Below are 72,089 nucleotides of genomic sequence, written 5' to 3'. Positions count from 1 at the left end.
AAGGAGGCACTATACATGGCATCAATAAGGGTTTATATTAGATGCATGAGGTACAGTCAAGACTTTGCTATACGGGACTATATTTGCTACTTGAACTCTAACTAACTTGAAAGGTATGATTATGTTAATGGTTTCAAACAGTGGAAAAATTCCGTTGAAGCCAACTTAAAAGTGTGTGACCAATAGATGTTATAGTATAATTGGTAAGAACTTTAATTATATGCTTCAAGAAAGACTTATTATAGGTGATGAAAGTCTCTAATACTTAGACTCATTTTCTACTTGCTCAGTAGGTTGAGTTTTCACCTTAGATATTTACAGATAACCTCAAACATTTAGATTCATCTCTATGTAGGATATGCATACTGAGGTTTAAGTAACATATCTGAGGTTATATACAAACCAATCTGTAGGTCCATTATCAAACCTTGAGTTGTTCACTTAGTCTAACACTACAACCCACAACAACAACATTAGTTGTATATCCAAACTATTTGACCTAGCTCAAAAACCATGGTTGATATATGTGGTGTAGTTGAGGTTCAAACATAAGATCATTAGATTTATTGCATGTTAACATGAGAAACACCTGGACTCTTTTGCACAGTCATGCAAGATATTGATTATTAGAGGGTGTCAACCCTCAATTGAGTCGTGCCCTTAAGACACGGCCGTGCCACACCCGTGTGCGCCATCAAACGCCTCCACCTACCCAATTTCCATATCCTTTTATTCCAAATCCTTTTTCTCTCTCATCCCTCTTTATCAACCTCAAACACCTAGATCTAAGATTCATCTCTTTCAAGATCTATATCTAGGATTCAATCAAAAAGCCCAAATTCAAGAAAAGAAGAAATCATCTCCTTACTTTTCTTCTTCTTCCTCCTCCTATTTCTTCAAGACCCACCTCTACCCATAAAAACTTCCTCCAACTCACCATGAAAATCATGTCTCACCTCTTGAAAAGGATCCTACGAGGGAGTGACAGATCTAGCGGAGGAGATGCACCGAGAGGAGACAAGGGCAAAATAAAGGCTACTTCATCAAAGGGCAAAGGCAAAAGGGTGGCACACGACAATGAGTTTCATATTATTTTTAGAAATCAAGAATAAAAAGCTAGATATGATTTACTTGTCGTTAGAAAAATTGTGTGTACTAGATATATGGATCCAATTACTATGGAGATGTTAGGTATTAGGGATGATATAGATTGGATGATTAGTTTTTTTGATTGGAATGATATTGTGTACACATAACACATGCCTTCCGACCTATCCCCGCCTAGTCCTTGAATTTTTAAGCACAATTGATGCCAAATTTTCTTCTGAGGATGATTACATTGGAAACATAAATTTTAGATTGATGAATAGGGAATTCTAATGGACATTTAGTGATTTTAACATTTATTTTGATTTACCTATTGGCGGTGCCCATAGATTTGATCCATCTATTAACTGGAATGGGTTTTGGACTCCAATCACCGATCAAAGAACCCTTATGATCCCTCTAGAGCTAAGGCATCCTGGATGCAAAACCCCATCTTTAAATACCTTCACCGTGTCATGAGTAAAATAATCTTGGTAGAGGTGATAGAGATGGGGTAGTTAGAAAGGTGGAACTTTATTCTCTTTGGGCTAAGCTTAATAAAGTTGATTTTGATTCTGGGTTTCACTTTTTACAAAACCTTTGGAGAGCAGGAAAGGCATCTTCGGGAATGATAGTCTTTGACGGCTTAATTACCCAAATAGCTATAAATCTGGGTTGTGGCCTTGATGGGTTGGAGGTCATTCATGGTAATGACAAGATCGATATCAATTCTTGTCTAGCCATGAAGATGATATGTAGGGACGGGATGGGTTTGACTTTCCTAGAAATGATGGTTTTCCATTACCCCTTCCCTGCCCCAAGTGCACTTCAGTTCGCAGCCCCGCTAATTGGGTTATCATTGATTTAGTACCCGAGTTTATTCCCCCCCCCCCCCCCCCCCCCTCTTAGGAGATACTAAACACCACCAAGAGCCCTCGTTGTCTGGACCCCACAACCATCCGGACATCCGAAACCTGCTAGACACTCTTTTGCCTATGGTACAGGTCCTTCCATAATCGACTTTTCTAATTTTCATGCCTCTTTGGACTCGCTTCATGAAAAGCACACTGCCCAACAACAACTGTTGGAGGGTCGCTTCAAGTTGTCTGACGACTAGTTTAGAGTGGTACAAGATCATTTTCAGTTTACTATAGATTTTCACAGCCAAGTGACCGGATTTGTGCAAGATTATGAGGTTGACCAGGAGAGAATGAGGAATTTTATGGATGATATGGATATTACTAGACAACAAGTGGATTCTTTTTTCCAATACCATCAGCATATTGGCCATCCCCCTGGTATGCCTCGTTTCCCCTTCGACACACGATGAGGACCCCCTTTTTCCCCCTCCCCCACCACCATATTAGTTTCATCGAGATGATGAAAAGTTCAAGTCTGGGGGGTGTTGTGTCTGCACAACCTGAGTCGTGTCTTTTCATTTTCTTTTCTTTTCAGTTTCTATAGTTTTAGTTTGTTTTCTTTCTAATTGCATTTCTGTTCTGATTTCCAGTTTTCCAATTTGTTTGTTTTTGAGGCATTATTGAGAGCATCAAACTGACCACTTTATATGTTGACTTGTCCGATAGTAAAATGACTAGCACATGTATTTCTTAATTCATGTTATTGCAAAGATAGTAGTACTAGTATGTTTAGTGTACCTCTTTTATCCATCTCTAGTAGCATGAAATGAGCTAAGTATTATACGGAGATAAGTATGAGTTTTGGCCTAACCTTAAGGATCTTATTTTCATTTCACTTAAGCTTGAATAGTGGATGCATTTTAGAATAGTTATAATTCATCCAAATTGCTTTGTACTTTTATTCACATGGTGATTTGTTATTTATATTTTGGTTACTGGACTACCTCGGATCATGGAAGTCCATTTGAAAAAATCTAAATCCCAAACATTTGCATTTATCTTACATGCATTTGTGATTAGTGCCACACTTCTAATAAAAAAAATAATCTGAATAAGGGATTAAAAAATAGTTGTCGTGAGTGGAAACTAATAATTTACCCCTTTGAGACCGAGTTAGGTTACTAGGGAAATAAATGTTATGTTTCTCTTGATTCCGAGTAATCCTTTGAGACCCTGTGTAATTTAAGGAAAATGAACCAAGTGTGTGGCAGATAAGCGCCTATCACCGGGAACATTAGGAACTCAATTGTATAACGACTTGACTAGGGCAGAAAATTGAAACTTGAAAATCTTAAGTCACTTATTACACTGAGCACAAAGAACTTATACTTAGGTCATACTTAGGTTACTCCACATCATGCTTATCAATGAAACTAGTTGATAGATTTAGGCGAGTGCACTAGGAATTATGAAACACTATAAGGACTCATGAATTTAAATTGCAGCATTTTGCTTGAGGACAAGCAAAAGTTCAAGTTTGGGGGTGTGATGTGCATAGATCTTATAATCTTTTATGCATGTTTCGATGCACATTCACGTATTTTATTCATGATGAATTTATGCATTCTTACCCTCCTTATCATGTTTACATCATAATTACTCTTCTATTTCAGAGATCTGCTCTTTGTGTGCATTTGTGTGGACAGGGATAACTTTTGGAGCAAAAACGGTGATCGTTAATGTATCGGGGAGCAAAGAAGAAGGTTAACCGACACTAGCCATGTGACTCTACATGGCCGTGCAACACATCCAGTGGAGAAGGAGAACACGACTGTGTGACCCTACATGACCGTGTGAAGCATCCAAAGCCAGAGAAGAACACGGCCGTGTGGATCTCACACGGCCATGTCACTTAACCCGCAACCAAGAAGGAGTTGGTCGTGTGATCCTGCACGGCTGTGGCACGAGCCGTGTCACGCTTGTGCCCTACCCTATAAAAGGGGTTCTAAACTTCTTCTCAAGGGGGGAGGCGGTTGTTCAAAGAAAGATCACCTTAGTGTCATTCCACGCCATCTTGGACCTCCGTTCGACGATCCAAGGGTGTCTTCATAATCACATCAACTCTGGAAGCAAAGGGTTGGATCCAAGGATCAGTTGACGTCATTGGATAAGCGTTTCTCTTCCTTCCTTCTCTTAATTTGGAATTGATTGTTGTATATCATGATGTCTTCGGGTTCTCCTCTTTCGACTATGGAGTAGATTCATTGTTCTAAGATTAGGGAGTAGTTGTGGTTAAGAGTACGATGTAACAACTCATGTTTATGTCTTTTACCTATTATGTGATATTGACTTGCTCTTGTATCTATTCTATTTGACATGCATGAGAATTACTCGCGTTTGATTGCCATGTAGATTGAATGTTTGTGTAGGGATTGTAAATCTCGTAGAGAGAGTACTTTAGATCGTATACACGAGGACTCTAGTGACAGTGGTAATCCGTTCACGGACGTCTAGGATATTCCCTTGAAAGGAGAAACAACCACTTCATAAGGAAGTAGGAAACCATGTTGAACTCATATATTTATTTTTATTGTTATTAACTAGTCATGTGTTCCTGTGATCTATGATCGAGGTGCCCTCGTGACAAGCGTTAACTGTTACCGGATTTCATAGGGATCATCTTTATTCAATATTTAGAGATAATGACTCTAACTTCCTATAAGGACATGTTAATTGAAGATAGGAAAATGGTAGACCGTGACACATTAGTACACACCACAACAAAACCGAACTCCTAGAATACTCCCCAAACCGAGATAAACAACTTTACCTTTAACTCTTTCATCTTCCTTCTAGGTTTCATCTTTCCTTCTCAATAGATAACTACTGACCATTAATAATTTAGCTAAGTCTACGTGAGTGATAGCTAGTGCTTATAACCAGTCCCTGTGAGTTCGATATCTTTTATATTACTGACGACGTAATCATACACTTGCGGTACGTAACATTGGGTAGATGTATGAAGAGGGAGCTGCTGGCTCGGATGGTTTTTTTGTAGCTTTCTATGTGTCTTGCTGGGAGATCATCAAGGAAGATATATATCATATGGTTTTGGATTTTTTGTTTTTTAGGAGGGGTCTCTCCCTAAGGGGATGGAGCTATTACATTGGTTCTTATTTCCAAATCAGAGAATGCTCAGTTATGGAAAGAATTCAGACCAATTAGCTTATGTAATGTCTCAAATAAGATAATATCTAAGGTCCTAGCTAATAGGTTGAGTCAACTTCTGGATAGAATCATATCACCTTCTCAAAGTGGTTTTGTTAGGAGTATATTAATTTCTAATAATGTTCTTTTGGCCTAGGAGCTTCATCATAATTTGAATCATTGTGTTAGAGGTGGAAATTTAATTCTAAAACTTGATATAGCAAGGGCATATGATAGAGTACAATGGGGTTTCCTATTCAAAGTTATGAAGAGTTTTGGTTTCTCAAAGGGATTCATTAGTGCTATTTAAAGGTGTATAGGGGATTGCAGGTTTTCTATTTGCATTAATGGCCAACTAGCTGGATTCTTTCATTCTGAGTGGGGCCTAAGGCAAAGGGATCCTATCTCCCCCTTTTTGTTTATCATTATAGCTGAATGGTTATCTAGAGGTATGGACAAACTTTTTTCTAAACATCCGCAAATGTGTTATGCTACTGGTTGTTCTTGTAAGGTGACCCACCTTGCCTATGTTGATGATATTATGGTGGTAATGAATGGATCCATCAATTGTGTAAAAAGATTGAAAGCTTTCTTGGATAGCTATTTAGAGGTGTCTGGTCAAGACATTAATGCAGGTAAGAGTTCCTTAATTCCCTTTAAAGGCATCTCTAGTGACAACAGGGTCAAGTTGGTACAAGTGACTGGTTTTATTGAAATCTCTAGTCCTCTAATATATTTGGGTGTGCCAATATTTTCAGATAATAGAAAGATTATTCATTTCCAACCTTTGATAGAAAACCTAAGAAAGAAACTTATGGGTTGGGATATTTCAAAGCTCTCTTATGGTGGGCGTTTGCAACTTATCCAAAGTGTCCTTTGTTCTATTCCAATGTATTTGTTACAGTTGTTGCTTCCTCCAATTTCCATTCTGCATCAGATGGAAATGATCATGTCCAACTTCTTTTGGGGTTCAAATGAGTCTATCAGGAGGACTCATTGGATTGCTTGGTTTGAAATTTATAAGCCAAAATCAGAAGGTGGTTTGGGAATTATTAGGTTGAAAGAGGTGGCTACTACCTTCACTATTAAACTGTGGTATAGATTCAGGGAGCAAAAGTCACCCTGGGCTAATTTCTTATTGAAGGCTTATTGCAGTTCTTCTTCTCCAGTAGTGGTTTCTCTGAAAAGGAATACTTCTATTTGCTGAAAAAGGATGTTCAAGATCAGAAATATTGCTGAAGATCAGATTGGTTGGTGTCTGGGACAAGGACAAATTAATTTTTGGTATGAAACTTGGCTCAATGGAGGTCCTTTATATCAAGAATGTAATATTGTTGGAAATATAAGTACGCTTGTGTTAAATTTTTGGGATGATCAGGGATGGAACAAATGCAGATTGGATGCTGTTTTATCACCTGATATAGTAGAAAAGGCAATTGAGGTCCCAATTCTGCTAAATGATTCTGATATACAGATTTGGAAATTAACTTCTAATGGTAAGTTCTCTACCAAATCAGCTTGGAATTTAATTAGACAAACTGTTACTTCAGAAGGTATTTGGTTGGTTGATTGGAGTAAACTGCTTACCCCTAAAATTTCAGTCTTTGAATGGAGATATATGAAACAAAAACTGCAGTGGATGATATCCTTCAACAGAGGGTAGTATATTTGGCATCTAAGTGTCAATGTTGTAATGAAGTGGAGTCTTGGGAGCATATGTTTTTCCATGGCCCAGTTGTTGTTAAGGTTTGGAAATGCTATGGGTAGTTGTTTGGTGTAAATAGGTTCTGGTGTTTAGAGAGGTGGCGACATGGCTCAGAATGGTCCTTGGATGGACATATTAAAGAAGCGATGTCATTCTTGATCTTGTGGAGTTTATGGTATGCTAGAAATGAGGCCAAGCAACGTGGATACAAGCTGGATGGGCAAAGAATTATTGATGGTATAAATAAATATATTCTACTTGGTATGGAGGTAGGAATTATCAAAATGAAACATTGGAAAGGGTATGCTCTTGTAGCTTAAGGTTTGGGGATTTCAATGAACATGGAATGTGTAAATACTATTGTCGTGGTGTATTGGAGGAAACCTGCTTTTGGATGCTATAAGCTTAATTCTGATGGTTGTTCAAGAGGGAATCCTAAGGCCTCCTCGTTTGGTGTAGTGATTAGAGATCATGAGGGGCAAGTTGTGTTGGCCAAACATGGTTGCATTCATGTGGGATCGAATGTCCGGGCAGAACTTGTGGCGATTTTTAAGGGTTTGGAATTATGTATTGAAAACCAATTACTACATGTTTGGCTGGAATCAGATTCTATAGTTGCTTTGAAAATGATTTATTCTTCATCCATTTGCTAGGACTTATGTAATCTAGTGTATAAAATTCGTGCATTGGTTGAGATGTATCATATATATATATATATATATATATATATATATATATATATATATATATATATATATATATATATATATATATTAATATATATATATATATATATATATATATATATATATATATATATATATATATATATATATATATATAGATACACACTAATGTTGCAGTAGATTTTCTTGCCAATCAAGCTTTTATGTTCAACACTGAGAGTGTTGATAGGGGACCTTATGAATAGAGAGTTTTTTGGTATCTGTAAAATTGATAGAATTGGATTACCATGCATAAGAGTGTCTTGTAAGTTAGTACAATGAGTTTTATTTGTAAAATTCTGTTTAGGCTCTTGTATAATTTTTCTTGTGTCTATCTGCAAAATGGTGGTTGAGTTTATACTGAGAAGGTAATTGGGAAAGCAGAGGAAGATTTTGAGTCTAGTGTTGTGGTCTTTCTTGCTGGGTTTTTTCTCCCCTGTTTGATGAATGGAAATGGTACTTATGGGGCTGCTGGTGTTCTTCTTTATGATGGTACATTTCAATCATGAACTTTTTGTTGTTTTGGTGATTCTATTTGCATGAAAATATTTGTGATGTTTAAGTTTTTGATTCTTGTGTTGTGGCCTTCTTGCTGGAAAATGGTGTTTGTAGTGAAGACTTGGTGGATTTGTTTGGTCTATTGTTATTTGGAAAGCAGAGGATGCTCTTGATTCTAGTATTTTCTAAACATGGTGGAATTTAGTTGTTGTCGTTTTGGGTCATGATTTCATTTGATGGTGATATTGTTATGATGGAAAAGGGGTGTGCTATTCCTTTCAACTAGTATTGCACTTATATTGGTGTTATGTGATGATCTTTCTATGAGGTATTTGATGTTAGGTGCTGTGGCTTTCTTGCTAGTGGTTTTCTGACGAATGGAAATGGTGTTTGTAGTGAAGATTGGTGTAAGTGTTTTGTGTTGAGATTTTGATCTATGCTTGGTGAGGAGGGGTTGTGTTTTTTTGGATGCATGTAAATCCTTGGTGTTTTTTTGTAAATTGTAGTAGGAGGTCAGGTTTTCTCTCTTTCATATATAATACTTTTTTGTTTGTAAAAAAAAAGTTACAAAAGAGTATTTGGTGGACGAGAAGGATGTGCACAGAGCGTTCGAAGAATGAGAAGCTGGGGAGGAAGCTTGCTCGAGGAAAATATCAGAGTTGGGTTTGAGTGAGCTCAACTCCGGATGATCGGAATATCACTCAAGCGATTGGAGTTGTTCATTCTCGAATGAACAGTGCTCGATACGCCTCTAAGATGCTTAGAGGCGTCCTCATGCCTCTTGATGGAGGTACTTCAATGAAGGCTGGAGGCACCCTCATGCCTCTACTGGAAGAGCCCTGGAGCTTCCATAGAAGCACCTCCAATGAACAGTAGTCGTTGGTGGACCGTTGAAAAATAGATAAAACGTTATCTACTTGGAAGCGCCCTGGATGTCTTTAAAGGTGCCTTCAAGCAACGGTAATTTTTCCCAGGAGGCTATAAAAAACCCCTTGGACCTAGAAACTAGACACCAACTCTTGTATTTATTTCTTAAACAATTCCTGAGCATCCAAAGTCTGTAAGAGACTACTCTGCCTTCACGAAAGAGTCTTTTTTGTGGAGTTTTTCAACTATCTTAGATTAACAACCACCTAGGTTGAAATAAAATAAATTTCTGGGCCTTCTTACTTTTTTAGGTTATTGATTTTATGCTAAGTATTTATTTTTAATTAATATTGTGTTCTTGCTATGTTCAAAAGCAAGAGAAATTTCTAACTTCTTTTCAGGGATATTCACCCTTGTCTAGCTGACCTACCTGGACTAACATCCACTACTGTAGCCTGGAGAATCTTGACCCCGACTATGTCTGAGTCAGAAGATTTTGGGCTCTAAAAAGGATAAGATGATACGATACTTACTAGACCCTTGTACGAATGGGAATCCACTACTGCAGTCTTGAGGATCTCGACCCCGACTATGTTCGAGTTGGGGGAGTTTGAGACCTGAAAATGATAAGACAATAAGGTACTCGCTTGATCCTTATATAAAGAGGAGTTCATTACCGCAGCCTGGAGGATCTCGACACCAACTATGTCTAAGTCTGGAGAGTTTGGGTCTCTGAACAAGACAAGGCAGTATGATACTCGCTCGACCCTTGTACGAAGGGGAGTCTACTACCACAGTCTAAAGGATCTTAACCCTGACTATGTCTGAGTTGGAGGAGTTTGAGCCCTAAAAAGGACAAGCTGATACGATACTTGCTCGACCCTTATATGAAGGAGAGTCTGCTACCACAACCTCAAGAATCTTGACCCTAACTATGTTCAAGTCAAAAGAGTTTAGACTCTGAAAAGGAAAAAATGATACGGTACTCACTCGACCCTTGTATAAAGAGGAGTTTGCTATCGCAGCCTAGAGGATCTTGACCCTAATTATGTCCGAGTAGGGGAAGTTTTGTGAAAGGATATCTAAAAAAAAATACTGATTTATTGATATAAAAAAGGAAATACAAATTGTGCTAAAAAGAAATTCTGAGGATGCTGAAATGACTAAGATGAATAAGGCTTCAGGTGATTAACACTCCACGGGTGATCAAACTTCTTGTCATTGACATCATCCAGATAGTATACTCCAGAAACATTCTTATAGATCACCTAAAAGGGCCCCCCATTGTGGTTATAATTTATTAACATCACCCACTGGCTTGACCTTCTTACAAATTGGATCTCCGATTTGAAAAGCACAAGGGATGACATGTTTGTTGTATCATGAGGTGCATCCTCTATCGATACGCAATGAGTCAGGCAGCTACTTGCTCTTGAGTCTCAGTGATCAGGTCAAGATCTAGGAGTTATTGTTTAGAATTTTCTTGTCTATAAGTGCTTCTTCGAATTAATTCTTCTCCAATTTATACTGGGATGGTTGCCTCCCCCCGTAAACAAGATGAAAAGGAGTCATTCTCGTACTTTCCCTAGGCGTAGTTCGATAGGCCCATAGAATACTTGGCAACTTATCCACTGAACTGCCTTTGACATGATCTAGCTTGATTTTGTATTCGTGAATTATTTCTCGATTGGCCATCTTAGTTTGCCCATTACTTTATGAGTGGGCTATTGAGGTGAAGGCTTGTTGGATTCTGAATCTTTCACACCACTTCTTTAGTTGACTGCCCTGAAATTATCTGTTATTATATGAAATGAGCTTGTGAGAGATACATATCAATAGATAATATTTTCCATAGAAATTTATTGACTACAACTTCAGTTATTTGGGCTAGGGCTTCAGCCTCGACCCATTTAGAAAAGTAATATATAACAACCAGCAGAAATTTCTTCTGTTGAAGCCCAACCAGGAAGGGCGCCACAATATCCATATCCCACTGGTTAAAGGGGATTGATACAATGGAGGTGTTTAAGAACTTAGTCGAGCGGTTAGAGAGGTTATGATACCTTTGACAATGAATAGAGGTTGTAATGAATCAAATAGTATCAGCCTATATTGTAAGCTAGAAATACCCGACTAGTTATGCTTTTCGAGTGAGTGTCCTTCCTCTAATGTGATTTTCACAAATACCTTTATGAATCTCCCTCATGACATAATTGGCATCATCAAGACCAAGACACTTGAGGAGGAGGCACGAGAAGGATCGCCTATATAATGTATTCCCAACTAAAGTGAAACTAGGAGCCATTTTTTTGAACAATCAGGCTTATTCCAGATCAGTAGATAGAATTCCTTGCTTGAGAAAAGCAATGATGGTAGTTCTCCAATCGGTAGGTTCATCCTGACTTGAGGATTGGTCGATATGTGAAAACAACAAAGTTTGAGACACACGATTTGGCCCGTTCTCCAACCTGCCAATGCACTCGTTAGTTTAGTCAGCCCATCCACCTTTTGGTTATCTGCTTAAAGGATCTTCTACAGAGTGACTTCTTGAAAATCACCATTTAACCTCTCAAAAATGTCTATATATCGCCACAAACGGTCATTTTTTATCTCAAAACTTTCTTCTAGATGTTGAGTAACCAACTAAGAATCTTAATAAATGATTACTCAGGAGGCCTGATAACTAGCATTTTTATTGGTTATTTTGGCTCTTATTCTTGACATTTTTTACCTTCTCACATGCTTAATTTTATGATTATATTATATTTTATGAGTAGAATCTATTTTAGACTTAATTATAAATTTCCTACAAATTATGGAATTTAATTTCATATTTTTATGTGGTTTTATAGGAAGTTCAAAGAGCCATGAATTAAGGTCCAGCCGGATTGAATCTAGTTTCATTTGGAGGTCAAATGAAGGAGGTCAAACTAAATTAATATGAACTGTTGATCTAGATTTAAAGAAATCTTATTCTTTCCTTCAGATCTAAATCATCCAACCCTCCATCAAAATTTGAAGTTATGTGGATCGTCAGATCTAAAGATGGAATCAATCTCAAGTTAATCTTAAGTGATCTGGACCGCTTATCTCAAGATCTGACGGGCGGATCTTCATCCATCATCCTCACAAGCGTGGCCATCCAAGATTGAAAGAGAGGAAATCATGCTCTTTTAACCTTCACGCAGATGCACAGTGACAATTTGGCTAGGGTTCACGTTTTCCTCTCCCACACGATCGACACCCCGATCCTTTTCTCCAGAACGAAGACGATGAAGCCGACAGCAGCATTTTCAGCGGATCTGAAGTGGCGACGATCACTAGGCCTCGTCAGAGAGGATTCTCCAGGAGGTTCCTCATCTCCCTCGCACTCCTCCGAGTTCCTCTGCTAGAAACAGTGAAAAAGTGATGGTTCTCAGCGGGCAGTGAGCCTCGGTTCTTCTTCGGCATTCTTCCACCTCCCTGCATCAGTGTCAGGGTTTGCTTCTTCGTATTTCTTTCTCCTCCCAAGCTTTCCATTTTACGTGGGCTTCTGCCGGACACGGTGGAGAAAGCATCTACTCCGCAATAGGGCTTCGACTTTGGGGGTTCATCTCCAATGTTCATCCATATCTCTAAAGCAGTAACGGAGCTCGAGTTCTTCTGGCAAGCACGGTGAAGAAGGCAGGAGCTTAGATTCCACCAGCACCCATTTCCCCTTCATCGGAGAATTTTCAGTCGGATTTCTTCCAAGCTCTGGCACCATACAACTCGAACCTACCGGGCACGGTGGAAAAAGTAGTGTAGGGTTGACAGTTCTTGGATAGATTCCTTTGCATCCAGCAGATTTCGTCGGAGTGGTATCTTTGGACGAAGTTGCGCTTCCACTGCCATTGATTGCATCTCCGACCAGTAGCGTCAGCCGTCCACCGGATTCAGGGGATTTTCGAGTGATAGTTGTCTTCTTCCTCGGTGGTTCTGTTAGTGACAGATAAAACACTTCTCGTATTTGATTGTGGAGAATTGGATTGGATAATTAGGATTTATTCGTTGTTCTTGTTTGATTTTATAGTTTAGTTTACTTTCATGTTGAATGTTCATGTTTAGTTGTTAGTTGCTTTTATGTTTGATCTTTTGTTATTTTCTTATGATGCATGTTAATTAGTTCTGGTACTTTGTTTAGTTCATTATGCATGATTGTTATCTTGTTTCATAGTGTGACAATGTGACACAAGTTTAGTTCTTATGCATAATTAGGTTTTGTTAATTGATGTTTAGGTTTGTTTAGTTCACTTGCATAATTTAGTTTATGTCTTGCACTTCTATTTGTTATGTTTTCATGTTATGCCCATTGATAGATATTCTTGGATCGTAGCGTGACAATGCGATGTAGCAAAATTTCCAATGGTTAGTTAGGATAGTTGATTAATTTCTTTACGCATGTTTCTTTTTTAGAAGAGATCCTTATAGCGTAGAGTGACACTGTGCTGTGAGTTCATTTTTGTTGGTTAGTTATAGTTTCTTTTATTGCATTAGGTTTAGAGAACAAAACCCCAAAACAAAACCCGCATTTTTCGATCCATCTAAAAATGAACGTCCTATCATTAGTTCCTTAGAGAGATGATATGATCCTCTACTATACTACTTAGTGTAGGTTAAGAGAGTTCGATTGAGTATAAAAATGAATTAATTTGATGTGAGCGAGTGATAGTCGCTTTCCATTACACATCAAGGCCCTGACCTGCTTTGCTGCTTGAAGTTCTGTGAGTAAGGCTTCATACTCGCCTTCATTATTGGATGCCCTGAAGTCGAGCCAGATAGAGAGTTGAAGCACATCTTTTCTAGGAGAGATTAATAATATTATGACTGTAACGACCCAATTTTCCCTATTTCGAGTTCTAAAAGTTCTTATAAAAATCTGGAAATGCTTTTAAAATATTCTAGAGATTTTTAGGAATTTTTAGAGTATTTTTATGCAATTTTTGGAGTTCGTTTGGTATTTTTACTCAGAGGAAGAAGTTTTAAAAATAAAATAAAAAGAAAAGAAAAAAATAAGTTTGTAGAAGCTGGGGTTCGAACCCAGCTCCTCGGCCCAAGCAGAAATCAGCCCAACCAGCTGAGCTACACGATTTTGTTAACCTTATATGGGGCGGAATATATATAAGCAGTATTTAGGAATGTTTAAATAAATTGAAAATAAAAGTGCGCGGATGAGGAATCGAAGCTGCGACCTGGGATTTGGTTAAAGCCAAGCTGACCAAGTGTGCTAGCGATCGTTTCTTATTTAAAAAGGAGAAATATTCGATTTAAGAAGTAGTTAATGAATAGGAAATAAATAGGAAGGAAAAATGGTTGCAGCCAAGTTTCGAACCCATGCGCTAGGCCTTAAGCAGAACGCAGCCCACCAACAGACCAGCCGCGGGTTTGTTAATAAAACCCGAATCAAGTTGTATTTAAGCAATAGTTAGTTAACAGAATATTAAAGTTATAAGAAGAGAACTTAGGTTTTCCCCGTGACAAAATCTTCTCCTCCCCTTTCTCTCGGCGACGGCGTTTTCTCTCGGGCGAAAAACGCAGCGAGTTTTAGGGCGTCTCCGGCGGCCGGCGAGCACCCTTCTCCGTGAGTTCTTCATACCTTTGTGATCCTCTCGTCGAGGAGAGCAAGAAAATACCAAGAGATCGTCGAGGAAGCATATATCCGAAGCCCTAGTAGCCTCCTTCTCGGTTGTAAGTCCAAGAACAGCGATGTGAGTTGCTTCTCACCTGCAGTAGGAGTAGTTCCGAGCTTCGATTTGTTTTCTTTGCTTTCGGATTTGTTTGAAGTTTCCTTGTGTTGAGTCTGCCGTGAGTTTTCCTTGATTGGATGATTGCTGTGGTGTAGATTTTATTCACATGAATAAAGATGAAACCCTTAGATAAGTGGTTTTCTTTGGTTTAGATGATCGCTGCCATTTTTGTTTCTTACCGTGAATTGATGGTTAGGTTATTGCTGTCCATGTGTTTCTGTGGGCAGAAGTGAGCACAAAGAAGAGCATGTTTAGATTTCTCGAATAGGTTTTGTATAGGTTTCAAGTTTAACAGATTTTAGTGCATCCTACTTGACCTTGACAGCACATTATAGGAACATTAGCAAAACAACCAGTAAATATCTATTTTTGGAAGCCCTACATCAACTGCACATGTAATGCACATGATGTGTAAAAGAATTAAGAAACTAGGATTATGTTTTCCTATTAGCAAGTGCAGAACCGGATTATACTTTGCCTATTAGCAAATGCAAACTTAGTCTAGCTTCTTTAAACAGGTGTGGAATCGTTTATATTGTAGTGTTGCTTCTAATAGCAGTGCAAATTTGGTTGCTTGTTTATTTTATAAACTCGAGCAGTTTTATTGTTATGTTAGTAAGTGTAGAATACATCCTTACCGTCCATTAGAAGCAACCTTTCCTTATACTTTGCTTAATTGGAAATAATTCAACATGAGTAGATTTTAGTGATACATGCTTTAGTATATCATGCGTAGATGTTTGATAACAGCAATATCCCTTCTTATATCTCGGTTTCCATGAAAGGTGCTTATTTCCAATTATGTTAAGGATTATAGCATGTAGTAGTATGCTGATTCAGTTTCCCTTGCCACTAAATGAGCATGCACAACTTAGTATACTAGTAAGTTTGGATAGATTATTTGTTACTGGTTTAAGGGCAAGAATAACCTTGTTATAACAGTTCAGAATTAGTTTATTTTGCTCTACCTTACAGCATGTTTAGAAAGTCCAAGTTAGCTTTCAATTGCTCTATTTTACAGCATGTTTAGTAAGTCCAAGTTAGCTTTCAATTGCTCTATTTTACAACATGTTTAGTAAGTCTAAGTTAGCTTTCTTTTGCTCTATTTTACAGCATGTTTAGAAAGTCCAAGTTGCTTTCTTGCTCTATCTTTATAGCATGCAGATTTTTATAAGTAAAGTATGCATATTTTGATAGGCTTAATATGCAGATTTTTGTTAGGCTTTGCATGCAGATTTATGTTAAGCTTTGTATACAGATTTTCAGTACGTAGGGTGTGTTCTAGTACACACCAAGTGCTTGATAAAATGCTTAGCTCAATATAATGCTACAGTAGGCATTTTAATAGCTCAGTTAATGCAGTAGAAGCATTTAAAATAACTTATTTAGTCTTGCTTCAGCTTATATGGGACTACGGTCCAATGGGTGGGCTCCCACAGTCGCCTCTAGGTTCAGATAACCTAGTTCTAGGTTCAGATAACCTAGTTAAAGCAAGGTAAGAAAATTAGCTATGAAATCAGTATTTTATTTTCAGCAGTGGCACTGTACTGGATTAGATATCCATTGGGTTGGGCTCCCACAGTCGTCCCTAGGTTTAGATAACCTAGTAAACCCTACTAGACTCGGAACTTGCAATCCGGGTTTAGTTAGGGATGCGCGCACAATCGGGCCCATCGGCAGCATGATTATTATTTTAATCTATTATGTAAATAGTTTTCAAAACTTCACTAATTAGTTATGTGAATACAAGTTAGACTCGGTTTAACATTAATTAGTTTAGCTTAGGTATCAATTCGGTTTCTCGTTGATACACATGATAGTTCTATGATTAGCTTTACATGTTAGTTTTTTATAGTTTATGAGTATTAATTACATATGAACATGTTCTTTTATCTAAGTTGAAATTTTAGCATGTTAAATCTATTGTTCCTTTTAGAGTTGCATGATTTAGTTTTAGTTGCTATTTTCATGTGGAGCATGTATTTGCTACTTTCTTTTATTTATATACATCGTATCGAGTTTTTGTGAGTAGATGGCACTTAAGCTTTTAGCTTATAGATACTATTTTCCTCCTACTGCAGATAGATAAAGGAAAAGGAAAAGAAAGGATAAGAGGGAGATGCTGTGATAGTGTGTGTGATGCCAGGACTATGGAGAGATCCAGAATTAGCTGGCAAAATTGTCAAGACTTTTCCTTTAGTTCTCTTTTAATGTTATATTGAAATTGAGTTTATTTCCGCATTTGTAGTTTGATACCTCCTATTGTTGGAGTGATATGGTTGTTTGCCATTGCTAGAGTAGTTTCAATTTTTTATTGTGCTATTATACTGCGTGGTTGTGAAATTATATGTTCCAGCCGCCTGTGGCTGAGTATACTCTGTATGTATTTACGGATATGGTCACCGGTACAGGGGGGATTCTACCGAAATTTTTCGGTAGGGTTTTCCTAAAGATTTTTATCATACCGGTTAAGTAGAGTTAGTAGTCAAGTAACGGTTATCCTTAGAGTGTAGTAGTAGTAAGAAGGGTGGTCGTTACAATGACTCTATTACCTAACCTGGTGGAGGAGTCATCTACATAAATCTTCCAAGTCTAGCCTTCCCCTTGGTTAGGAACTTTTATTAGAAAATTTGCTAAGGCCTAATCTTTAATGGTTGTTCGTGGCTGATATTAGATATCATATTCACTCATCTCAATGATCCACTTGATTAACCCCCCCCCAGAGACTTCAAGACTCGTTAGCACCTGACCTAGAGCACAATTGGTAAGGATCGTGATTGGGTGAGTGAGAAAGTATGGCCTTAGTTGATGGATAGTGAGGGCCAATTTGAGAGCTAATTTCTCTAGATTAGTATATCTACTTTCGACATACTTCAATAAGTGTCCTAGAAAATAGATGGGGTGTTGTATACCATCTTCTTATCAGAGTATAACTGCGGCGACTACTCCTTTAGATGTTGATAGGTATATCCATATCATTTCTCCTGCCATCGGTTTGGAGAGTAAAGATAGTCGAAACAAATACTCCTTCAATTTGTCGAAAGCTTCATCACATTTTACACCCCACTCGTACTTGAAAGCTTTCTTTAATACCTTAAAAAAGGGAGACTCCGATCAGCTAAGTGGGAGATGAATTGTGAAAGCACTATAATACACCTGACCAATCGTTGTGCCTCCTTAAGGTTGCGAGGGGAAGGTAAGTTCTAGAGAGCCTAGATTTTCTCGAAGTTCACCTTCACCTCAATCCTCACTTGGTCACTATGTTCTCAAGAAATTTACCGCTTTTGATCCCAAATAAGCACTTATTGGGATTAAGTTTAAGCCTTTATTACTTGAGTGTCTGACACGTTTCCTCAAAATATGAGATTAAGTCCGAGACCGGACATACTTGATTAAAAAATTATCAACATACACCTCAATATTTTCCTCAATTTGATGCTTAAAAATCTTATCCATGAGTCATTGATACGTTGCCCCTACATTCTTCAAACCTAATGGCATGACAGTATAATAAAAGGTTCCATTAGTGGTTATAAAATTGACCTTTTCTTGAGCTTCGGAAGCTAAGAAAATCTAATGATAACTTTGATAAGCATCCATCATGCATATGAGTTTACAATCAAAAGTAGAATCTACCAGCTGGTCAATGTGGGGCAAAGGGTAGCAATATTTTGGACAGACTTTATTAAGGTCATGAAAGTCAATGAAAACTCTCCATTTGCCTCCTGATTTGGACACCAGTACCACATTAGTGAGCTAAGTAGGGAATTGAACCTCTTGTATATGCCTAACTTCCAATAACTTGTCAATCTCCACCTGAATCACATGGTCCTATTCTGGCCAAAAATTTGGCTTCTTTTGTCGACCGAACTAAATTTCTTGCAGTGTGTTTAGCCGGTTAACCATTATAGTTGGAAAAATACCTATGACATCCTTTGATGACCAAGTAAAGCCATCATAATTGAGTATGAGACATGCACTTCATTCTAGTATGAGCCCTAAAGGGAGGTTGGTAGTTACTCGAGTGACCTCATCTGTGTTAAGATATGCCCGATGAGATGTATGCTTAAAATATTTCACAAAACATACAATGGAAGTAAAAATATGATAATAAAACTATTTTATTACAACACACACACCATATGCATGTAGGATACAACTCACGTAGACATAATTGTAAAACAAAAATTTAAGAATAATAATTATTCTAAGCATACCTTACAGATGATACGTAGGTAAAAGGGCATCAACTTTAGCGATGTCTACAAACTTTGCCTCTATTTGTGTTCACGCTGAGATCTTCAAGACAACTCTGGTGAGCAACAAGATTTGCTTATGATTGGTACTAGCCAAGTGTGGAGGATATGTGATCAAATAGAAGGAAGAAGAAATGAAAGCTTGAGGAAGAAGAATTTCTTCCTCTTGGCTTGAGGTGGGCGATGACAGATAGAGGAGAGGAGAGAGAGAGGCTAGGTTTTCTAAAAACCTAAACCAATGAATAATGAATTGATTAATTATTGTCTCCACCACACACATGCACACACACATACACACACACACAGAGACACAAACTCAGTCCAAAATTTGACACATTAACCTATTAGTTTAGTTCACAACAAAACCAACTTGATTTTAAACCAAATCAATTTGGTTCATGACTAAACTAAATAGGGTCTAACTCTTTCATAAGAGATGTGCGCCATCCGCGCTTCCATTCCTACAAAATATCTTCCATATTTGCCCTTTGATTGATCTAATCAAACATTTTATCTCTTGATCTGGAAATCGAATTCTTAAATTTGTTTTACATCTTTTAGATATTCATAGTGTGTGTGGCCTAATAAGTTCCTGGTTTATCTTGGTTGTCTATAATTAACTAGTTAATTATGGATCAATCATGAATGATACCTAGTAGTATATCATGATCCTCAATTAATCAGAAAATTATAATTGATTTGAGAACTAGTTCTAAACTCTTCAGTAGCTATAGTGAGTCATGGATTATTCCTTTAACTCGTCTTATACCCACTTATTTCAGGATGTGCTCTATGTGTTTGTCCCCACTAGACTGACTAAGCCACACCTGTTGGGGTTGCAAGGTTATAAACATAGTCCCACATTGAAAACACATGGGAAAGATCATGAGTTTATAAGAGAAAAGATATCTCCATTGTCACGAGGCCTTTTGGGTAGAGCCCAAGAGCAAAACCATGAGGGCTTAGGCCCAAAGTGGACAATATCATACCATTGTAGAGATATCTAAATTCTTTTCGATCCTACAACACCTAGCCCAAGTAATAATTCCTCATCTTATGAATTCAAATTACTCCTACATATGTCTAAGAGTCTCATACTCTGAACATGTGATGTTTTGTAAAGACTTTAGGTAATAATTCTAAAAAGTGATCATAGGATCTACATCTCCTCGCAAGCAGTGATGAATCCTCCGTGGGCTATTCAAATACCTTCAGACATTTTGACTTGTACTCAATCATCTCAGGTTCACATCTCCAAGGAGATGCTTTGCTTAAGATGTCAAAGTACAAGCCTCCATAACCAAGGTGACTTGAATACCTCAAGTCAAAGGAAACCTACACTCGAGCTACAATAAGTACATCACAGACATATCTATATATGTAGAGAATCATATGAAATCTTACAGCAGATCACTCCAATGAACTAATTACCATAACCAGTATCCACGTTTAACTCTCGACATCTCAATATCTCCAGCTAGTGAGCAACAGGTACTTGATTAGATCAAGGAGTATAACCCATGTTAGTCTCACATAATTGATTATGTCTAAATATATCAATTCATTGACTAGGGAATGTGTTAATACTTTCATAATTATAAATGTAGAGACTCTCAGTAGTTGTGATCCAATCACAAATTCTCTCATGTTATAAGTCATATTACGGACATTCGGTAAATGAGTTTAAGACCATTCAAACACATAAGTAAAGTGTACTCAAATAGTGAATATATTTTTGTTGAAACAAATAATACAAACCATAAGGCGATTGTCTTAGAACATCTCTCAAATATAACAGTCTAGATGGTCAGGATGAACTTGTATACTTTCATGGTTCTCCTTCAGTTGGGATATCGACGTCTCTTGAACGACTTGGACATCATTGTCTTGAGTTCGACAAGCCTTGCACGAGTCAGCCCAGATTATATCTACGAAGCATTTCCTCGTCACCAACTAGTCACGTTTTACCTTCCCAACTCGGCTCCCTACTAGGAATTTGATTTTCTGATGAAAAGTGGAGACTACTGCTTGAAAAGTACTTAATGTCAGCCTCCTAATATGACATTGTAGGCAAAGGCAGTATTTATGATAATAAAGGGCGTTTGTCGAGTTCGTATTAGTAGTTCCTCCCCTAAGGAAAGATATAGGTTAATTTGTTTGATAGGTTGCACTTTGTACCCTATGAAACCATACAAGGGGTATGAATAGAATGAAGTTCCTACCCATCCAACTACATCTAATTAAAAGTTATTTTAAAAATGATGTTGATAGAACTACTAGTATCAATAAATACTCTCTTTACTCGATAATTGAAGATGAAAGCCTCGATCACTAAAGCGTCATCATGGGGGTATCAATTCCTGCTAAATCTTTTGGTCCAAAATTTATGGAAGGACCTTGTCTTTTTCCTCAACTGGTGCTAACAACGTCACTTTTCAACCTTCTATCATGAGCCTTTCAGGTCGAGTGGAATTTCCATCTATGGAGCCACCTAAGATCACTTTCATAGTCCCTTGAGCATCAATCTTATTCTTGCTTGTATTTTTTTGTGTTTGCCTTCTGACAAGACCGAGAGGAACCTCAGGGTGCCTTTGAGGGAGAACGAGATTGACAACTTGTGGGTCGATCGATGTCAACATTATGATGGTGGCGACATTTGTAAGGTCCAAGAGATTTTCTTTTGTTAGGCCCACTCCGATTGGCGTTCCATTGATCAGCTACTCATTTTAATTCTCCTGCATACTGCTAACAATCCTGAATGGAATGAGTACTTGATTGATGATAGACATAATATTAAGTCACCTTAGGGAACATTTGATCAGATTCGGGAGTAGAAGTTAGGGCTACTTCTACTGCCTGTACCACCTTTTCCCCCCTTCGATTTGTGAACTCTCGATTTCGCAAGGGCAGAGGAAGGGTTCTACGATCTGGATGAGTGGAGATAAGAGAAGAAGTCGGAGCTTCCTTTCTCTTTGTGGACTAGGCTTCCTCGACTTAAATATACTTAAGTGTCCGAACTTATAATCCTTCAAAATTGGGTGAGGCTTTTTCACCAAAGACTTGAAAAAATTATTGGAGCAATTATTCTCTAGACATTGCTCATTATTGATGTTTGGTTAAGTAAGTTTAAGTTAGGCATTACTTATGATCTAACATAAATATTGAGTAAGCAGATACGAAGAAAAGACCAAGTATGAAGACTTGGCAAGGAAAGTCCTGGAGGTGCGACCTCTTGATAAAAGGAGACTTAGCATGACAAAGCCAAAGGTAGCACTTGAAGGCAATCGCAAGGATGAGGAATCATGAAGACAAAAACATCCTAAGGGCACAAGGCTGATGAAGGATACTTGGAGGCATAAAGTCTAAGCTAAGGAAATAATTTAAGTGTGTAAAGTGATGTAAAATCTCAAACTATAAGCTGTTATAATTCTCAAAGCTGTAAGGTACCAGTCGACTGGTACCCACACCAGTCGATTGGTACCAAGTAAACAAGACATACAGAAGGCAAGCGGCAGGACTACAATCGAGTACCAGTCGACTAGTACGAGTACCAATCGACTGGTAAGTGACCGTTGTGGTTTGACGGTGGAAAATCTTACCAAATCTTAAGTGTCGTTAAAGCACATCAGTCGACTGATGTCGGGAAAAATTATAAAAGCAATTCTTGGAGCTTGGAGAAAAAGAAGAACTACTACGCTAACGAAAGTGCTCAAAAAGTGACTCCTAAGCTGCCAGAATTTCAATATCCTCCAAAACTTAGCTCTCATCTTGTAAAAGGAAGAGACAATTGTGTAAAGGTTTCTCCACCTTCGCTCTTATTTCGAAAAGGAGAAAGTCTTAGTGAAGCTTGATCGTGTGGGTGTGTGCCTTGGATTAGTCACCTCAAGGAGGTGGAGACCAAGTAAATCAAGGAGTTAACATTGTTTTCTTAGTATTTCATTATTTCTATTCTACTCTATTTTCTTCCAGTAACAAGTTGTAGGTGAAAATCAAAGAAAAGTTATTCCCCCCCCCCCCCCCCCCCCTCTAGCCAAACGCAAAGGTACTATCAATTGGTATCAGAGCCCGGATCGCATCGGAAGAACTCACCATCAACTGAAGCATCAAGATGCCATTTCAAGAGGGATATAGTACCGCTAGACCACCCTTCTTTGATGGAAACGATTTCGTATATTGGAAAGGTAGAATGAAATATTACTTAATGAATGATATTGAAAATTGGTTTAGTGTTATAGATGAATTTGAGAAGCCAAAAGATAGGTCGGGAGCACCTCTTCCAACTAAGGATTGGACAAAAGAGATAGCAAAGAAGGCCCAAGCAAATGCAAAGGGCACAACAACCCTACAATGTGGACTTTTAAAAGAACAATTAAGCAAAGTAGAACCATCCAATTCCACCAAAGAGCTATGGGAAAAACTCATTGAGTTATGTGAAGGATCAAACAAATCAAGGAGGGCTAAGAGAGATCTTTTGTTTGGGCAACTTCAAACCTTCACCATGAAGACCAATGAGACCGTAAGTCAAATGCACGGTAGATTCAAGGAGATAGTCAATGGGCTTCATGTAATAGGTGAGAAAATTGATAATCGGGATCTAGTAAGGTATGTTCTTCAATCCTTTCTTAGAACCACCTTATGGGCATCAATGGTTGATGCATATAAGGTTTCTAGAGATCTCTCTTTAGTTAAGCTTGATGAATTATTTTGCGAATTTGAACTTCATGAACAAGTTAATGTGTCTTCAAAAGAGAAGGGTATAACTCTCATTGTAGAAAGTGTTAGGACCAAAAGTAGCTAGAGGGGGGGGGGGGGGGGAATAGCTCGTCGCGTTCACTCGTTGCTCGGCGTTGCTTGTTCCTTCAAAGATGTGCAGCGGAAAATACAGAAACAAACACACAACGCTAACACGGTTGGTTTTACTTGGTATCCACCTCACAAGAGGTGACTAATCCAAGGATCCACACCAACACACACACCCTCCACTAAATAAAACTCTCCTTTATGGTAACTACCAAGGGCGGAGAAGCCCTACAAGACTCAATACAAGAAGAGAGGGAAAGGATACAAGAAATACAAGCTTACAAACTTACAATGAGTACAAAACCCTAACCCTAGCTTCTCTTCTTGGCTTTGATCCGCCTCTTGACTTGGAGAGCTTCCAAGATCCTTCAAGAACTGGCGATCTGAGCTTTGTGAGCGCTGTGGAGGAGTTGGCGAGAGCTCTGGAGTGAATCGGAGAAGTGCTTACCGCAGCCATCGAACGCCTGCAGCTATAAACGACGCCAACGGTCGGATCCCGATCGATTCGAATGTTCCCAATCGATCGGGGAGGCTTTGGATCGATCCACGGATCGATCCGCGGCTCGCTCAATAGGCGCCTCGATCGATCCACGGATCGATCCGAGCTCTATCGCGAAGCAGGCGCGTCCCAATCGATCCACTAATCGATTGACCTCAGATCGATCCACGGATCGATCCGACCTTCTGATCCGTGGATCGGATCGATCCATCCGATCGATCGGAGCGGATCGATCCACGGATCGATCCAGACGTTGATTTTGTCCAAAACCAAGTCCCAAACATCCCAAACCAACATCCGGTCAACCTTGACTGTTGGTATGTCATGCCTAGCATCTAGTCACTCCCTTGACTGCTAGGACTCCTTACCAAGTGTCCGGTCAATCCCTTTGACCCACTTGGACTTTTCTCTGCCAAGTCAAGTATCCCATCAATCCTTTGACCTACTTGACTTTTCTTTCATGCCAAGTATCCATCAATCCTTTGACCTACTTGGACTTTCCAACCAGATGTCCGATCATCCTGATCCATCCGGATTTTCCCTTGCCTTCACTCACCGTGACTTTCACCTAGCTTCACTCACTAGGGTTTTCACTCCGCCTAGCTTCACTCACTAGGACTTTCACCGGCTTCACTCACCAGGATTTCCATCCGCCTAGCTTCACTCACTAGGACTTTCACCTGGCTTCACTCACCAGGATTTCCATCCGCCTAGCTTCACTCACTAGGACTTCCTTCTCACCGGCTTCACTCACCAGACTTCCTTCCGCGGCTTCACTCACTGCTGACTTTTCTTGGCTTCACTCACCAGACTTTCATTTTGCCTAACATCCAGCTAGGACTTCCAGTCAAGTATCCAGTCAACCTTGACCTACTTGACTCTTCTTCAATCAATATCTTATTGTCAAACATCTAAACCCAAACCAAGACTCAGCTTGGTTACCCAGGTCAACCTTGACCTAAGGGATATTGCACCAACAATCTCCCCCTTTTTGATGTTTGACAATACCACAATAACACTTACAATCCCATATGTAAGTTGGGCTAATCCCATAGCCTCCTTCTTCATGCCACTAGGTAATGAAAGCATAAATTAAGCTCTTCATTCTCCCCCTAAGAGGGCAAACTCCCTCTAGGTAATGAAAGCCTAACTTACTCCCTTTCATGAGTCCTTTCATTCTCCCCCTATGACCTTCCCATAGGTAATGAAGGACTAATGAAAGCCTAACTTACTCCCTTTCATGAGTCCTTTCATTCTCCCCCTATGACCTTCCCATAGGTAATGAAGGACTAAGCTTAACCATACATTCTCCCCCTATTGGCACACATCAACCCATCGTTGGACACACATCAACCTATGCTCCAATTCTGGGCACACTTCAACAAATCCATTTGTTGAAGACTCTCCCCCTGAAGAGTTGCTCATCGTTGTTCACAACATCACTCGTTGTGATCAACACGATAATGAAGGTCCCATACCCTTCATTTATCCTTAACTTCTCCCTCAATGTAGACAACTACCCAACCTTGAGCATTATCTACCACTTGAGTGTCCACTTGAAATAATGAGGATATCCACTCCCCATTTCTCCCCATTTCAAGTTTAAATGCTCAACCTTGAGCAAGTTCACAACAGAAGGTTAACCACCTTCCAAGGTTCATAAAAAAAATTTTCATGTCTTTAAAGAGTCCCTCCCCCTAAAGACATGGTGGTAACTTCTGTCATTGCACCAACAATGACTTGGAATCCCTAAACCTTTAGGAAACCCAAATTTAGAAGTTTTGAGGTTCAAATATTCAAAATTTGAAACAACCTCAACCTAAACTTCTACTTAGTCTTCGTTAACCAATCCATCCTTGTTTTCAACATGAAAACACCCTTTGTATGTATACAAATGTATTTAAGGGTTTGGAATGGTTACCTAGACTCAAAGAGGTTCAAAGATCTCGAAATCAGGCCTTCCCAGCAAAATCAGCAACTTGGATCGATTGAGTTGAGTTCCAATCGATTGAACCTTTCCGAATCGATCCACCGATCGATTCAGACTCCCGATCGATCGGCTGATCGATCCAGAGCTCTCAGTGCTTGAATCGATCCATGGATCGATTCAGAACTCAATCGATCCATGGATCGATCGAGACTCGATAGTTGCTGAAATTCCATTTCGGTCAACTAAACCCCTAGAAAATTCTACAAAAATCTAAAAATTATGAAATTTCGTGTAGACATTATTTAGGGCATACTTAATCATGGAAAAATAGCTTTTTATGAAAATACATCATATTTTCAAAGATTGACACAAACTTGAAAACTTGCAAAAACTTTAGTGTTTTTCTTCAAGTTTGTGTCTAACTATTCAATGGTGATTACTATCAAAAGATAGCCTTCACCAAGGTTTTCCAAAAACATTTTAAAAACATTTTCAAAACCAATATCCCATCACATTCCTTGGGCTTAATGCACATGACTTGTACATTAGCTTTCCCAATGATGGGAAAACACATAACTATGTGTTTTGATGAACCTAAAACTCAAAATAATGCACTAAATCAACATCTTGAGCTTTGTTCATCATCCTAACATCTCACTTGTATATAATATGCACTAAAACACATACAAGTCACCTTAGGGGTCTTTGTGAGATGTAGATTTTGGTTTTTGCCCTAATCTAGGGATCATGCATATTTATCTAGGCATTTTAGATATATTAGACATCCACCCAGGATGTCACTTGTTAATAAGTGTCGTTAAATGCCATTCGTCCTTAATTACAAGGAATTAAACTTAATGCATGATTATGTTATGGCATTCATCAAAAGAAAATAATTTTCAAAAGAAAATATCCTATTGCTACATGATGTATGAATGTCATGACATGGTATTTTTGGATTTTTCTTAATAAAACATGAATGTAAAAATAGACATGATGTCATGACATATGATGGGCAAACAATCATGGAAAGATTTAGCATAAATAAAATATACCTAGATTAACTATCTAAGTATCCTTAAAGTCTTAGCTAAACTTACACCTTAAACCTAGATTGCCCTAAAGTGCTACAAGAGAATGCCAAAACCTAAATTGGCATTTCTAATTTCCTTGATTTAATGTATGCCAATTGAAAGTAAACATGTCCTCAAATGTTGGCATATTCCATTTTTCCTCAAGAGTAGCACTTTTAAATTAAGGCTTAGTTTGCCTTTAATTTCCTAAGAACATACCAAAATCCCAACTTGGTAGTTCTTGTGTTTTCTCAAATTTGTGCCACTTTAAAATAAAATCAATACTTCTCCAATTTGGCACATTTACTCTTTCAAGGAGTAATCAATAATTCCATTTCATTTTCAAAGGTTAACTAAAACCTTGAAAATGCTCCTTGAGTGTCAATTTCCTCAAAGTTGGGTTAACTACCCTTCTAATCGGAGTTGACACTCTCTAACCCATCTATGGGGTAGAGAAGATGCTCCTAGGAACCCAACACCTATTGGTGCTCCTTGGATGCTCTACGTACTCACTAGGGATAACTTCCCTACATACCTTCCTAGTGACCTTGTTGGGCTTCTTAGAAGCCTTGGTCACATTTTCTAGGTCAACTCTAGGGATAGCTTCCCTTGTAACCTTCTTTGTGACTTTCTTAGACTTCTTAGAAGTCTTAGTCACATTTATTGTAAAAATACTCTTAGGGATGACTTCCCTAGTATTCTTGGCTTGACCTCTAGACTTAGGGTTCGTTCCATAACTATATGGAACCCTATGATAACTAGGCACATCCTTCTTAGCTTTTGGTTTGTATCCCAAACCTTTATGGCCATTGGATGACTTTTGTACCCCTAAACCTAGGTTATGCTCATTTTGCCCTAATAGGATATTTTCCATCCTTTTTAGGGTCTTTTCCATTTTATCAAGTCTTGACCTCAAGACTTGATTTTCTCTCACTAAGTCCTTAGTATTTGACCCATGAGCATTTTTGTTTCTAGGCTTGTAGCTACAATCCTTAGAGTTCTTGCCTAGACTTTTACCTACATTCCTAGCCTTAGGGATAGTAGTTTTGGCATGTAGGGCCACATGCTTTTCCTTAAAGCCCTCATGCTTCCTAATCTTATGGTAGATCGCATTAAAATGATAAAAATTTGACCTAGCATGCTTTTTACCATTTTGCAAGGGAATAGGCTCAATGAAAGTTACCTTCCTTTTTACCTTGGAGGCTCCCCCTTGACTAGTGCCTCCTTGAGCCTTGACCATCTTCTTCCCCTTGGGGCATTGACTTCGGTAATGCCCTTTTTGTTGACACAAGAAGCACACAATGTGCTCCTTGCTCTTCTTTGTCCCGAGGGTGGTCTCCTTGGGCTTCTCCTTGCCCTTTTGTGCCACTTGGCCCTTCTTCTTGGCCAAGTTGGGACACTTGCTCTTATAGTGCCCATGTTCCCTACACTCAAAACATATTATATGATTTTTATTATTAATTGAAATATTTATACCTTTGCTTGTAGGGGTGACATCTTTTTCTTTGGATCCGGAGGTAGAAGCTTCCTCTTGATCGGACCTTGATTCTCCTCCATTTGATTTTTCTTGACTTGTGGAGGTAGAATCTACTTCCTCCTCTTCGTCTCTTGACCTGGATGTAGAAGCTTCTCCTTCTTCATCACCAAGGATTGCTCCCCTCAATCCTAGAGGTGGAGGCTTCATCATCTTGAACATGAAACAAGGAGTATGCTCCCTCCTTGTTCCCTTCGTTGCATTTCCTTGAGGATGAAGCTTCTTCTTCTTCAGAGGTTGAGCATCTCTCAACCTTGGAGTCCTCCTCTTGATCTTGCTCCAAAGAGTCACCCTCTCCGGATTCTTCATGATCTTGTACAGTGGAGGGGATCTCTTCATGAAGCTTAGCCAATTTGCTCCATAATTCCTTTGCATCTTCAAATTCTCCAATTTTACAAAGGATGGTGCTTGGCAATAAATTGACCAAGAGCTTGGTCACTTTGTCATTTGCCTCGCACCTTTGGACTTGCTCCGGGCTCCATTTGCTTTTCTTTAGAACTTTGCCCTTTGAATTTCTTGGAGCCTTGAAGCCTTCCATTAGAGCAAACCATTGCTCTATCTCCATCATAAGAAAGTTTTCGATTCTTGATCTCCAAGAATCGAAGCTTGCCGATGTGTATGGTGGAGCCACCCTTGTGTCAAATCCAAGTCCATCTTGGAATTGCATCTTGAAGTTGAGCTTGATAGAATCTTGAACTTGAAGAATTTGCTCCAACTTCTTCACCCTCTAGCTTTTCTTGTTATACTTGACCCTTCCGGCGATGATTCCGGTGAAGAGCAACCTCGCTCTGATACCACTTGTTAGGACCAAAAGTAGCTAGAGGTGAATCGCTCGTTGCTCGGCGTTGCTTGTTCCTTCAAAGATGTGCGTGGAAAATACGTAAACAAACACACAACGCTAACACGGTTGGTTTTACTTGGTATCCACCTCACAAGAGGTGACTAATCCAAGGATCCACACCAACACACACACCCTCCACTAAATAAAACTCTCCTTTATGGTAACCACCAAGGGCGGAGAAGCCCTACAAGACTCAATACAAGAAGAGAGGGAAAGGATACAAGAAATACAAGCTTACAAGCTTACCATGAGTACAAAACCCGAACCCAAGCTTCTCGTCTTGGCTTTGATCCGCCACTTGACTTGGAGAGCTTCCAAGATCCTTCAAGAACTGCGATCTGAGCTTTGTGAGCTCTGTGAATCGAGAAGTGCTTACCGCGCCATGATGCTATAAACGACGCCAGCGGTGCGGATCCCGATCGATTCGAATGTTCCCAATCGATCCGGAGGCTTTGGATCGATCCACGGATCGATCCGACCTGCTACGATCGAATCTAACTTCCCAACTAGCTATTGATCGATCCACGGATCGATCCACGGATCGATCCACCGATCTTCTGATCGACGGATCGATCCAGAGACTTGATTTTGTCCAAAACCAAGTCCCAAACATCCCAAACCAACATCCGGTCAACCTTGACCTGTTGGTATGTCATGCCTAGCATCTAGTCACCCTTGACCGCTAGGACTCCCTTACCAAGTGTCCGGTCAATCCCTTTGACCCACTTGGACTTTTCTCTGTGCCAAGTATCCGGTCAATCCCTTTGACCTACTTGGACTTTTCTTTCATGCCAAGTATCCAGTCAATCCTTTGACCTACTTGAACTTTCCAGCACCAGATGTCCGATCATCCTTGATCCATCTGGATTTTCCCTTGCCTGGCTTCACTCACCAGGACTTTCACCTAGCTTCACTCACTAGGGTTTTCACTCTGCCTAGCTAGGACTCCCTTGACCTTGATCCATCTGGATTTTCCCTTGCCTGGCTTCACTCACCAGGACTTTCACCTAGCTTCACTCACTAGGGTTTTCACTCTGCCTAGCTAGGACCTGTTGGTATGTCATGCCTAGCATCTAGTCACTCCCTTGACCTGCTAGGACTCCCTTACCAAGTGTCCGGTCAATCCCTTTGACCCACTTGGACTTTTCTCTGTGCCAAGTATCCGGTCAATCCCTTTGACCTACTTGGACTTTTCTTTCATGCCAAGTATCCAGTCAATCCTTTGACCTACTTGAACTTTCCAGCACCAGATGTCCGATCATCCTTGATCCATCTGGATTTTCCCTTGCCTGGCTTCACTCACCAGGACTTTCACCTAGCTTCACTCACTAGGGTTTTCACTCTGCCTAGCTTCACTCACTAGGACTTTCACCTGGCTTCACTCACCAGGATTTCCATCTGCCTAGCTTCACTCACTAGGACTTTCACCTGGCTTCACTCACCAGGATTTCCATCTGCCTAGCTTCACTCACTAGGACTTCCTTCTGCCTGGCTTCACTCACCAGGACTTCCTTCTGCCTGGCTTCACTCACCAGGACTTTCATTTTGCCTAACATCCCAGTTAGGACTTCCCAGTCAAGTATCCAGTCAACCTTGACCTACTTGACTCTTCTTCAATCAATATCTTATTGTCAAACATCTAAACCCAAACCAAGACTCAGCTTGGTTACCCAGATCAACCTTGACCTAAGGGATATTGCACCAACAGAAAGGAAGGAGAAGAACAAGATGAAAGAAAAGAAAGTGGAATCCTCATCAACCGAATCCAAGCAAGAGTCATCGGATAGTGATGATGAAATGTCGGTAAGTGAAGTGACTCATTATGTTAAGAAGATGATGGGAAGAACAAGAAGATTCACAAGGAAGGATGTGAAGAAGATGTTTCAACCCTCAAAAGGTAAAAGTAGTCAAAGTTCAAGTTTTAACACTAATGTCATTTGTTATGGATGTAACAAGAAAGGACATATCAAGCCAAATTGTTCGGAATTGAAGAAGAAAGAAGAAAAGGAAAAGAAGAAGAAGGAGAAAAAGAAAAAGGAAGCCATGGTGGCCCAAGCTACATGGGATACACCAAGCATTGACTCATCGGATGAAGATGAGCTATGCCACATTACCCGACATATGGTATTTATGGCATTTGAAGATGACAAAGAAGGATCAAGTCAAGAGGAAGTGTCAAGTGAAGAGGATTCGTCAAATGAAGAGGAGTCAAGTGATGAATCATCAAGTGATAATGAGGTAAAAGAATCTCCCAAAGTAGAATTTCTTTATAAAACTATTGCTCATCTCAAGAATGCTTTCGTTAAATCACAATCTAAGGTGAAGACCTTGAAGGGAAAACTTAAGTCTATTAGAAATGATACATGTACATCTAGTGAGTCAAGTATGCTCAAGAATGAAAATGAAAGATTGAAAAATGACGTGGTTAAACTACGAGCATGTCTAGAGAAATTCACAAATGGATCCAAATATCTAGATATGATCATTAGAGACCAAAGAGACATTTACAACAAAGCCGGAATAGGATATAGACCTAAGAAAAAGGAAGTTGCATACATATCTCTAATCAATGGTACTAGAAATGATGCACTTAGAAACAAAATCAAGAAGAATCTTAAAGGCAAGGTAAAACAAGCTTGGGTACCTAAGAAATATTTGAATAACATTTCTGAATCAAGTGCATGGATACCAAAGAGTTGTGTGTTTTATATTGCCTAGGTAGAGGAGAAGAAGGATGCAAGTATGTGGATTGTGGATAGCGGTTGCTCAAGACACATGACCGGTGATGTGAGCAAGTTCTCCACAATAAATTATATAAAGAAAGGAACGGTATCATTTGGAAATAGTGGAAAACTCAAGATTATAGGTAAATGTACAATTGAGGTATCATCTACAATTATCATTTATAAAGTCCTATTGGTTAAAAATATGGAGTTCAATTTGCTTAGTGTTAGTCAATTATGTGATGTCGGATACAATGTGGAGTTTCACCCTAATAAGTGTTTAGTTAAGCACAAGGGTCTTGAAGATGTTGTGTTAAAAGGATATAGAAAAATAAATCTCTATTATATTGATCTTTCATATGCTTCTAACCCTTCTATTAAGTGTTTGATATCAAAACAAGAGGAAGGATGACTATGGCATAAAAGACTTGGACATATCAACATGAAGAACATAGTCAAGGTAGCCAAGTTGGAGCTAGTAAAGGGACTACCAAAAATCAAATACATCAAGGACAAATTGTGTGATGCATGCCAATAGGGTAAGCAATCAAAGTCATCACATAAAGGTAAAACTTTAATTAGTACTTCATTACCATTAGAATTATTGCACTTGGATCTTTTTGATTGTCATAGAACACTTTCATTGATAGGTAACAAATATTGTTTGGTGATAGTTGATGATTACTCTAGATATACTTGGGTTTATTTCTTGAAACATAAGGGAGAAACTTTAGAAATAATCATAGGATTTACCAAGAGGGTAAAAAATGAAAAGAACCTAAAAATTGATAGAATCCGGAGTGATCATGGTGGAGAGTTTGAGAATGTGAACTTCTCTATGTTTTGTTTAGAAAATGGCTATAAACATGAATTTTCTTGTCCAAGAACACCTGAACAAAATGGTATAATAGAAAGGAAAAATAGGGCTCTACAAGAGGCGGCTAGGACCATGCTTAATGCATACTCATTACCTAGCTACTTGTGGGCTGAAGCGGGCAATATCGCTTGTTACATCCAAAATCGTGTCTTGATTCATAAATTTTTAGGAAAAACACCCTTTGAACTATGGAATGGAATGATTCATTCAATTCATTATTTCAAAGTCTTTGGGTGCAAGGTCTATATTCTTAATACCAAAGATGACTTGGAAAAATTTGATGTCAAGTCAAATGAGGGAATCCTAGTTGGATACTCATCTACTAGTAGAGGATATAGAGTATACAATAAAAGAACTCAAACGGTTGAGGAATCATCCAATGTTGAATTTGATGAGTCTACTAGCACTTATCCTAGGAAATCATCTATTGATAAGGATATAATTGAACAACATTAAAATATTACTCAAGGAATACAAGACCTACATTTAGGGGGTATTGATCAAGGGGGAGGAAGAAATATTTTGGATGATGAAAAAAGCAATGGAAACAACAAACACCATGAAGGTGATGATCCCATTATTTCTAGGACCTTAAGGCATCATCAAGATCACCCTATTGATCAAGTAGTTGGAGATGTTGCACAAGGGGTAAGGACTAGATCCTATTTTAAAGATCATACTAGTCAAATTGCCCTAATATCACAATTTGAACCAAAAACAATTGATGAAGCCTTGGTTGATATGGATTGGATTCTAGCAATGCAAGAAGAATTGAACCAATTTGAACGAAGTAATGTATGGGAGTTAATCTCAAGACCTAATTGTAGTATAATTGTTACAACAAAATGTGTTTTTAGAAATAAATTGGATGATCAAGGGAGAGTCACTAGAAATAAGGCTAGGTTGGTAGCTAGGGGGTTCGATCAAGTAGAGGGACTTGATTATGATGAAACTTATGCTCCGGTAGCTCGATTAGAGTCCATCCGAATCTTATTAGGATATGCCGCTTACATGAATTTTAAACTTCACCAAATGGATGTAAAGTCGATTTTCCTAAATGGATCTATCAAGGAAGAAGTTTATGTAAAGCAACCACCCGGATTTGAAAATATAGATTATCCGAATCATGTTTATAAACTTAAGAAAGCATTATATGGGTTAAAACAAGCTCCCCAGGCTTGGTATGAGAGATTTTCATCTTTTTTAATCTCTAAGGGTTTTAGAAGAGGGACAATTGATCCAACATTATTTCTAAAGTCTAAGGATGGAGACATTTTTGTTGCCCAAGCCTATGTTGATGACATCATTTTTGGCTCAACAAATAATGAACTTCTTCAAGACTTTATCAAACACATGGAGAGTGAGTTTGAAATGAGTCTAGTTGGAGAATTGAGTTTCTTTTAGGGATTGCAAGTCAAACAAACTAGTGAAGGAACGCATGTCTATCAAACCAAATTCGCTAAAGAACTTATCAAGAAATTTGGGTTGGAAAATGCTAAAGGAGCATCTACTCCTATGGGGACTAATACCAAGATAGATTGTGATCGAGAAGGAAAATTAGTAAATCCAAAGCAATATAGGAGCATGATTGGTAGTTTGCTATACTTAACCGCTAGTAGACCGGACATATTATTGGTGGTAGGAATGTGTGAAAGATATCAATCATGTGCCAAAGAGTTGCATTTAATAGCGGTAAAGAGAATTTTGAGATACATCAAGAGCACTCTTAATGTGGGTATTTGGTATCCTAGGACTCAGAATTTTGACTTAATTGGATATATCGATTCAGATTATGCGAGTTGCAAATTAGATAGAAAAAGTACTAGCTGTGGATGCCAATTTATTGGACCTTCCCTTGTAAGTTGGAGTAGTAGAAAACAACCTTGTGTGGCCTTGTCCACAACTGAAGCCGAGTATGTGGCCATGGGTGGTTGTGTAGCTCAATTTCTTTGGATGATGCATACCTTAGAGGATTATGAGCTCCACTATTCCAAAGTCAAGGTACTGTGTGACAATGTGAGCACTATCAACTTGACCAAAAATCTGGTGCATCACTCTCGAACAAAGCACATTGAGGTCAAACTGTTGGTGCGGTTAACACTAACGGCCTAACTCAGGTTTTGATGAATAACAAATCAGGTTAAGTTAGGTTTGTCGTTGTCTAACACTCTGATTGAGTGTGCAGGCAAAGTCCAGATAGGTCGACGAGCTAACCGGATGTCTGGCACGAAGCCCAGCTAGGTCAACGGGCCGACCGGATAGCTGTCACGAAGTCCAGACGGGTCGAAGGGCTGACCGGACGTCTGGCAGGTAAGTAAAGGTAAGTTACAAGAAGGGAGTGACTATGAGGACGCGTTCCCGGGAAGGGAACTTAGGCGCCGATCCGATTTAGAACCATTTCAGAACTCTAAGTCGAGATCGTGACTAGATTCCGGTCTCGGAAAGACGGAATCTAAGTCATACTCCTTCTGTCTAATTATAAACTGTGCTAATACTTTGTTTTGCAGGATATACATTATTTATTTGCCTCGGACTAACCTTGTCTTGCAGGAGAAGATGTTTTCTGGAGAAAGGTGGTCTGGATGCCCGGAGGGGATCCGGGCGCCCGGAAGGGATCCAGGTGCCCGAAGGAAAGTTTTATCCTGATCGCGACGTCGACACGTGGAGCTCGCTAGTTGGGTCAGCCACGTCATGATCGAGGCGCCCTGAAGGTTCCAGGCGCCCCGAACCCTCCTATATAAAGAGGGTTAAGGCTGAAGCTTCAATCATCAACTCAAAATTGATGATCTGCTCTCCTGTGCTCCTGCGACGTTGCGACGCTACTCCGACAAAGCTCTGTTCCTTTCTATTGTTTTATATTTGTCAGTATTTTCTTTCTATCAATTCCTGTACTTTAATCTTGTAATTCTATTTTCGAATTGATAGTGATTGTCCATCGAAAGCACCCTCGTGTGCGGGCCTTGGAGTAGGAGTCGTCAAAGGCTCCGAACCAAGTAAATCCTTGTGTTCTCTTTGGCTTATTCTTTCTTTTCCGCTGTGCTTACTCGCCTTCAAACGTTTTTCGATATTCACCCCCCCCCCCCTCTATTGATTTTTCACGATCCAACACAAACATCACTTCATTAGAGATCATGTGACAAGAGGTGACATTAAACTAATTTATGTTGCCTCTAAATCTAACATTGTCGATATCTTTACCAAGCCTTTACCCGAAGCGGAGTTTACCTCCCTTAGGAGAGAACTTGGTATGTGCCTTGTAGAATAATGGATTTAGCTTTGCATGATCCCTTGCTTGTACTTAGATATCATGTGAGATACTAGGAAGATGCATTTGGTTCATCATGTTAGTTATGATGCATTACTTTGAACCAAAATGACATCTAGAGGCATTAATCCTTCATTGGACCAATCATTGGGAAGGCTTGTGCAAAATTAATGTGTACATCGCTCCTTGAACATGATTGGAAATTTACCTCAGTGGCACGAGTTTCATGCATACGAGTTCGGATGAGATGTACAAATACCATACCAACAAATGCAAAGACTATATTATACTCCAGTGTACATGAAGCCTTCATAAGGAGGTTAAGATTAGAACTTTAGCTCATGAATATACTACCTCCCTTAGCTAAATATTAAACCTTGTGTCAATCTTGGGATCCGGGACATATATATATTTATATATATATTTTTCCCCAGAGGACACTGCTAAGATATACCTCTCCACAAATTTTCGTGATTTTTGGAGGTCTGTAGACTTCTTGGTGAGTTTCGGAAATTGGCTCTAGAATAAGACTGACAGGAGTACCAGTCGACTAGTAATAGTAAATTTACGAACAGAGAGGTTCTGTGAGTTTTTATTTCAGGCACCAGTTGACTGATATACACATCAGTCGACTGGTAATCACGTTTTTATAACTTTTCGCGCGACAGGCAGCACGACGGAAACCCTAGTTCCATCAGCCGCCTATCGTTGCTCGTGTTCCAGAGGATCTCCTTACCGTCTCCATTCACCTCCGGCCTCCTAAAACCACTCTCCTTCCTCAATCTACTCTCTCCTTCCCTCGTTGCCAACTTTGGCTTCCTTGGTTGCCTCTCGACGCCATCAACAATCCCTCAACTGCGACTGTGCTTTCTTCGTTCCTCCTTCGATTTCAGTAGCTATGGAATGAAGGTAACTCTTCTCCCACATATTTCTCAAGTTTAGTTGTGATTTAACCCTAATATTTCTTTGTTGTGTGTCTCTTCTGTTGCACATCTCTGCTTGGCTGCCTATTGCCCACATTTGCATTGCATTTCCATGATTAGGGTTAGGCAAAAACGCAAATCTAGCGAGGGAACATCCCGACAGTCCGCCCCGGTTCCTTCAGCCGATCGGTTTCGTTCTGAATCCGAACGACAATGATTCTCCAATACTTACTTTTCTATGATGAATTGTCAGTATCTTAACCAAACCTATTTTAATGAAATCATTCATGATATCATGGAGACCATTCTGTACTTTGGTTTAGATAGGTTGGTTTATTGCATGCCTACCATAAATTTGGATCTGTGTGGAAAATTCTACAATAACCTGCATCCCAGTGCCAGCATAGGTCATGCATGGGTGTCTCAAGTTGGTGGGGGTGGACATTGAGTTCACTCCTAGCATCTTTCAGTCGTTCTTAGGGTGTAGGGGTTCCAATAGCACATTTACATGTTTTCCTATTGTTGTTGAGCCTTTTACTGATTCATTTTCTCATCTGTATGTCGAGGAGATCCATCAGTATTATTTTAATGCTCCTAGAGCTCTTCTGAGGTGCATCTTTGATGCCACACGTATGTCTGCCCACAGTAACATCCTATACAAAATTGTTATTGCATGTATCCTCCCTATTGTCACTAGAGGGCAAGACAAGATTCGGCTACCCCATCTAGTTATGATGTATGCTTTAGAGCACCGGGTCGATATTGACATTGTTCTCCAGATCTTTGAGTCCATCTTACATTTCTCTAGCCCTATCCAAGGTAAGTTATACATGTCATTCTGTCACATCTTGACTTCATTCTTTGCATCTAGAGGTATAGATGTCACTAGAGGCCAGCAACATCAGTTGTCTAAGGATTATGATCAGATTGGGTCCCGACAGCTGTCTCTAGCAAGGATTGAGAGATGCAAGGGAGTGGTGGTTTGGTGTGGTCATGCTATAGAGGACTCTGATGATGAGGAGGAGGCGGATGTTCCTGCTCCAGCTCTGGCACCAGCTCCTGCTCCTATGACTGTTGAGGATCAGTTGACACGGTTAGAGGAGATAGTACGTCAGGGTTTTCAGGAGTTTCATGGTTTTCGGCAGGATTGGGTCGTCTCTCAGCAGCGTCAGACAGAGATGTACGAGATGATGCAACGCTGGGATCTGGCTTACCAGGCTCCTCCACCTCCTCCTTCTAGTGATGATCTTTAGGCACACTACCTCGGTCCAATTAGTGTCGAGATTTGTTTTAGCTTTAACTCTCTCCTGGTTATCTCGAACACTATTGCTACTATTCTAGTCTACTGTTTTTCATGACTCTGCTAGTTGTATGATTGTTGTATGCTTCATATGACATTGATGACTACTATGCACTGTTGTGATGCTTATCATTTGTCTATGGTTATCTTTGTCTTTTCTTCTTGATTGTTTTTGTTCGGTTCCTCCATTTCAGGACACTACAACAAAAACCCTCATAGACATCAGTGGAACAACAACGGTTTTAAGCAAAAATCGATGTCTTTGAGTATTTTACACCGGTTTTTTCAAAACCCGGTGTCTATGAGCGCAGATTTTAGCTCATAGACATCGATTTTTTAGGCGATGTCTATGAGCGCCTTTTTTTTTGTTAATAGACACTGATTTTAACTGCGATTTTTAAAATCCGGTGTTAATGAACCAAAATAAAATATTTTAATATTCCCACAGCCAAAATTTGCTCCCTCCAAACCTAAATCTATATCGCGCCCCTTCCTCACGCGACCATCTCTCTCGTCTAAACCTAAACCTAAACCTCCGACCATCTCTCTCAACCTCATCTGCCTCTTCTCCTTCCTAGATCGACGCCCTTGCTTCTCCATCCGCGTTGTGAAACCTCGGCCATGTTTCTCGTAGTCTCGCTTGTTTTTTTTGTTGGTCCAGTCCGCGGAAGAAGAAAAAAAAAGCCGCGTCGCATCAAAAAAAGCACCGTTCGCGAGCGAGCTCCTCTCCGCGAGCCCTAGCCACCTTCCTCTCCGCGAGCCACCGCCCTCTCCACGAGCGAGCTCCTCTTCGCGACCAGCCACCTTCCTCGCCGCGAGCCACCGCACCTTCCTCGCCGTGAAACCTCCTCCGACGCTGGACTTCACGCCGGAGAACCACGATCGTTGTTTATCTCTTAGAGGTTGACTGCTCCTCTCTCTTTTCTATGTTCTCCATTTCGTCTCTCGGTTTTCGTTATATCAGCTCTGGATCAATTTGGTAGGCAGGTTACTTGTGGAAATGCCTGAATGAGATTTTTTTTTGGTTACATGCTTTTCTACGGTAGATTTCTATCATCGTTGACTAGTTTTTTTGTGTGTGGATTAGGATTTCTCACCACTTGTTTAAATTCATCGGTATAGTTGGAAAAAGTGCAATTTTTACCATTAACTATATAGATACGTGCAAAACATACTGAAGCATTTGTTGCTGTGGATAGGTCTAATGGACAATGGGAAACAAGTGAAAAACGATAACTATGCTGCTGATATTGCTTCCATAAGGGAGGCGAGAGTCCGTATTGCTCCATATATTCATGAAACTCCAGTGCTTACCTCGAAGTCTTTAGATTCTATAGCTTCCAAACGGTTGTATTTCAAGTGTGAATGCTTTCAAAAAGGGTAGAGATCCTAGCTTGAATAAGGCAATTATCTCGAACAATTTATGAAGAATCAGAATATTTAGTAGTTAGCAACTTTATCAATTTTATTTCAGAGGAGCCTTTAAGATTAGGGGAGCTTCAAATGCTATATTCTCCCTTTCTGATGATCAAGCTGCCAAAGGCGTTTTGACACACAGCAGGTTATCTCCATATAATTTCAAACAATAATGTGATTTATTTTTAGTATGCCTTTGTTTTTTGTTATTCTTGATTTTTCTTAGGTCGGTAATATAGTTTTTTATTGCAGTGGTAACCATGCTGCAGCAGTGGCTTTGGCTGCAAAGCTCCGTGGAATCCCAGCATATGTTGTCATACCGAAAAATGCTCCAAAATGCGAGGTTGAGAATGTCAGGCGGTATGGTGGTCAAATCTTCTGGAGTGAATCAACGATCCAATCAAGAGAGAGTATTACTGAGAAAGTTCAGCAAGATACTGGTGCAATTTGTTGGTGCAACATCCCTCAGGTCAAGGTTGACCTGGGTGACCAAGCTGAGTCTTGGTTTGAGTTTAGATGTTTGACAATAAGAAATTGATTGAAGAAGAGTCAAGTAGGTCAAGGTTGACCGGATACTTGACAGGGAAGTCCTAGGCAAAAGGAAAACCCTAGTGAGTGAAGCTGGGTGAAAGTCCAGTGAGTGAAGCTAGAAGGAAAACCCTAGTGAGTGAAGCTGGGTGAAAGTCCTAGTGAGTGAAACCGGGAAACCCTGGTGAGTGAAGCCGGTGAAAGCCCTAGTGAGTGAGGCAGATGGAAAACCCTAGTGAGTGAAGCTAGGTGAAAGTCCTGGTGAGTGAAGCCAGGCAAGGGAAAATCCAGATGGATCAAGGATGATCGGACATCTGGTGTTGGGAAGTCCAAGTAGGTCAAAGGATTGACTGGATACTTGGCACGAGGAAATACAGATAGGTCAAAGGGATTGACCAGACATCTGATGGAAGTCCAAGTAGGTCAAGGGAGTGACCAGATACTTGGCATGAATAGAAAAGTCTAAGTGGGTCAAAGGGATTGACCAGACACTTGGTGGGAAGTCCTAGCAGGTCAAAGGAGTGACCAGATGCTAGGCATGATGTACCAACATGTCAAGGTTGACCGGATGTTGGTTTGAGAGGCTTGGAACTTGGTTTTGGGCAAAACCAAGTGTTGGATCGATCGATCGATCGAGAGATCGATGGATTCGAGCATGAAATCAGAGACTCGGATCGATCCGTGGATCGATCAGATGTTCCAATCGATCGATGGATCGAGACGCCGCGATAGCGCGGATCGATCGGATCGATCCAGAGGTCCCGATCCGTGGATCGATCCAAAGCCTCCCGATCGATTGGGAACATTCGAATCGATCGGAACCGTTGGCGTCGATAAAGGCCGCAGGCGTTCATTTCGGCATCTCTTCACCGTTTCATCTCAGATCTCTCGCCAGCTCTCAAAGCTCGTGAGTTCTTGAAGATTCTTGGAAGCTCTCCGAGTCAAGAGGCGGATCAAAGGCAAGAAGAGAAGCTAGGGTTAGGGTTTTCTGCATTCATTGTAAGCTTTGTGCTTGTATTTTGTTTCCCTTTCCTTCTTCTTGTACCGAGAGTCTTGTAGGGCTTCTCCGCCCTCGGTAGTTACCGAAAAGGAGTGTTTCATAGTGGAGGGTGCGTGCGTGGTGTGGATCCTTGGATTAGTCACCTCCTTTGGAGGTGGATACCAAGTAAAATCCTAGTGTTAGCGTGGTTGTATTTGTTTCCGTATTTTCCGCTGCATATTCTTGAAGAAACAAGCAACGAGCACGCGATGAGCGATTCCCCCCCCCCCCCCTCTAGCTACTTTTGGTCCTAACAAGTGGTATCAGAGCGAGGCCGCTCTTCACCGGAATCATCGCCGGAAGGGTCAAGCATAACAAGAAAAGCTAGAGGGTGAAGAAGTTGGAGCAAATTCTTCAAGTTCAAGATTTTATCAAGCTCAACTTCAAGATGCAATTCCAAGATGGACTTGGATTTGACACAAGGGTGGCTCCACCATATTCATCTACAAGCTTCGATTCTTAGAAATCAAGAATCGAAAATTTTCTTATGATGGAGATAGAGCAATGGTTTGCTCTTATGGAAGGCTTCAAGACTCCAACAAACTCAAAGGGCAAAGTTCTCAAGAGGAGCAAGTGGAGCCAAGAGCAAGTCCAAAGGTGCGAGGCCAATGATAAAGTGACCAAGCTTTTGGTCAATTTATTGCCAAGCACCATCCTTTGCAAAATTGGAGGATTTGAAGATGCAAAGGAACTATGGAGAAAATTGGCCAAGCTTCATGAAGAGATCCCCTCCACTGTACAAGATCATGAAGAATCCGGAGAGGGTGACTCTTTGGAGCAAGATCAAGAGGAGGACTCCAAGGTTGAGAGATGCTCAACCTCCGAAGAAGAGGAAATCCAAGAAGCTTCATCCTCAAGGGAATGCACCGAAGGGAACAAGGAGGGAGCATACTCCTTGTTTCATGTTCAAGATGATGAAGCCTCCACCTCTAGGATTGAGGGGGAGCAATTCTTGGTGACCCCGGATCAAGAAGAAGGAGAAGCTTCTACATCCGGGTCAAGTGAAGAAGAAGAAGATGGTGCCACCTCCGAAATTCAAGAAATATCAAATGGAGGAGCAAGTGCCATCCCTATACAAGAAGGTATAAATGTTTCAATTAAAAATAAAAATCATATAATATGTTTTGAGTGTAGGGAAAGTGGGCACTACAAGAGCAAATGCCCTAAATTGGCCAAGAAGAAGGGCCAAGTGGCACAAAAGGGCAAGGAGAAGCCCAAGGAGACCATCCCCGGAACAAAGAAGAGCAAGGAGCACATCGTGTGCTTCTCTTGCAATCTAAAGGGGCATTACCGAAGTCAATGCCCTAAGGGGAAGAAGGTGGTCAAGGCTCATGGAGGAAGCTCTAGTCAAGGGGGAGCCTCTAAGGTAAAGAAGAAGGTAACATTTATTGAGCCTACTCCTTTACATTATGGTAAAAAGCATGATAGTTCTAACTTTTATCATTTTAATGCAATTTACCATAAGAATAGAAAGCATGAGGGCTTTAAGGAAAAACATGTGGCCCTACATGCCAAAACTACCCAACCTAAGGTTAGGAAGGTAGATAGACACTTGGGCAATAACTCTAAAGATTTTAGATACAAGCCCAAGAACAAATATGCTCATGAATCAAATGAAAAATCTAAAACTAAGGACTTAGTGATAGAAAATCAAGTCTTGAGGTCAAGACTTGATAAAATGGAAAGGACCCTAAAAAGGATGGAAAATATCCTAAAAGGGCAAAATGAGCATAGCCTAGGTCTAGGAGCACAAAGGTCATCTAATGGCCATAGAGGTTTGGGATACAAACCAAAGGCTAAGAAGGATGTCTCTTACCATAGAGTTCCATATAGTTATGGAACAAACCCTAGGTCTAGTGGTCAAGTCAAAATACTAGGAAGTCATCCCTAAGAGTATTTTTCAATAAATGTGAAGACTTCTAAGAAAGTCACAAACAAGGTCACAAGGGAGGTTATCCCTAGAGTTGACCTAGAAAATGTGACCAAGGCTTCTAAGAAGCCCAACAAGGTCACTAGGAAGGTATCTAGGGAAGTTATCCCTAGTGAGTACCTAGAGCATCCAAGGAGCACCAATAGGTGTTGGGTTCCTAGGAGCATCTTCTCTACCCCATAGATGGGTTAGAGAGTGTCAACTCCGATTAGAAGGGTAGTTAACCCAACTTTGAGGAAATTGACACTCAAGGAGCATTTTCAAGGTTTTAGTTAACCTTTGAAAATGAAATGGAATTATTGATTACTCCTTGAAAGAGTAAAATGTGTCTAATGGTGAAAAATTGATTTTATCTTAAAATGGCACAAATTGGGAAAACCTTGAGAAATACCAAGTTGGGATTTTGGTATTCTCTTGAAAATTTAAGGCAATCCGGGCCTTGATTTATGTAATCACTCTTGAGGAAAAATGGAATATGCCAACATTTGAGGACATGTTTATTTTCAATTGGCATACATTAAATCAAGGAAATTAGAAATGCCAATTTAGGCTTTGGCATTCTCTTGTAGCACTTTAGGGCAATCTAGGTTTAAGGTGTAAGTTTAGCTAAGACTTTAAGGATACTTAGATAGTTAATCTAGGTATATTTTATTTATGCTAAATCTTGCCATGATTGTTTGCCCATCATATGCCATGACATCATGTCTAGTTTTGCATTCATGTTTTATTATGAAAAATCCAAAAATACCATGTCATGACATTCATACATCATGTAGTAATAGGATATTTTCTTTTGAAAATTATTTTCTTTTGATGTATGCCATAACATAATCATGTATTAAGTTTAATTCCTTGTAATTAAGGACGAATGGCATTTAACGACACTTATTGACAAGTGACATCCTAGGTGGATGACTAATATTTCTAAAATGCCTAGATAGATATGCATGATCCCTAGATTAGGGCAAAAAAAACCAAAATCTACATCTCACAAAAACTATAAGGTGACTTGTATGTGATTAGTGCACATTAGATACAAGTGAGTGTTAGGATGATGAACAAAACTCAACATGTTGATTTAGTGCATTCTTTTGAGTTTTTAGGTTCATCAAAACACATAGTTATGTGTTTTCCCATCATTGGGAAAGCTAATGTACAAGTCATGTGCATTATGCCCAAGGAACATGATGGGATATTGGTTTTGAAAATGTTTTTAAAATGTTTTTGGAAAACCTTGGTGAAGGCTATCTTTTGATAGTAATCACCATTGAATAGTTAGACACAAACTTGAAGAAAAACACTAAAGTTTTTGCAAGTTTTCAAGTTTGTGTCAATCTTTGAAAATATGATGTATTTTCATAGAAAACTATTTTTCTTTGATAGTATATGCCCTAAATAATGTCTACACGAAATTTCATGATTTTTGGATTTTTGTAGAATTTTCTAGGGTTTCTGAAGTTGACTGAAATGGAATTTCAGCAACTATCAGAGCTTCGATCGATCCATGGATCGATTGGAGTGCCTGAATCGATCCGTGGATCGATTCAGAAGGCAAGTCTCCCGCGAGCAGAAGCTCGCTGGATCGATCAGCCGATCGATCCAGGTAGTCTGAATCGATCAGTGGATCGATTCAGAAAGGTTCAATCGATTGGAACCCAACTCCAATCGATCCAAGTTGCTGATTTTGGCTGGGAAGGCCTGATTTCAGCATCTTTGAACCTCTTTGAGTCTAGGTAACCATTCCAAACCCCTAAAATACATTTGTATACATACAAAGGGTGTTTTCATGTGAAAACAAGGATGGATTGGTTAAGGAAGGCTTCATTGAAGTTTAGGTTGAGGTTTGTTTCAAATTTTGAGTATTTGAACCTCAAAACTTCTAAATTTGGGTTTCCTAAAGGTTTAGGGATTCCAAGTCATTGTTGGTGCAATGACAGAAGTTACCACCATGTCTTTAGGGGGAGGGACTCTTTAAAGACATGAAAATTACTTTTCATGAACCTTGGAAGGTGGTTAACCTTCTTTAAAGAAAATGCTCATGTATGAGCTTTTGAACTTGAAATGGGGAGTGGATATCCTCATTATTTCAAGTGGGAACTCAAGTGGTTAGATAATGCTCAAGGTTGGGTATTTGTCTACATTGAGGGAGAAGTTAAGGATAAATGAAGGGTATGGGACCTTCATTATCGTGTTGATCACAACGAGTGATGTTGTGAACAACGATGAGCAACTCTTCAGGGGGAGAGTCGTCAACAAATGGATTTGTTGATGTGTACCCAAAATTGGGGCATGGGTTGATGTGTGCCCAAAGAAGGGTTGATGTGTGCCAATAGGGGGAGAATGAAAGGACCTGTGAATGAGTGTAAGTTAGGCTTTCATTACCTAGAGGGAGTGTGCCCTCTTAGGGGGAGAATGAAGAGCTTAATTTATGTGTTCATTACCTAGTGGCATGAAGATTGAGGCTATAGGATTAGCCTAACTTACATGTGGTATTGTAAGTGTTATTGTGGTATTGTCAAACATCAAAAAGGGGGAGATTGTTGGTGCAACATCCCTCAGGGTCAAGGTTGACTGGGTGACCAAGCTGAGTCTTGGTTTGAGTTTAGATGTTTGACAATAAGAAATTGATTGAAGAAGAGTCAAGTAGGTCAAGGTTGACCGGGATATTGAGCAGAAGTCTGGTGAGTGAAGCCAGTGAAGGAAAACCCTAGTGAGTGAAGCTGGGTGAAAGTCCCAGTGAGAGCCAGGCGAAGGAAAACCCTAGTGAGTGAAGCTGGGTGAAAGTCCGGTGAGTGAAACAGGTGAAAACCACGGTGAGTGAAGCCGGTGAAAGCCTAGTGAGTGAAGCTAGGCGGATGGAAAACCCTAGTGAGTGAAGCTGGGTGAAAGTCACGGTGAGTGAAGCCGGGCAGGAAAATCCAGATGGATCGAGGATGATCGGACATCCGGTGTTGGGAAGTCCAAGTAGAAGGATTGATGGATACTTGGCACGAGGAAATCTGAATAGGTCGAAGGATTGACCGGACATCGATGGAAGTCCAAGTAGGTCAAGGGTGACCGGATACTTGGCATGAATAGAAAAGTCTAAGTGGGTCAAAGGTTGACCAGACACTTGGTGGGAAGTCCTAGCGGTCAAAGGGTGACGGATGCTAGGCATGATGTACCAGCGTCAAGGTTGACCGGATGTTGGTTTGAGAGGCTTGGAACTTGGTTTTGGGCAAAACCAAGTGTTGGATCGTCGGTGGATCGATCCGGCTCTCTTGAAGAGGCCGGATCGATCCGTGGATAGATCCAGGATGTTCCAATCGATCGGTGGATCGATTGGGACGCTCTTTCGCGCGATAAGCGCCGGATCGATCCGTGGATCTATCCAGGCGCTTTTCCAGAGCACTGCACGGATCGATTCGTGGATCGATCCAAAGCCTCCCCGATCGATTGGGAACATTCGAATCGATCGGGATCCGACCGTTGGCGTCGTTTATAGCTGCAGGCGTTCGATGGCTGCTGCATCTCTTCACCGTTTCATCTCAGATCTTCGCCAGCTCCTCCACAGCACTCTCAAAGCTCGTGATCGCCAGTTCTTGAAGGTTCTTGGAAGCTCTCCGAGTCAAGAGGCGGATCAAAGGCAAGAAGAGAAGCTAGGGTTAGGGTTTTCTGCATTCATTGTAAGCTTTGTGCTTGTATTTTGTTTCCCTTTCGTTCTTCTTGTACCGAGAGTCTTGTAGGGCTTCTCCGCCCTCGGTAGTTACCGAAAAGGAGTGTTTCATAGTGGAGGGTGCGTGCGTGGTGTGGATCCTTGGATTAGTCACCTCCTTTAGAGGTAGATACCAAGTAAAATCCTAGTGTTAGCGTGGTTGTATTTGTTTCTGTATTTTCCGCTGCATATTCTTGAAGAAACAAGCAACGGCAAGCAACGCCGAGCAACGCCGAGCAACGAGCGAACGCGACGAGCTATTCACCCCCCCTCTAGCTACTTTTGGTCCTAACACAATTTTGGTTCATCCTTTCAACAATAGATTCACCATCAGGTTTTGTATTTGTCATTGACCACTTGATCTAATCTCCATTGTAACTTTGGTGTCACATTTTGTACATTGTATTTTGTACTTTGTACATGGTAAAAAGTCAAACTCTTTGACTACCTCCTTAATGTCTCCTATTACTGATATTTCAAGCCCCGTTGTGTTCATTACTATTACTATGAAGAAATTGAAAGGAAAGAACTACGCTTTGCGTGCTGCAATAGTTTGAGTTTGGTTTGTGGTTCATGATGTAATCGGCGATCTCTTCCAATTAAGATAAGACATTGGGATAATTACTCACATTGGTTGACTTTAGATTTTTGAGTTGACTGTAGTATTTTATAAATCACTTCAATTGTCAAGGTCATTTAGAATAGTTCTGACAAGGTCTTCACTATTATGTGCCTTCATATTGTTTGCTCTGAGTTAAAGCTAGTGAATGCTCAGATTTTGGGAGCCCCTTCCATTCTACTCCCGTCAGATGTGTAGATGCGGAGGATGTTGGCATTTACCATAGTGGCACAAGTTGGTGTTGTCCTAGATCAAATAATTCGGGGGAACTATTGACTAACACCATCAAACATATTTAAATTGATTATAATTGAATTATAATATGCTTCATTTCTGTGTTACTAGTATGTTCCAATTTACCTCTAGAAGTTTGTGAACTTTGTTTGATTATTTATTGTCTGCTATCTATATATTGTATTGCCATTTCTTTTTGGAGAAGTGTGCTTCAATTTTTTTCCCCCTGATGAAATCATCATTGTATTTGTACCTCCCTATATGCATTCCCGAACAAATGGTTTAGAATTTCAGCTTGTGCTATCTGTAAATATTCAGTTTTTTGCTGCTAAATTGTGTTCGAAGTTAACACTTTTATCATGTGTATTTCTATACACAGGAAAAACATAATCAGGAATTTCACTGGTAGCTAAGATCTGTTATTTTGACAATGAGGTTAGTACTAGTAATGCGTGATATTTACCTTTTCTTTTGTCTTGGCCTTGTTAGATGTTGTCTGTTTAAATAAAATTTCAAAAAATTGTTTTCCTAAATTAGTTGACGCTATTGCAACTGGCCTGAAAATTCACAAATTCCATAGTTCAGGACCTTTTAGCTTTTCTTTGGGAGTTATCAGTAACATCAAGAAATTAAATGAAGCGAAAGCGGTTTCTTTACGAGTTATCAGTCATGTTTCACGAGGAAGCATGGTTTTATAAATTCTCAGTTTATATCTTAAAGATTAATCATTTTTCAGTTTCTGGAATGTCTGGGGCTGCAAGTGAGAAATTGTCCTGATAATTTCATACTTCAGATCCTTGAATGGCTTATCTTTTTCATTTCAAAGGAATTATGCTACTCCATCTTGTCCTGCATTAGCATCATTTTCTCATATGACTGACAGTTACATCTGCTTTGACTTCGTTGTCAGTGGTTTATCAAGAGGCAAAAGAGAACTCTTTTTTAAGTTCTTGAGAAGGTGAAAGCCGGTAAAACCAGAAAGTTCATACCTAAATTGGAGCACTCTTTCGACGTGCATGGTATCCGGAATAGATGAATTACTGTAACTCTGTGATCCATTGTGGTTTTCGCAGAGTTGATGATTCTCGGCTTCATCTCCTTGCTGTTGACATTTAGTCAGGACCAGATCGCGAAAATCTGCGTGCCAAAGGCAGTTGCAGATTCTATGCTGCCATGTCGCCCTGATGCAGAGTCAACTGGCAGAAATAAAAGGCGGCTGCTCACGCTGGTGCTAACGAAGTCACACCTGAAGCGCAGGATTTTAGCTGCTGGTGATTCAGTGGTTGAATGCCCCCCAGTGAGTAGTGCACAGCAACTTCCAATTCTCTGATTGTTTGGTTGAAAATAATCTATTGTAAACAAAATCTAAGAAGCTTTCACTAAAATGTTCAGTTGCGATCACTTGTAGGAAAAGGAGCAACTGATTACTGCCACAGGCTTGCACCAGTTGCACATTCTGATCTTCTTTTTGGCTGAGTTTCATGTGGTAAATAGTGCTCTTATAATGGTCCTTGGAAGAGCAAAGGTGAATCTGTAGTGACAGAGTAGTGGATTACATTATGTATCATTCTGAATAATTCCATAGCATTGCCTGAGGATGATTTAGTTTAGCTGTTACAGTATCCACTTTGCATTGATAATCTTCTCTTGGGCAGATACACAGATGGAAGGACTGGGAAAAGGATACGACATCGGTTGAGTATGCCTTCACGACTGGTATATATGTTCACTATTCTTTGTTTTTTGTTCCCAGATTTGCATCCTTGGATCCTAGTTTGAGTGGTAAAAGTGCAGAACCAGTATATCGTGATGCAAAAGGTTTGAGTTCTCCGACACAACATTGAATTTGAAATTTTTTCATGTACATTTGGAAGCCCAGATTCTACTGGTTTTGTAGTTTTATATTTGCATGTTTCTGACTACTGAGTGACTGAATTATTTTCTGCAGGGAAAGCTATTTCAAAGGAAGAGCTACTGAAACCAAAGGAGGAAGAGAAACCAAAGGTATTTTTCACACACTTCATCTTTGATTTGGTTGTCATGTTTACCATACGTGTCAGTTAATTCCCAAGAGCTATATTTTTTTGTTTCACTTTTATTGTTAGCTATATGAGCACAACATGCTATGCTTTTGATTTATTATTACATCTATTTATCAGAAAGGAGAATTATTGGTACACTTTTGATTGTTTAATTATAGGCTCTCTTAGTTGGAAGCAAGTGTCGTGCTGATTGTGTAGGAGTGATTTGTAACCCTTAGTATTATTTATTAGTTTTTGCACAATTTTTTATGTTGGATCCATTGCTGTCTAGTTGATTTTTATTTGCTCTTTTTGTTTCTTTAAGTTCACTTCCATTTGCAATCTCTTCATATATTAGTGACTAATGGTTGGTTGCTGTTCCTGGATTTGTTATAGCGCTATTGGTTGTTTCTACTAAAGAAAGTTAACTTTTATCAGGAATATTCTTCTGTGATCTTCCTACACAATTGGGAGACTTTGTAAAACCAAAGTAACTAATTTATTAGGTTGAAATGATAGATAGATGAGTGATCTCAGTCTTGGCATGACTAACATTTTTTTTTTATGTTCAAAACCTTTCATTTTGTTTTGTATGGTTCTCTCTAAGAGCATGGACCTAGTTATCTTTTGACAGCTGAATATGATTCTTTTACTTCATTTGTAACTGCAAATTCAACTTTCTGATACCTTGTGAATCACTGAAGATCCTTATTGCAAGCATTGAAGTAAGCATTGATGTGGTTGAGATAAATGATGAATAGGTCTCTTTTTAAGCATTCAAATTAGTCATCTTGTTACCTGGTGCTCTTACTACTTTTTCAACTATGATTTTTTGTCTTTATTTACTAATATATTATTTATGTGTTTTTACAGTTTACAAATCTCAAGTACTCCAGAGTTGAAATTGATGAAGTGCGGTTCGAGTGGGTTGAATGCATGCTAGATTACATTTGAGACAGTTGTACCTTGATGTGTTAACAGAATGTTATACTTTGATTTTGATATCTATTAGCTAGCTTTTGATGTAAAAAGAATGTTTGGGTATTTTATGGATATTGTTGTAAGAAGATTATTTATATAATTTATGAATATTTGTGTATTTTATGGATATTATTGAATGAAGAATATTTGTACAATTTGTGAATATTTGTGTATTTTTTTTTGTTATTGTCGGTTTTAAAATCAAATCTGTGCTGTTAAAAAATATACATATTACATCGGTTTTCCACCGATGTAAAACCGGTGTTATAAAGTAATATTACATCGGTCATTTACCGCTGCCAAAACTGGTGTTATTAACATACAATATTACATCGGTTTTACACCGTTGATGAAATGGTGTCGTTAAGTGATATTACACCGGTTAATAACCGATTCGAAGACCGGTGTCGTTAAGTGATACTACACCGGTTTTAACCCGATGTCTAAAATGACAGACTTTTAACATCGGCTTCATAGACATCGGTCGAAAATCAAATAGACACCGGTGGAAAACCGATGTCTATGTGCGATTTTGTTGTAGTGGGATATGCCTTATCTGTGTGTTTTGAAATTTTTTGCTTTCTATACTTTTTGCTCTTGGAGGATATTTTGGTTTAAGGGGGAGTTTAGATTCTTATTGCAGTACACTTTCTCTATCTTTTTGTTGTGTGTCAAAGGGGGAGCATTATGTGGATGGTTTAAGTTAGATGTATCATTATGCCTACGATTCATGTTATGCCTATGCTTCATGGATATTATCATATTACTATGTTTTATGGTTGTTGCATATTTTAAGACCTAACTTAAACAAATTTGCCAAACATAAAAAAGGGAGAGATTGTTGGAGCAATTATGCTCTAGACATTGCTCATTATTGATGTTTGGTAAAGTAAATTTAAGTTAGGCATTACTTATGATCTAACATAAATATTGAGTAAGCAGATACGAAGAAAAGACCAAGTATGAAGACTTGGCAAGGAAAGTCCCGGAGGTGCGACCTCTTGGCAAAAGGAAACTTATCATGACAAAGCCAAAGGTAGCACTTGAAGGCAAGCGCAAGGATGAGGAGTCATGGAGACAAAAGCATCCTAAGGGCGCAAGGCTGATGGAAGATGCTTGGAGGCATAAAGTCTAAGCTAAGGAAATAATTTAAGTGTGTAAAGTGATGTAAAATCTCAAACTATAAGCTGCTGTAATTCTTAAAGCTGTAAGGTACCAGTCGACTGGTACCCACACCAGTCGACTGGTACCAGGTAAACAAAGCATACAGAAGGCAGATGGCAGAACTGCAATCGAGTATCAATCAACTGGTAAGTGACCGTTGTAGTGTGACGACAGAAAATCTTACCAAATCTTAAGTGTCATTAAAGCGCATCAGTCGACTAATGTGTATATCAGTCGACTGATGTTGGGAAAAACTATAAAGGTAATTCTTGGATCTTGGAGAAAAAGAAGAACTACTGCGCTAACAAAAGTGCTCAAAAAGTGACTCCTACGCTGCCAGAATTTCAATCTCCTCCTTCAAAACTTAGCTCTCATCTTGTAAAAGGAAGAGACAATTGTGTAAAGGTTTCTCCACCTTCGCTTTTGTTTCAAAAAGGAGAAAGTCTTAGTGAAACTTGATCGTGTGGGTGTGTGTCTTGGATTAGTCACCTCAAGGAGGTGGAGACCAAGTAAATCAAGGAGTTAGTATTGTTTTCTTAGTATTTCATTATTTCTATTCTACTCTATTTGCTTCCACTAACAAGTTGTAGGTGAAAATCAAAGAAAAGCTATTCCCCCCCCCCCCCCCCCCCCCCTCTAGCCAAACGCAAACGTCCTATCAAAAATCTCCATCGATCAAGTCTTGAGAGAAAGCACTAACTTACGCTTCTGGAGTAATTAAGGGAGAGTCCATGACCACTCGATTAAACTATTGTAAATATTCTTTTAAGGGTTCTTTGAATTTCTGCCTGAGGGCGAACAAATCATGTGATATTTTTTGGTATCTTCGGCGAGTTGCAAAATGTTGCATGAAGACAACCTTAAACTTTTCAAACGTTTGAATAGAAGAGATATGGAGTCTACTAAACCATCTATGCCCCAATCCCGAGAGCATGATCAAGAAAACTCGATACTTGATGCAATCTATACAGTAATGTAACAAAGAAGCATTCTCAAATTTGTAGATGTGATCTTTGGAATATATAGTATCATTATATTCTTCAATCTGCAACACCTGAAAGTGTCTTGGCAAATCATCTTGGAGTATGTCCCTCAAAAATGGAGGGTCTCAAAGAGCTTTCGTTCTACCATATTAAGAACCCTTTTGTCTTGGAGAATCCCGATGAGAGATTTCACTAGAAGATTCTATAAAATGTTCTCTCGCGACAGACTTATCAATGAGTATGGGAGAAGCAGTCTACGACATTTCCGTAAGACAAGGTACCTTTTAGTGTGTCGGTGTCACTTCAATTTATCGAAATCCTCTGTTGCCATGACGATGACATTAGATCTTCCAACATCATCTATCTTAATGTCCCAGTTCAAGTCTTTAACTCAGTTTTTCCTACAGACAATATCAATTTGATCTTGTTCGCGAATACCAATGGGTGAATCACCAGTGAGTTAGTTTTGTTGCCAACTTAATCGCCTATCGCTGAATGGAAACAAGAATAATGGTGTGGTTCCATGAGCTTAGACGAAGGTAAACAAGAAGAAAAAGGTTAAAATGACAGCCAGAGGGTTCCTTGGCGCGCCCACTCCGATGCTCAAGTTAGAGAACGAAAAAGAAGAGCAATATTAGTGTTTAGATGTATGTGTGTATATAACTTGAATGCCAAAAAGGACTACCTGTGAGTGCAATCGACCTAGGTTTGATTGGGTACAATTATATTTTTGATATGTGTGTCAAAGAGTTTAAGTTAGGTTTCACATAGGTTTGATATGTATGTTTGAGTCATATAGGACTTAGTGAACCACACATGAGAAACTTGGTGCGACCAAGTTTGGTAAAGTACATTTTATGGCTCGGGTCCTTGAGATTAGTGAATGATGGTGCATCTGAGGGACCATCGGATGAGGAGAAAAGGAGTAAGCCGAGGGAAGCTGACTTGAGGTAACGTGAAAGATGGCACAAAGAGGAGACGCAGATTCGAGTGTATTTGAGGGATGAAGACCGAGGAAGAAGGCTTCAAGAGTGACTCCGAAGAGGATAAATATGAGTGAATGTAGGGGTCAGTTGACTGATACTGAGGCCAATCGACTGGTCGAAATTCACGAGGGCACAGAATATTTCTGTGCCCAATGGTTGTGAAAATCAATGGATTAATATTGTAGCCAATCAACTAGTACACTCTTGTCAATCGATTGGTACTGTAGCCAGTTGACTGGTACACTGTAGCAATCAACTAGTAAAGAGTCATTGAACAGAATCACGGATTCTGTGGAGATCCATTGGCTATGTCCAACGTCTATACCTGTCGATTGATGTATGGACTAGGCAACTGGTGCAGGAAATGAGTTGACATGAGATCAACTCTTTTCCTCTCTATTTAAAGGAAATTTGGGGCATGAAGGAGGTAACTAGTTCTTGTTGAATACTCCTAAGTCATTTCCCTCAAACTTCCAAGCATATTCTCTTCCTCCTAAACCTAAATCTCCATCTTGTAAAGAGGAAAAGAGCTTTGTGAAATGTTCAACTCCACCGAGAAGAAGTGTTAGCTAGAGTTTGTCAGGAAATCATCCACCGACAGATAGAGATCGTCCACCTTACAGACATGTCGTAGAGTAGGAGCTTTATATTTGAACCACGTAAATGAACGTGTAGTGTTATTTAATTTCTTGTCTTTATAGTCTTTAGATTAACTTCCTTTAATTTATATTGTTTGTATTTTCACTACGCAACTAACCTTGTAGGAAGTTAACAATTAGGGGTAAACGATATTCAACCCTCTTTCTAGCCGGTCTAAGATCCCCAACACTATCTTTTATAGAGAGATGACAGACTTTTTCCTTTCGTTCCGATCTTTACATTATTATTATTTAATTTCTTAAATAATCGAAGACTTATTCACGCCACTGCCTTTTTTTTTTTTTTGAAATAATCTAAGATTTATGTAATAGTTATACTTTTCATAAAATGGTCTTGCATTTCGAATCAAGTCGCCAAGGAGACGGGAGATCAAGGAGTTGGGATGTGGAGGAGTCGAGATGTGCCCAAGATGCCGAGGTACACCCAAGAAGTCGAGGTGCAACCAAGAAAAGAAGTTGAGATGCACCCAAGAAATCGGGGGTAGACTCGATTTTTCCTTTGTTGGAACCACCATCTCAATAAAGTCGCCAACTTCTCTTATCCATGTGATGCCCACTAATTACCCTTCGGATCACTCACATATAACACACATACTACAATTGAACTACATGTGAAGTTGGGGTACTACGTCAGAAGCCACCACACTTCTTGGATTTGCTTGATAGATAAAATATGAGATTGAATCGTCTATCTTAGAATTAGTTGGGTTGTAAGATTTAGATACCTGGTAAAAAAAAATATTAAACAAGATATACCCTTGAGGCTATGAAGTGATGGTAAAAAGTGGGATGAACTCTTTAGATAATAAAGATTTAAATCTCATGTATGGCATACTATATTTGGGGAGTTTAAAAAACATATAACACTATATCGATTCATCTCTGCTTCCTAATTACTTTAGTAGTTAATAGAAAACTTCGATAATATTGGACCGGTCATCTCCAATTAGCATAGTAAGAGCAAAAAAGTTAAACAGGATATCTGTTCTACATATTTGATTGTCGTAATCTGTGGAACCTAATATCAATGCAAGGTTAAACAGGATGGGTTTGCCATGAGGACACTAACTTTTATTCTGTTTTTTTTTTAAAGTAAAGCTAAATGAACTTTCTCACATCCACTTACAAAATATGATCTACCTAAGAGGTCTTACAGAAAACGTCTACGTATATATTCGAAATAGAGTGATGATGGAATAGTAATTATTTTTCAGATGGATGAGATAACGAAATTGAGGAGAATCTAAAAAATAGAAGACAAAGAAATCTCATGATTTTCTAAAAAAATAAAACTCTGTTACTAGTAGAGGACTAAATCCTCGTACGATTAAAAATTCTCCATGCATAACCATCGACAAAGCTTGATTCCGAATTTTGAATTAAAAATTATGACCTTTAAAATTCAAAAAGTCAGGTTGTATTGATCTCCATCACATAGTACACTATTATAATTGCTAAACAACGGCCTAGTCCCAGAATTGAAAGCTTAGGCTGTACAAAAGACGGTTTTATTGATCAATTTTCCTTTTTATGATCAATTTTCCTTTTAAACTTTTAACAAACACATATATGGCCAAAATAGCCTTGCTGAATCCATGCATGTTGTTAATAACTCGAGGAACTCGTTGTACTCCATGAGCCATCAATTCTTGTAATTGCAGTCTCAATCTTGTCCTTCAGTTGAGCACTCCCCATTTCGTCACTCTGCACACAAATATCTTCGTTGAATTATATACACATATACAGATTTTTAAGTCGATCTAGAATGCTATGATAATTTCCAGTTTAGCTTCAGAATTTTGATGTGAATGATGGCGGTACAGCATGGATAACCAAGTCTTTTTGTCCAGTGGATGCATGTTACGCGTGCTAATGAGAAAAAGATATACACATAGATCAAAGTTGTATTCCTCATAAATGAAATATAAAATATATTTTTTTTAATTGACGAGAAGAGTCATGTGTTAAATGATATTAACATGGAAATACGAGAATTGGCTTTGGCCGGGAGTTATTGGCCAACCCCCTGGAATCATGGTGTTGCTTTTCATTGTTGAAGAGAGAACTCCTAGAGCTTTCTAGCACTCACATCACAGTTGGTTGAAGGCCAGTTTTAATAAAAAAAAATTATCGACTTTAACATGTTAAAATTGTCGAAGGAAGGAAGTTTACAGTACCTGAATGAACAGAGTATGCAAGAGGCTGCCGGCAACGCAGGTGATGTTGGCTGTGATGACCTTGATGTTGAAAGACTCGAATAGATCGCACAGCTTGATCATGGTGTCTCTCTTCTTGTTGCAGGTGATGCTTATGACCATGGTTTTCTCCCCAACTTCAGTCACTTTAAGCTGCACGCGATGCCACCAAAACAAATCATTTGCTGAATTAGAGAAAGTCTCTGTTTTTTGTTCACGATCAGAAACTAAAAAGTGTAATGAAAAAGAAAAGGGGAAGGGGAGAGCATGTTTAGTTACATCCACAACTTGGATCGGCGGCGAGTTGGGTGAAACTAGAGCAGACGCAGTTCTTTTCTTCTTTCTATGCACGAGGCGCAGATTATCGTATTGCGCAACGTCGTCAACCGAAGTTAACTCTTGTTTGAGTTTTGATTCAAGCTCCGATATCTCTGCTTCCATCTGCCTTTCTTCTTCTTGAAGCTGAACAATGTAATCTATCGCGTCCTTTATGATGGACGCCTTGTTCATCTGAGTCGTTCACATTGATAAGTAACTAACGATCAGATATTAGAAAAGAGAGAAAACAAAAAAAAAAACAACAACCAGGCGAGTGGTGAGGTTTTACCTTGGTGATTTTGGGGACGATGCTTCGCAGCGCGTAAAGTTTATCGTCCAGCTTCTTCCGGCGATTCCTCTCCATGGCAATGGTCTTGGCCGGCGGTGGCGCCGTGGCCGGCGGCGGCTCCCTGGCCGGCGTCGGCGAAGAGACACCATCAGGGGAACTAGAACCATAGTAGCCAGCGGACACGGCCTCCTCAAGTCCCCAGCTGTATAAGAACAAGAGAGAAGTTAACCCGGAAACAGAGTCACTGCACAGATGTCGTAGTTCATAAATAGAAAATAATTGAGCCGTTTTGTTCTTCTTTATCCGAAAGAACAATACTCTCAGGTCGATTCCAATTAAAGAAGAAATCAAGAAAAAGAACAATCAAGAAAAGCAAAAAGATCCTGATCGATTTTGTTGACAAAACCATTTCTCCAATTCAGGAACCTCGATCGACAGATGAAAGAATGAAGGAGCAGAGATGGTGGCCTGGATGAGTGTGTGTACCTCTCCAGCTCTTCGAAGTCCACGAAGCGCTTAGTTTCCCAGTAGAAGTCGTACTCGGCATTCATGTCGTCCATCGCTACGTTCCAGTCGATAGTTGTTGGACTAATGGGGGTGGACGGAGGAAGAGAGATGGCTTTTATAGGGAAGGAAGAGAGAGATGGTCCTATATTTGTTAGCATACGATGAGTCTCAGTCATTTATAGCGAGTAATAACCGGGATGGTCCGAAATTTATTTCTAGCGAAGGAATCAAATAGTTTATATTGATAAATCCTCTGAAGTTAGAGAATCCCCTGAAGTCTTCACTTTTGAAAAATACTTTAAGGCTAATCCACCGCCTATGAGAATTAATAATAAACATAGCCTCTGTTAATAATAAATTAGCTAAATTAGCTCCGGCATAATTTTTGTCATTTTCAATGATGACCTGTGAAATTAAACATAAGAAAAAAATAATAAATAAATAAATAAATTCTTTCTTATTATTATGTATAGTATTTTAGGCAAAATCAAAACACGTTCTAAATTGAAGATTCCTTTTTCAAATTAAAATAAATAAATAAATAAATAGATATCTCTCAATAATTCCATTTCAAAAATATCATTTTGATTCTAGGTTATCATTACTATAATATATAGAAACTATCAGATAAGTGTTACCATATATTTAAGATGAGTTTAGAATTTAAAATTTAAGATTTATATCTTGTAAAATTTATCAAGTAGTTGTTACAGTGTGTAGATTCAGTAGTTACTATGATGTATTTAAGATGAATTTAGAATTTAGGATTGTAGCAATTATATAATAGTTTGTACAACTGTTTTAAATTGATTTTGATTAAGTTTAAATTATGTTGGCTATGCTCACAAAAAGTATTTCGATATAAGTGTTTAGAGGCTTTAAACCTTAAATTTTAAATTCTAAACTCATTGTAAACACATTGCAACAATTACTAAGTAATTTCTATATGTTATAATAATTATTGAGTAGCTTCTACATAATATAAATTTTAAATTCATTTTAAATATATTGTAGTAATTTAAAGGTATTTTCACGATAACTATATTGAAGGGACAAATTATATATATACATATATAATTTGGACCGCCCTATTATTTTTTTTTTTTTTTGCTTTAAAGTTCCCCTATTGGTGTATTGTGGCATAGCACTTCTCATTCCTCTGTTCCTCAATAGAAATTAGTGCACTTGAAAAAACACCAAAAGACGAAAAATTAATTGAATAGAAACATAGACTCGTGAAAATAATATTTTCCATTATTAAAGTAATTTAAAACTAATCCTGTGCGTTAAACAAAAAACACAGGTGCAGAATTAAAATAAAATATATTATATTATTTTATTTATCACAATTAAACTTAAACAAACTATTAATACATATTTTAAGATTATTCTCGTCCTAGACAGAAAAACCAGATGAAATCAACCGATATTCAAAATTTCTAGCTAGCTACACTTAATATTAGTTGTAAACTATTTGACGATGGCACTTAGTTGTTACAAATATGAATTCCAATTTCTATAATTATTTAGTGGTGTCTTGATAGATTTTCAGTACAATTTAGAATTATAAAAATAAAATAAATAACTAATTTGAGATTCACATGTGAATTTAATGTAAGATCCATACAAATAAAATAGCAGAGTTGCCTTCAATCTGAATAACAGAATAAGCGTACGTTCCAATAATTTCGCTGATGTAGGTAGTTTGACAAGGTGCCAATTTGTTAACCGATTCTCCACGCATTTAATTAAATCGATACGAAACTAAATAATGATGCAGATGAATACTACCGACCCTAACCTGGCCTTATTATACTATAAGTTAATGTCAAAATAATAATAATAAATAAATAGCAATCCTTGTATAGTTAATACTATATTCTTGTGGTGCCTATTGAAACCGCTTATAGCGAGGTTGCTGCGCCCATGGTTGTGGTAAAATGGAAGTTATCGACGCCGTTGCTTGAGTAGAAGTGAGCCTTAGCAGCATACAGTTTCAGACTTGGATTTAACCTATTCGGCTATTTGGAATGGATTGTCAACTTTAATTTTCAGTGGTACTGGCAATGGTACGATTCTTTGAAATTCAATCTTGTGGATGGTGCATATTCAATAATCTAGTACAATTAGGCGTTAGTTTAAGCACTTGACACGGTATCAAACACATATTAAGTGAATTAAACAATTCCGTGCGCATGTTAATGTCGGCCGAGTTTGAATTGTCTTAGGTTGAGGGATGGATCAGAGCCCTACTTATCGAAAAGGGTCTGAAATCGTTTCAAAATTATATTGCAAGAATAGTAGTTTGTCCTCTTTTTTTTGTTTTTTGTTTTTAGAGGGGAGAGGGTTTGTGTTTTATGTGGAGATTTTAAAGACTAGATCATGTCCTCTTCATCAATCTTTGAAAAAAAAAAAAAGGAAATGGAAAACATAACCATTAGCTCATGCTTATCTCATATTTCATCAATTCAAATTCAAGTAGGCTAGATTGATGTATAACGAGCTAGGCGAGGTAACAAGTCAAATAGATTAGTCATTTGGGTGAGTAGATCGGTTGGATTGATTAAATTAGCCAGTAATAACACTTCTGATGTGATACAAGTCAATTAATTAAGCAGATCAATCGATCAATCTAATTGAGTTTGATGATCAAGTTAGATGGGATGGTTGATCTTACAGGTACGAGAGGTTGGCTAGTCAAACTAAATGAAATAATTAACACGTGCATCAATTAACATTTAGTTAGCTAGTCGAATAGAGTTGAATCAACTGAGTCAATAAGTTTGACCGATCAAATCAAATTAGTTGGACTGATCAAATTAAGTACGCCAGTTGAACGACCCCAAACATTAATAAAAAGAATAATATCTACTTTTTTTAAAAAAGGAAATTTTCATTAATTAAAATATAATTCCCTCAGTAAACAAACTGATCTACATGGCGGTGAGTCATATTGCATTGCATCCTTATAACTTGTTTCTCAACGATAGTGACGACACATGTATATACAAATTCTACTGATGAATTATTTCTTAGCAAACAAATTCCATAGTCGTCATTTTTACATTGCATCACGTTTCTCTGTGATGGTGACAAGAAAACGAAATTTGCTCAATTACGATACATTCGATGGATATTGCTGATATACATTCGATGGATATTGCTGATATGGATTCTCATTTGCATAGTTTAGACTATATATATATATAGAGAGAGAGAGAGGCCTAATCCATTAGGCCTCTGGATTAATCAGCCATTTTGACTTTAGATCCCATAAACGTTGGGATCTAAAAGAAAACTTCTGTATTTGAGAAAATTGACACACTTGAACGCTTACCGCTCCTGATTTATAATCAACAAGCTTATTGCGGTCCGGATCCTCGACCAAGTTTTCAATAGATTTAATTTACTGCATATACATGCAATTGTCTTCATGCATCTTATAGTCAATTTCAGAAATATGAACAGGAGAATGGCAACAAATTGGTGTCAATCGAGCAGACATCGAGTATTATCAGCCTCATAATAAAATAAAGACATAAATTATAAAGAATATTTAGTTGGGAATAAAAAAAATTATATATATTTATAATAGTATGATATCGTATACTTTACATTTAAATCTTTATAGTTAGATTTATTTTTTAATTATCTCAAAAGGTCTTATTACTTATAGTAATAGAGATATATTCTATTTGTTTATACTAGCACAGCGACATTACATGAGTGAGGTCAGACATTCAATAATACATTTTACATCTTCCAAGGATTGACTTTAAAACTTATTAAAGTAAATATCTATATAGTTACCAACTATGTAAATCCATAAGGTAACAAATTGATGTCCATTAGAGCAAAATGTGAAGTTATCACCTTAGTCCTTAGTAGCCCTTCCAAAACGATTCCACACTTTCTGGAAAAGGTAAATCACAAAGGATATTTATTATAGAACCATAATTTTTACATGGGAAAAGTCAGACATTTAACGAGACATTTTACACTTGTTGAGAATTGACCGTAAGAACTATTGAAGTAATCTCTCATATAAACACCAACTATGTCAACCATGGGATAACAAATTGGTTTCCATGATGATAAAAGATCATGCATGCGCTGACTCCGGGTGTCAAACACGATCGATTTCATAATCATTTATAAAAAGATAAATTAAATATGAGTGATTTTTTTTACCTTTTAAATAATTACCATTACATGGGAGGACATAAACCTGATAAACATTTTATCGTTAGGAATTTACCTCTAAATCTCTTGATGGTAACACCTTGTACAATAACCATCCTAGCTACAAATTAGTCTGTCCCGCAGGAACTACAAATTGGCTTCCATGAATTATATCAGGAATGTTGATTCTCAGTTGAATGAATCGAAGCATATGAGCCAGTCAGTCTGATCTGTCTGTCGCTCCTGTGAATGAAGTCAGTTTGACGTTCATATTTTGATGACCTTGGCCGCAGTTCACGAAGCAGCGAACAGACGGCCACACTAGAAAGTCCGGGCTACCCATCATGTGTTCCTCAAGTGTATGGTCTAAACTTCTGGTCTTCGCACCGGCCATTTATTAAATAATTAAACAACACTGATGCTGATGCTGATGCTGATGCTGATGCTGATGCCTGATGCTGGTCAAGTTCCATTGCAGCTGGAGCACATTAAAATTAAAATGATGTGTGAAACAGAGAACTTGGCCTGCGAGCATCATTGTCTGCCACCCAATTGGTCGAGCCTCGGATTGGTGAGTTCCATCATCTATTAGTTTTGAGATGCTTGATTGGTCGATCGATATATCGAGGGGTGACATGCTTCTTCTGCTCCCCCAATCAAGAACCTTTCTCTTCCCTGCTACTTACGTCGATCAATCGTGGGTGACATGTTTCTTCTGTTCCCCCAATTAAGAGCCTTTCTCTTCCCTGCTACTCGCATCATGTCTCTCAGTTCATAATCATTTCTGTCTCACCTAAAATTGCACCGATGTTCCTTTCTTATCAGATTGAATTAGTCAAGCACCGCGTATGCTGTTTTATCAAATTTATTCCTATAAATCTAATTAAATCATTGCACTCTCTCATTCATCAATATAATTTTTTTTTTTTTTTACTGAAAACTCAACTGACAGAATTTTTTTTTGGTGTGTTATATAGGAAATCAGGGTGGTTCTAGTATATAACATCTTACTATTTAATTACTAATATGGACCTTTAGTAACTAATTTGGATGAATCTATAAAAAAATAAATAAATTATGTTAATATTAATTTTTCTTTTTATATTGAAAATAATTTTAAGACTTATAAAAAAAAATTTTGATTATTTTTTATATAAAAAATATGTATTGTCATGGTTCTGTTTAGTCGTATATCTTAGGATTGACAACACTGCGAATGGAGAAACTTTTATAAATATCTTGGATGGTGACTGATCCTGTCCGAGCGCTGAGTCGATGGACGCTGGGGACGTGGTGCTCTCCGCTGTCTCCACTGGTGATGTGGACCTCCGGCGGACCTGCAAAGAAGCCGAGTCGGGAGAGGTTTCCCGGCGACGACTCTCCGACGCTTAAGTCAGGCAGCGAAGAAGAAGAGCAAAGTAACGCTACTGTGACTACAGTGATCAAGATTTCATACCTTCGTCGAAGTCTAGGGATCCTTATATAGGACCCCGGGGAAGTGCGGACACGCTTCTCGATGAGTGCACGCTTCCCCCAACATACCTCAGTAGGGTTGTGTCAGAAAAGCATGTCTGACGTCATTCCGCAATCGTCCGAGCATATCCCAGATGTGACGGTGGAAGCTTCCACCATATGATACTCTGTCCGCTCCGGCCACCGACCATGCTGTTTGTCGGTGGTAGGCGTCTCGAGGACAAAGTTACCAGTTGTCCTTTTTGTCTCCTAGCGCTCTTACCTATTCCCGGGCCGAGCGGACCAGCCGCTCGGCGCTCGTGGCCTCCGGGAAGCCCTGCTCATGTGCTCGGATGGAATTGCGCCTTATAGTCCTGCGGCTCGGCCGAGCGGCCTGTCCGCCCGGCCCATAGACACTTTTTCCTTGAGCATCGGAAACCCGACCCCAGGTCGGGATGTCTTTCGTCCGGCCCGGGAGACCCTTGGCCGGATGTCCGGCCGGCCAGGTGCACGGTTGGTCCGCCGCTTAGCTCGGCACGACCTCTGTCCGATCGACACGACCTTGGGGTTAACCCTCTTACCATTGACCTCCCGTCAACGAGGGTACCGCGTCCTTACCACCGGATCACATGCCTCCCCCTCAAGTCGAACCGACGACTATAAATCCCCCGCCCGGAAGACCGTCGAGCGGCGACGTTAAACTCCAGAGTCGAACCGGCGACTATAAACCCCTCGGCCGGAAGACCGTCGAGCGGGGACGTTAAACTCTAGAGTGTACCCGGCGACTATAAACCCCCCGGCCGGAAGACCTTCGAACGGCGACGTTAAACACTAGAGTCGAACCGACGACAATAAACCCCCCGGCCGGAAGACCATCGAGCGGCGACGTTAAACTCCAGAGTCGAACCGGCGACTATAAACCCCTCGGCCGGAAGACCGTCGAGCGGCAACGTTAAACTCCAGATTCAAACCGGCGACTATAAACCCCCCGCCCGGAAGACCGTCAAGCGACGACGTTAAATTCTAAAGTCGAACCGGCGACTATAAACCTCCCAGCCGGAAGACCGTCGAGCGGCGACGTTAAACTCAAGAGTCGAACCGGCTACTATAAACCCCCTGGCCGGAAGACCGTAGAGCGGCGACGTTAAACTCTAGAGTCGAACCGGCGACTATAAAACCCCCGACCGGAAGACCGTCGAGCGGCGACGTTAACTCTAGAGTTGAACCGGCGATAATAAACCCGCCGGCCGGAAGACCGTCGAACGGCGACGTTAAATTCCAGAGTCGAATCAGCGACTATACCTCCCCCGGCCAGAAGACCGTCGAGCGGCGACGTTAAACACTAGAGTCGAACCGGCGACTATAAACCCCCCGGCAGAAAGACCGTTGAACGGCGACGTTAAACTCCAGAGTCGAACCGGCGACTATAAACCCCCCGTCCGGAACACAGTCGAGTGGCGACGTTAAACTCCTGAGTCGAACCGGCGACTATAAACCCCGCAGGTCACGGAAGGTGTGACGTTAAACTCAGAGTCGAAGCGGACTATAAACCCGCACGAACGCCAGAGGCGACTTTAAACTCTAGAGTCGAACTGGCGACAATAAACCTCCCGGCCGGAATACCGTCGAGCGGCGACGTTAAACTCTAAAGTCTAACCGGCGACTATAAACCCCCCAGCTGGAAGACCGTCGAGAGGTGACATTAAACTCGAGAGTCGAACCGGCGACTATAAACCCCCCGACCGGAAGACCGTCGAGAGGCGACGTTAAACTCCAGAGTCGAACTGGCGACTATAAACCCCCCTGCCGCAAGACCGTCGAGCGACAACGTTAAACTCTAGAGTCGAACCGGCAACTATAAACCCCCCGGCCGGAAGACCGTCGAGCGGCGACGTTAAACTCTAGAGTCGAACCGGCAACTAAAAATCCCCCGGCCGGAAGACCGTCGAGCGGTGACGATAAACTCCAGAGTAGAACCGACGACTATAAACCCCCCGGGTGGAAGACCGTCGAGTGGGGAAGTTAAACTCTAGAGTCGAACTGGCGACTATAAACCCCGCGGTCGGAAGACCTTCGAGCGGCTACGTGAAACTCTAGAGTTGAACCGGCGACTATAAACCCCTCAGCTGGAAGACCGTCGAGCGGCGACTTTAAACTCCAGAGTCGAACCGGCGACTATAAATACCCCGGCCGGAAGACCGTCGAGAGATGACGTTAAACTCTAGAGTCGAACCGGCGACTAAAAACCCCCAGGCCGGAAGACCGTTGAGCGGCGATGTTAAACTCAAGAGTCGAACCGGCGACTATAAACCCCCTTGCCGGAAGACCGTAGAGCGGCGACTTTAAACTCTAGAGTCGAACCGGCGACTATAAAACCCCCGGCCGGAAGACCGTCGAGCGGCGACGTTAAACTCTAGAGTCGAACCGGCGATAATAAACCCGCCGGCCGGAAGACCGTCGAACGGCAACGTTAAACTACAGAGTCGAACCGGCGAATATACCTCCCCTGGCCGGAAGACCGTCGAGCGGCGACGTTAAACTCTAGAGTCGAACCGACGACTATAAACCCCCCGGCCGAAAGACTGTCGAACGGCGACGTTAAACTCTAGAGTCGAACCGATGACTATAAACCCCACGACCGGAACATCGTTGAGCGGCGACGTTAAACACCAGAGTCGAACAGACGACTATAAACACCCCAGTCGGAAGATCGTTGAGCGGCGATGTCAAACTCCAGAGTCAAACCGGCGACTATAAACCCCCCGACCGGAAGACCGTCGAGCGGCGATGTAAAACTCAAGAGTCGAACCGGCGACTATAAACCCCTAGGTCGGAAGACCGGCGTTAAACTCGAGTCGAACCGCGACTATAAACCCCCCGGGAGAGCGCCGAGCGCCGACTTTAAACACTAGAGTTGAACCGGCGACTATAAACCCCGGCGGAAGACCGACGACGCGGCGTTAAACTACAGAGTCGAACCGACGACTATAAACCTCCGCCGGAAGACCGTCGGTGGTGACGTTAAATCCGAGTCGAACAGACTATAAACTCCCCGGGAAGACCGTCGGCGAGGTGACGTTAAACTCAGTCGACCGTATACCCTCCTGACGGAGAGGCGTCGTGGTTAAACCCAGAGTCGACCAGGACTATAAAACCACCTCGACGGCGGTACGACGATTTAAACACTAGAGTTGAACCGGCGACTATAAACCATCCGGCCGGAAGACCGTCGAGCGGCGACGTTAAACTCTAGAGTCGAACCATCGACTATAAACCCCCCGGCCGGAAGACCGTCGAGCGGTGACGTTAAACTCCATAGTCGAACCGACGGCTATAAACCCCCCGGTCGGAAGACTGTCGAGCGGCGACGTTAAACTCTAGAGTCGAACCGGCGACTATAAACCCCCTGTCCAGAAGACCGTCGAGCGGCGACGTTAAACTCTAGAGTCGAACCGGCGACTATAAATCCCCCGGCCGGAAGTCCGTCGAGCGGCGACGTTAAACTCTAGAGTCGAATCGGCGACTATAAACCTCCTGACCGGTAGACCGTCGAGTGGCGACGTTAAACTCTAGAGTCGAACCGGCGACTATAAACCCCCCGGCCGGAAGACCGTCGAATGGCGACGTTAAACTCCAGAGTCGAACCGACGACTATAAACCTGTTAGAATGTATACTAAAAGCCTAGCTTTTGGTATAAAACATTTATCTAGAAATAAAAATCACATTGGTCAAATGTCTACATTTGTGATAAATGTAGTTGTTCAATTAATTTATACTGTAGATAACATAGTATGTGGTGCCACATGCAGAAGATGATGTTATCAGTACCTTATAAATTATAAACAGTAGCTCACGACCAAAATGGAAAGGAACAAACCATTAGAAGGTCGTAGTGTAATTAGATATCAGTTTATCTTGACTGTATAATTACACTAGTACACTTAGAGTGTATTGAGTAGGACCATTTGAGGTCGTTTCTTTTATACTGACTTTATAAAGAAACAAAGACCTCGGTTATTATGGAAGTGTGTGCTCTTAATCCTAATATAATAACATGCACATATATTTGATATTTATTTCTTTAATTTATCAATGGGTGAGATTTAGTTCCATGAATCAATAAACCAGATAAGTTGGGAAATGGTATCACTTATAGTGTGTGTTGTTGATTATAGAAGGAAACTGTGTCCTAGAGATACTAGGTTGATAATGTCCTCAAGAGGAGCTCATAAGGATTGTCATGTTAAACCCTGCAGGTGGACCTAGTCCGACATGATGATAAGGTTGAGTGGTACTACTCTTGGACTAAGATATTAATTAAATGAGTTGTCAGTAACTCACTTAATTAGTGGACATTCGATATCTTAAACACAGGGAGACTAACACACTCATAATAAGAAGGAGCCCAAAAATGTAATTTGGGATTGGTGCGGTAGTTCAATAATAGTTCTCTAGTGGAATGAATTATTATTGATAAAATTAAGTTGTGTGTTCGGGGCGAACATGGGATGCTTAATTTTATCGGGAGACCAAAACCAATTCCTCCTCTCGGTCCCTATCGTAGCCTCTTATTTATAAAGTACTATACCCACCTATACCCACCTTGTATACCCACCTAAAGGGGGCCGGCCAAGCTAGCTTGGGAACCAAGCTAGGGCCGACCTAGGTATAAATTGGGGTGGCCGGCCCTAACTTGAACCCAAGCTAGAGGGGCCGACCAAATTAAATTAAAAAAGAATTTTAATTTTAATTTTTATTATGTGGAAGATATAATTTATTAAAGAGAATTAAAATTAAATTATCTCTCTTGTAAAAGATCTACAAAAGATTAAAGAAAGAGATTAGATCTCTTTCCTTATTTGTAGATTGGTGAGATATTTTATTTGCTCTTTAAAAATTATTCACATGTTGTAAAATTAAAATTATGGAAATTTCTTTTTATCAACCATGAAGAGATTTTAAAGAGAAATTTTAATTTTAAAATTTCCGGAAACAAATTAGGAAGTTTTAATTGTTGATTGAAACTTGTCTAATTTGATTTCATGATGTGGCCGGTCATTAGGATTTAATTGGGGAATTTTTTTTTTATTTTTCTCAATTAAATCATGTCAAGGAAATTAAGGAAATTTTATTGTAATTAAATTTTCTAATTTGCTTAGGCCAAGGAATATAAAAGAAGGGGTGAGGGTGCCTTCATGAGGAAGAACCTCTATTATTTCTCTCCCTCTTTTGTTCCTTGGTGTGGCCTGCCATCATCATCCTTTCCCTCTCTTCCTCTTGTGGTGGCCGAACCTCTCTCTCCCCTTGGAGCTCTTGTGGTGGCCGGATACTACTTGGAGAAGAAGAAGAAGAAGGAGAGAAAGCTAGCATCTCTTGGAGCTTGGTTGGTGTTTTGATCTTCTTCCTTGGTGAAGTTTCCTTGTTGTGGCCGAACCTTGCTAGGAGGAGAAGAAGGTGGTTGGTGGTTTCTCATCTCGGAAGATCGTTGCCCACACAACATCTGAGGTTAGAAGAGGAATACGGTAGAAGATCAAGAGGTCTTTCTAGAAGGTATAACTAGTAATTTTTCCTTTCCGCATCATGCTAGTTATTTATGGAAATAATACCAAATACAAGAGGCATACGATTCTAGTGTTTCAAATTTGTTTTCGATATAGTGTTCTTTTGTTTTTCTTTTCCTTGTGATTTGATTGTTCTTTTCGGTTGACCTAAAGTTATTTTAGGAAATTAAATATTAGCTTTCCTTAAAAGGTTTTGTCTAGTCGGTGGTGGTTGCTCCCATATCCAAGAAGGCCATGTGCCTCGCCACGTCAGTACTGGGAACCAATTTTGAAAATTAATATTTAATGGAATTAATAACTTAGGTGATTTGGATTAAACGTGTTAAGTTCCGCAGGAGATCCAAGTCAAAACCTAAAAGAACAAATAGATTAAGTTTTGGATCAAACGTGTTAAGTTCCGCAGGCGATCCAAAATTTAATTTAAAAGAACACATGGTAGCTAGGAAAAGGTTCATACCTTTGCACAAAATTTTTGTACAGTGGAACCTCTAGGTTTTCCGAGTAGCAACCAACAATTGGTATCAGAGCTAGGGTTTTGCCTCTGTATATTTGGTATTAGTTTAATTATGTATATGTCATACATAATTTAGGCAGGTTAATAGTAGGATGTGCTAACTTTGTGGATGCAGGATCTAACTATTATGGCTTATAGTTATTATGTGTGTGATTGGACCCTTGGACATGTCAAGGGCATTTTATTGTGTGTGCATGATTGTATTATAAAATACAGCAGGAGCTGTATTTAGTTTTATTAGGATTTTATTTTTTGATCTAGTTATATGTACATTCCTTTTATGAAATATAGGATCGATGGATGTAAATTTTATTTTATGTTCGATCTAGTTTACATGTACATTCCTTCGAGGAATATAGGATCAAAATGTAAAATTCTATTTATGTCGCGGATCGAATCTTGCAATGCGTGGAACCTTCTAAGGACCAGAGGCGTAGCGGAACTAGGAGCAAGATGGATGCGACAGTTAGACGACCATGGCCAAATATGGCTTGGGATGACAACACAGGAGGAGAACTAGAGATAAAAGCCATAATAGTTGAAAATTAGATTTTCTTTTATTGCTTTTATATTGCGTGTGCATGTTAGTTTACATATTTAGTAGGCTAGCATAGTTAAAATTCCTCATTTATAAATAACTAAGTGGGAGAGGATTTTAAGTAAATCCCATGGTCTCCATTACTGGTTTGTAAGTGATGCAAACAAGCTTGTGCGTTGGCTCTGAGTGCCTTCCTCCATAACGGATGAGATTGTTTGTGGATCACTAGAACAGACTTCCATTTTTGGATGACTATAGGAAGTTAATTAAGAGCGTGTGATCTTCCCCAATGGAAGGGGCATAATCTTATTAATGGACTTAGTGTCAAGTAATGGTATACACTTAGACACATCTAATAGTATCCTCCCCATCGGAGTCACTGCTATTATTTGTGTGACCAAATGATACCAACTATTAATTTTATTTGTCAAAAAGTTAGGTTGACAAGATAATAAAATTAATGGGTTAAAACCCTCCTTTTACAAATGTTGAATTTGTATACGTCCACACTAACGTGACATGCAAAATTCACGGTGTTTGAGGTGTTGGTGAATTTAAATAATATTGTTTGAGGAATCAATATTTTTTTTAAATTCAAAAGTTTTTGACCAAATATTTGATTAAAGACAGATCAACTATTAATTTTATTTGTCATAAAGTAAAGTTGACGAGATAATAAAATTAATGAATAAAATCTCATCTTCGATTTTGTATACGTCCACACTATCGTGACATACAAAATTCATGGAGATTTTTAAGGAGTTGATCTTGACCAAGTATTTTTGTGATTCTTAGGATTTAAAATATTTGTCAATCCCCTAGTAGTCATACTATAAGAAAGACTTAGTAATCCCAATTGTAATGATTAGAAATAGGACTTAGACATTAAGGAAGACTGTCTTCTTAGAACTAAGAACAATATAGGTGTATTTAATTCATTAGTTGAAACATGTTTAGTGGTGTTATCTACCAGAACCTGAAGTGTAGATACAGATGCCATTAATCATGTCCGCAATTCATTGCAGGGTTCCAGGAAACCCGGCAACTAAATGAAAATTAAAACACCGTCTACATGGGCACTACTGTAAAAATGGTAGCTATTGCAGTGGGAGATGTTTATCTTTTCATAAGAATAAAACATGGATTTTTGAGTAATTGTCTTTACGCACCAAGTTTAGAAAGAACTAGTTTTTAGTTTCTAAACTATTCAAAGAACTTGATATTCTGCCTTTTTTAATAACAAAGTTGTTATTAAGAAAAAGAGGGAAGTTATCTGTTCTGGTACGTTGGTTGACAATTTATAAATCCAATAACTCTCACGATGCAACAAATGAAAATTAGTAACACATCTTCTAACTTTAAGAGAAAGTAACCTTCGGAAATGAACCAATTATATCTTTGGCATCTAAGGCTAGGTTATATTAACTTGAGTAGGGTTCATTAGTAGTGGAAATCTTTCCAACCTGCGAGTCTTACTTGGAAGGAAAAATAACCAAGAAGCTTTTAAGTCTAAGGGGTATGGAGTCAAAGATATATTGAAATTG

At 39.5% G+C, this 72,089-nt stretch overlaps 2 protein-coding genes across 2 annotated transcripts; one reads left to right on the top strand and one right to left on the bottom strand.

The window, feature by feature from the left end:
- Positions 1-39,577: 39,577 nt before the first annotated feature.
- On the top strand, positions 39,578-47,729 carry LOC122000571 (serine racemase-like). The gene is made up of 5 exons (XM_042554946.1): positions 39,578-39,636; positions 39,934-40,114; positions 40,209-40,295; positions 40,403-40,597; positions 47,640-47,729. Exons 2-5 carry the CDS (start codon positions 39,939-39,941, stop codon positions 47,692-47,694), a joined length of 513 nt encoding a protein of 170 aa, XP_042410880.1. The 5' UTR covers positions 39,578-39,636; positions 39,934-39,938; the 3' UTR covers positions 47,695-47,729.
- An 8,653-nt stretch (positions 47,730-56,382) lies between these two features.
- LOC122000561 (transcription factor bHLH35-like) lies at positions 56,383-58,444 on the bottom strand. The gene is made up of 5 exons (XM_042554938.1): positions 58,277-58,444; positions 57,791-57,992; positions 57,463-57,693; positions 57,166-57,336; positions 56,383-56,692 (listed from the first exon to the last, which is right to left on the bottom strand). Exons 1-5 carry the CDS (start codon positions 58,348-58,350, stop codon positions 56,594-56,596), a joined length of 777 nt encoding a protein of 258 aa, XP_042410872.1. The 5' UTR covers positions 58,351-58,444; the 3' UTR covers positions 56,383-56,593.
- Between the last annotated feature and the right edge of the window lie 13,645 nt (positions 58,445-72,089).

The sequence above is a fragment of the Zingiber officinale genome, chromosome 1A (assembly GCF_018446385.1).
Source record: "Zingiber officinale cultivar Zhangliang chromosome 1A, Zo_v1.1, whole genome shotgun sequence".
Classification (NCBI taxonomy): domain Eukaryota; kingdom Viridiplantae; phylum Streptophyta; class Magnoliopsida; order Zingiberales; family Zingiberaceae; genus Zingiber; species Zingiber officinale.
Note: the sequence above shows the minus strand (reverse complement) of the source record. Positions and strands in the feature narration are given on the sequence as shown.

Bases quoted from the DNA above. Each gene is read 5' to 3' on its own strand.
- LOC122000571 (XM_042554946.1), top strand. From the start codon at position 39,939: ATGGACAATGGGAAACAAGTGAAAAACGATAACTATGCTGCTGATATT. The intron at 40,115-40,208 runs GTAGAGATCCTA...ATTTTATTTCAG, and splicing joins TGTGAATGCTTTCAAAAAGG to AGGAGCCTTTAAGATTAGGG. The intron at 40,598-47,639 runs TTGTTGGTGCAA...TCCTAACACAAT, and splicing joins CAGCAAGATACTGGTGCAAT to TTTGGTTCATCCTTTCAACA.
- LOC122000561 (XM_042554938.1), bottom strand. From the start codon at position 58,350: ATGGACGACATGAATGCCGAGTACGACTTCTACTGGGAAACTAAGCGC. The intron at 57,993-58,276 runs GTACACACACTC...GTTCTTATACAG, and splicing joins GACTTCGAAGAGCTGGAGAG to CTGGGGACTTGAGGAGGCCG. The intron at 57,694-57,790 runs GTAAAACCTCAC...TGAACGACTCAG, and splicing joins TCGTCCCCAAAATCACCAAG to ATGAACAAGGCGTCCATCAT.